Source organism: Microcebus murinus, chromosome 19 (assembly GCF_040939455.1).
Source record: "Microcebus murinus isolate Inina chromosome 19, M.murinus_Inina_mat1.0, whole genome shotgun sequence".
NCBI lineage: Eukaryota > Metazoa > Chordata > Mammalia > Primates > Cheirogaleidae > Microcebus > Microcebus murinus.
In genome coordinates this window covers 18,343,226-18,415,314 of record NC_134122.1, presented here as the reverse complement: position 1 = coordinate 18,415,314, position 72,089 = coordinate 18,343,226, and the positions used below count along the sequence as shown (strand labels likewise).

The 72,089-nt window shown below is 41.0% G+C and overlaps 1 protein-coding gene across 1 annotated transcript; it reads right to left on the bottom strand.

Annotated features, from left to right (window-relative positions):
* Window positions 1-31,232: 31,232 nt before the first annotated feature.
* On the bottom strand, window positions 31,233-71,423 carry LCMT1 (leucine carboxyl methyltransferase 1). The gene is made up of 11 exons (XM_012780129.3): window positions 71,124-71,423; window positions 57,419-57,510; window positions 54,501-54,622; window positions 49,002-49,078; window positions 47,088-47,149; window positions 43,290-43,392; window positions 40,742-40,862; window positions 37,776-37,877; window positions 36,414-36,505; window positions 33,410-33,507; window positions 31,233-31,451 (listed from the first exon to the last, which is right to left on the bottom strand). Exons 1-11 carry the CDS (start codon window positions 71,237-71,239, stop codon window positions 31,429-31,431), a joined length of 1,008 nt encoding a protein of 335 aa, XP_012635583.1. The 5' UTR covers window positions 71,240-71,423; the 3' UTR covers window positions 31,233-31,428.
* Between the last annotated feature and the right edge of the window lie 666 nt (window positions 71,424-72,089).

Below are 72,089 nucleotides of genomic sequence, written 5' to 3'. Positions count from 1 at the left end.
TGACATGATGCAGTCCAAGGTGCAGTGGCCATGAGGAAGTGCCTGTATCACTCCTCCCTCCACTCCGGCAGCCCAGCACAGAGAGTGAGAGAAGAGAATGAGAGACTTTGCTTGGTAATCCAGGCCCTTTTCCCATATCTTACCCAAATTCACCAAGGTGATTGCATCAGGAGTATGCAAGTATCACAGCATTACTGGGCTTGGAGCACCCCGCCAGTACTGAAATGGATATAAATAAGCATTGAATATCTGGAATCCCTTCTCAAAAAGGGCAGGCTCAAACAAGCCCAGAATGTAAAGATTAAAATAAATACCTAACTCTTCAATGCCCAGACATTGACAAATTTCCACGAACATCCAGAACATCCATTTAAAACCTGACCTCACCAAAAAGGACTAAATAATGAGGTACCAGCAATGAGTCCTAAAGTGAGGGAAATATGTGATCTCTCAGACAAAAAATTCAAAATAACTGTCCTGAAGAAGTTCAATGAACTTAAAGACAACACAAAGTAGGAATACACAAGGCTATCAGAGAAATTTAACAAAGGGATTGAAATAATGAAAAATAAAAAACAAGCAGAAATTCTGGAGCTTAAAACATCAACTGACAAACTAAGTCTTTCAATGTAAATTAGTACAACCACTATGGAGAACAGTATGGAAGTTCTTTAAAAACTGTAAATAGACTACCATAAAACTGATTAATCCCACTGCTAGGTATCTATCAAAAAGAAAGGAATTAGTATATGGAAAACATATCTGTATTCCCATGTTTATTGCAGTACTATTCACAATAGCTAAGATTTGTATTCAACCTTAGTGTCCATTAACACACAAATAAATAAAGTGTGGTACATATACACAATGGAATATTATATAGCCCTAACAAGGAAGGAAATCCTGTCATTTGCAACAACATGGATGGAACTGAAGAAAATTATACTCAGTGAAATGAGCTAAAAACAGAAAGATAAATCTTGCATGTTCTCACTCATATGTGGGAGCTAAATATTAAATACAACTGATCTCATAGAGAAAGAGAGAAAGTACTTTCATAGTTCCTAGAGGCTGGGAAGTGTAGTGGGCAGGGATAAAGTGAAGATGATTAATGGGTGCAAAAATATAGTGAGATAGAATGAACAATATTTGATAGATATATAATGAACAATAGTTTAGGATATGCTTTAAAATAACTAAATAAGTGGAATTGGAACATTCCCAACACAAAGAAATGATAAATGCCTGAGGTGATGGATACCCCATTTACTCTGATTTGGTTAATTCACATTCTACACCTGAATGGAAACATCACGTGTACCCTATAAAGATATATATAATAGTACCCATAATAACTAAAAATTAAAAATAAAAGCAGTAAGTTAGGGTATACTTTAAAATAAATAAAAGAGTGGAATTAGAATGTTTCTAACACAAAGCAATGATAAATACCTGAGGTGATGGTACCCCAGTTACCCTGATTTGATTATAAAATGTTATAGGCCTGCATCAAAACATCCCATGTGCCCTATAAATACATACTACTGTTATATGCCCATGATAATTGAAAATAAATATAAAACATGAACATGATGACCCAGAATTATGGATATGGAAAGATGTTTGTAATATATTAAATGAAAAGAAGCAGGCTAGAAATAGTCCATATGGTGAGGGTTCCATTTTAATTTATTTCCATTGAAAAGAACAAAAAATACTGTAAATAATGTCAAAAGACAAACTAGAAAACTATTAATATATTTGGAATACAAATGACAATGGGTTGGTTTTCTTGCTATATCAAGAGCTATTAAGTATCAATAAGAAAAATTTCAAAAATTCATTTCCAACAGGGGAAAAGACTAGTTCACCATAAAAGAAAAGTAAGAAGTTTTCAAATTTATGTGTGAGAAAAAAAGTCAAATTAATATATAACATACCTTTTCGACTACCAGATTGACAAAGATCAAAAACTTTTATATACATTTTAGCAAGGATATGAAAATAAAGGTCCTCCCTGAATTACTAGTAGGATTATAAAATAGTACAACCTCTCTGGATGGCATCTGGATAATCTCTATCAGTGTTTAAAATGTACATCCTTGGACTCAACAATTCTGCCTTTAAGAATTTATCCTATATGTGTCCAAAGCTCTATGTCCAAGAGCATTCACTGTAGCGTCATAGCTCCAATGTGGTAAGAAGTAAAGAACTGTAAACTAGAACAGATGATTGAATACTTTAAAGCACATACATACAATAAAACCTGGGCTAGGTCTGTATGTATTAACATGGAAAACCCATCAAGCCATTAAAAGGAAGTTTCTTAGTAAGTAATTTGCAAAGTATACCACTACCTATGTAAAAGAAAGGGGAGAAACATGTATGTCTTTATATGCACTGACTACATTGGGAAAATACAGGATGAACTAGAAATGGCTGTCTCTTGAGAGGGAAGATGTGGACTGGTAGTGAGGGGGCAGTGATTGAGTTGTTTTTGTTTTTACCCTACATACTACATTGTTCGGGTTTTGGAAAAAAGTATATGCCTATAGGACTTTTCCAATTATATGCCGATAGGATTTTCCAAGTATCTGTAAATGTAAACTTTTAAATACATACACACAGAGGGAAATGTGCACAAACATATGGAAATACCTTTCCTGAAAGTTTGTGTTGAAATATGTGCATGCTGCTGAGGAAAATTCAGGCATTTCCAAAAAGCATATGGAAGAAAATAAAAAAATGATTCATACTCCCACCATTCACAATAGCCATAGCTAACAATCTCGTACTGCCAGTTGTCCAGGCTTTGTTCATATGTGTGTGCAGATGCACGCGGGTGCACACACATGTGCATATGTCTGTGCATGTTTCTGTATTTGTGCATTGACTCCAATCTAGGTATGCAGGCTTAAAGACCATGTCTGAAATGAGACTGACTATACATAAAGTGTCTTGGTTGCTTCCCAACTAATCTTTGCAGAAGACATCCAAGGCAGATTTATTTTTATTTATTTATTTATTTATTTATTTATTATTTATTTATTTCAGCATATTATGGGGGTACAAATGTTAAGGTTACGTATATTGCCCTTGTCCCCTCTCCCCCCTCGGGTCAGAGCTTCAAACATGTCCATCACTCAGATGGTGCGCATTGCACTCATTAGGTATGCGTATACCCATCCCCTCCTCCTCCCCCCTTCCATCTGCCCAACGCCCGATAAATGTTATTCCTTTATGTCCACTTAGGTGTTGATCAGTGAAACCAATTTGCTGGTGAGTACATGTGGTGCTTGTTTTTCCATTCTTGGGATACTTCACTTAGTAGAATGGGTTCCAGCTCTATCCAGGAAAATACAAGAGGTGCTATATCACCATTGTTTCTTATAGCTGAAGAGTACTCCATGATATCATCATAGCTTTTTGCAATCTCACACTCCCAGGCTCCAGTGCTCCTCCTGTCTCTGCCTCCTAAGTAGCTGGGACTGCAAGTGCCTGTCAACATGCCTGGCTAATTTTTTCTATTTTTTGTAGAGACTGAGTCACACTCTTGCTTAGTTAGATCTGTCTCAAACTCCTGAGGTTCAAGTGATCCTCCTGCCTCGGCCTCCCAAAGTGCTAGGATTACAGTGAGCCAGCCTGCCTGGCCTGTGATTTCTGATTTATGCTTTTTTCTTGCTTTTGGAGACCTAAGATAATAGTGTTTGATCTCTTACAAGATCATGAGAAGAAGTTTTGGATTTTTGGCTTTGCTGCTCCCTATAGCTTATTAACATTTACAAGTATTGCTGCATTTCCCAAATACATACACGAATAATTGGCAATGAAAGCCTTGAAGGTTTGAGAAAGTGGTGTGCTCACATGATTAGGTTGTTACTTCCTGGGTTCTTCTAGAAGCATACTTTCGCATAGGATGTTTTTTATTTGTATGTGTCGAGACAACTGTTTTGAATATCCCTGGTCTGACATCTGTAATGAGGGTGCTCTAGCACCTCTTCTAGATGCCCACCTCTTAGATGCTAGTCTGTCATTAGCACCTGGACAACAGAGTGAGACCCTCTCTCCAAAAAAACAAAAAACAAAAACAAAACCCAATCACAAAGGAATTATAAAAATAATGAAAGCGGGCTTTAATATTGTGTACAGAGATGCATATGTGGTGATGTTCTCTCCAGTCCTGTTTGTAAAATTCAAACAAAATAAAAACAGGATGCCACAAGTAAATTTCCAATTATACACAAATTATTATATCACTATGCTATATCTGTATATCAATATAAATACTATGTGCCCTTAAACAGGATATGGTAATTCTAAATATTTTGATATGTAAAGATGAGTATAATCTATTGTTAAGTTTTACAAAAGGAAGATGGTTTCCAGACCAATATATGGAATATGAATCCACTGACTCAAAAAAAATTTCTGTGATTTAACAAATATTTTTCTTTATATATGTATAGGAAAAGACTATGCCCCATAATGTTAACTGCTACCTCCAGCGTGAGACTACACAGTGGACAAAAACTTTATACTTCATGCACTTTACTTTCCTTGAAAACTCTTGTTAGATCAATGAGCACATATTTCTTTTCTGATGAGAAAAGAAATTTACAAATCTGCCAGCAGATTTTTCTCCCCTTATACGTCCTTAGGCTACATCATTTTCTTCCCTCTACAAACCAGGAACTATGCAAAATTGCCACTGCCAAGGAGGCTCTGGGAATTTTCCAGGTGCAATTGCTTATCTTGACTAAAGCAATCTGTTTGGGCATATGTCCTATCTCAGCTACTGGCTGAGATGGTTCCTAATCATTTCTGTTTGAGAGACCCAAATATCCTTACATAGGAATACTTGACTGAGAAAATACATAAGTGCTATATCTGTGTAGGTATGTCTTGTGTCACTTCCAAGTGACAGCTTGGCAGCCCAGCCCAGAAGAGGCCAGACCAACCCCTGGCCCAAGCCCAACCCCTGTATTTCGACTCACGGAAATCTGCCTCTGCTTGGCACCAGCTCTGTGCCTTGCAAGCATCTAGGACCTTTACACTCTGCCTATGGCAGATCGATCAATCAATAGATCGATTGGGAGTTACCACTCACTCCCCTGAGGAGATCCCGAACACTGGTGGGAAGAAGCCAGACACCAAGGGTGTAAACGTGCGGTGCCCTGGGTGCGACCTCCAGGACCACACAAAACTCATCCATGGTGACACATACCAGAACCAGGCTTGCAGGAGCGGGAGGGCGGAGGTGGAATGGCAAAGGGCACCAGGACTTTTCTGGGTAATGGAATTAGTATCTCCCTGAGGGTAGAGCTTATGCACAGGTGTAGACAGACATTAGTCGTAATGCCCTGATGTGTGCTCTTTAGACACACAAATGGACGCGTTTCACTATGGAAATTTTGTCTTACTTTAAAAAGTAACCGTGGCGTGAACATCACCAGCTGCAGAACGCATGTGTACTGTATGGTATCACTGTAAAAACATGAAATGAATGTGTGTTTTGCTTAACACGCGCTCACACGCTCATGGAAAGGCACTTGGGTGCTGCCCATCGGGAGAGGGGTCCGGCCATCCAGCATCCGGGTGGCAAGAGGGGCGCGTGGCACTGGGGAAACTCAGTGACGCGGAGGGAGAAGGGCCACCACCAGGGTGGGCGGAGCGCGGGCCGTCGTGGGGTGACCAGGGCGCGGTCACTGGACAGCGCCCAAGCCAGGCCCAGGCCCGGCCGCAGCGTTTCCAGGCAGCGCCTGCCCCCTGGGGACGCTCTGAGCCCCGTTGCCTAGAAACGCCCCATTGTGAGCCTGGTTGTCCTTTGTTGTAGCAACCGCGTCTCCCTAGGTCCTCAGACTGGACTCGGATCCGACTGCGAGGCACACTTCTCGGAGCCGAACAGGTCAGTTCTATGACCCAAAGCGATGTCGTCCTGGTTGGGTGGGCCTGGCTCTGGCTTAGACCACTTCCTGGGGTAAGTGGGCAGCCGTGTGACTATCTTGAGGGACACAGAACTTAAGGAACCTTTTAGACAAAATGAGAAGGAGGCACTTTCTAGAGTAGGAAATAACACCACCTCTTAAGACTCTAACAGTAATTTTAAGGATGACTTACTTAAAGACAGGGAAACCAAAGTGAGAAACTTAAAGCTCAGTCTTTCAGAAATGAAACAGCTCAATGAAAATTTAAAGAGTTATTTTTTATCTCAAAATGGAAAATAAAACGTTGGTTTCAGCTTGTGAAGACGGAAGACACGTACACTCCCAGCTCTTTTCAGCCAATAATTAAGAAATGAAGAATTTGGAAAACAAAAACAGAACAAAGATCAGTGAAAGGGATGAAAGAACAAGAACTGGACATGAAAGTTCTGGATGAAAAGAACATGTCTTTAACTAAAACGATGGAGGAGCTGTGCAGTGCTGAGATTTTCCAGCGGAAGGCTTGGAGACACAGGGTCCTCGCCCTAGAGCTCCTGCAGCTTCCTACACCCACCATCGCTTTGCTTCAGCAGCACCTCCAAGCACGTGCTTTGGAGAAAGAGTGAATGTCAGCTGTTTGGAATGCGAAGGCTAATGAAAACAGCTATCTCAAAAGAGAGAATCGCCAAAGGACGGACATCACTGTTGCCAAAGAAGCAGCCGTCAGCAAGCCGCAAGATGAAAATAAAAAATTGTCCACTAGCCTTAGAAGTAGCGGTCATGATGAGACGTTCAGAGGCACCATTCAGCATTCATCACATCTCATTAGAGAAAAAGGACTTGAAATAGATGCATTAAGTCAGAAGTGTCAGACTTTGGTCACCATTTTGCAAACATCCAGCACTGGTAATGACATAAGAGATATTGATAGTAACAGGTTTGAGGAACTTCTAGAGGAACATGAGAAATCAAAACACCAACTTGGGAACATGGCAGAGTGGCAACAGCAGGTAGTGAGCACAGTACGAAATGTGCAGCATGAGGCAGCCCAACTTCAAGAGGCACAAATTCAGCACAGCACAGGGCAGCTGCAACAGGAAGGTCAGTCTTTTAGGGCAACTCGATATTCTGTCACAGCCGTGTGTGGAATCATCAGTCTGGCCACAGCCAGCCCAATCTCCTGAGGCAGGTAAGTCTGCTGTATTGAGGGAACCTTCGAAACTGCTTCAAGAAGAGATTGACAAAGTGAGAAAATCAGTGCTAGAAAAAGAGGCAAGCGTTAGAACCTTCCAGGAAGATAATCAGAGACTCTCTGATTCAATTGCTGCCACCTCAGCATGAGCAAGAAAAGCACTTGAACAAATGCATTTGGAAATTACTCAGCTGAAGGAGAAACAAAATATGCTACACATGTTACTTAAGGGGAAGAACCTTTTCAACAAAGCCAAAAATAGTCATGTTCTGCCGGGAAAAATCTCACTAATGAATGAAAATGAGATTTTGAGGCAAGCAGTCAGCAACCTGAAGGAGAGAATGTCAGTTTTACAAATGGACATGTCCTGAAAAATTGTATGCCAAAAGTTTCCTCAAAGGAGAATGTCATTGATGTAATCTCATAGTTGTATTCCAGGAAACAGGTGGATGCAGTTAAGATCCTGCCTGTAAAGATTGCGTGGGATCTCAGAATCCATAGGAACATGTAAAAAGAAAAAAAGGAAAAAAAAAAAAAGATTGCGTGGGATGGCAGAGCTGTCTGGGTAGCCTGTGGGCAGCAAGGTAAAGATGCATTGTGTCTCTTTGGAGGTGAAGGCAAACTGTGGCTGAGAGGCTTTTGAAATAGTCAAGAGCACATTAGCCAAAACTATAACAACAAAATATCTCTTTTAAATGTAGTGGGGGCCGGGCGCGGTGGCTCACGCCTGTAATCCCAGCTCTCTGGGAGGCCGAGGCGGGCGGATTGCTCGAGGTCAGGAGTTCGAAACCAGCCTGAGCAAGAGCGAGACCCCGTCTCTACTATAAATAGAAAGAAATTAATTGGCCAACTATATATATATATATAGAAAAAATGAGCCGGGCATGGTGGCGCATGCCTGTAGTCCCAGCTACTCAGGAGGCTGAGGCAGGAGGATTGCTTGAGCCCAGGAGTTTGAGGTTGCTGTGAGCTAGGCTGATGCCAGGACACTCACTCTAGCTGGGGCAACAAAGTGAGACTCTGTGTCAAAAAATAAATAAATAAATAATAAATAAATAAATATTAATTAATTAAATGTAGTGGGATTCTCAAGCATTTAAGGGTCCCCCACCAACAACAACCCAAAGAAATTTCTTCAAGTCACAGATTTTTTTGTCTCCGTCAGCTCACATGTGCTGTGGATCTTCTGGGTGGTCATGTGGAAAGGAAGCCAGCGGCCAGGCCTGTAGGGCACTGTCCTCCTCCTCTAGGGAATGCCAGTCCTTCTCCCCAGGGTTGGGATTCACACCCAGCGAGTTCATTTTGTCTGTGGTCCAGGTTAAAGTCATCAAGCCCCTTGATCATGAGTTTAGTTCTTTGGCATCCTGTGCTAAGCACAGCCCCAGTGTGTTGGCTTGGGGTTTTTGCATTAGGAAAGCAGTTGAATAGCAAATGCCCCCCATGACAGTTTTGTTTTTTATCATTAGTACCTGGGCCACTGACTGCCATTGGCACACACCTCTTAGGGGTCAGGAGAGCACAGGACAGCAGCAAGGGAAGCGGCAGCACAGCAAACATCACTACCCTTGCCTGAACAACTGTTAGGAGGCAACCAGGGAGCCATTCTAAAATCTTCCCCAGGGCGATGGCCTCCTTCCACTCCACAAAATCAAAGGTTGTCCCCAGGACTGCACTGGGGTGTGTTTTCCCAAACCATGTCTGTATGGCTGCCCCAAGCAGCCAGTGATGGTCATCAGGTTAGACACAGTGAGCAAAGAGCTCTCACCTGACTCCCAGTGAGCGGAACTCAAGCACCCACCAGAAAGGATGTTGTGTTGTTGCTGCCCCCAGGTGGAAGCCTCAGAGAATACCTGTCTGACACAGGCCACACTTGATGGCACCTCACACCAGGATATGGTCAATTAACAGTAGGGTGGGAAGAGATGACCACATCTAACTGAGATAGCAGAACTCATTAGCTGAGGCGCAAGCTGGCCACCAAGAGGCAGTCACGGTCACTGCTGCCTTATAAAACCAGTTAATTAGCAAAGGAACAGTTATTTAACGTTGACCCAGGTATCCCCAGTCAAGGACCAGCCATGCTGATTGTGATGCCAATTGTTTTCTTAGGGATTCCCACTGTAGAGATATGGGGATGGACGAGCACACAAGACCTGACACCGGAGAGATGCGATCAACAGTAGTTTACATATACTCACAGGCCATGGGTGGAGGACACTGCACACTATGCAGGGACACATGGGGTTGCACTCCAGAACAGAGTGAACATGCAGGGACTGGGCAGGGTGACCTCTGGTTCCCACAAGATGGTGCGATTGGCGTGTCTAAATAATTCCTCCTTTAACTGGCAGGAAACTGAAACCCACTGGCTGGGGATAAACAGACGCTATGTCTGGTTCCTGTAATAAGGGCAGGCCATTTAGCTAGGGGATTTTACCTGTGGGAGCAGAGAAGGAGGGGAACTTGTCATTTGGGCATTGGAGGCCCTTCAGATTTTATCAGTCAGGACAGCATTTAATATGGATCCTGCTTTCAGGCCTTATACCACAACAAACTATTAAAAAGTAATTCTTTCCAGAACTACTAATTGAATTCAGCAATGTCACAAGATACAAAATAAATATTCAGAACTCAATTGTACCTCTCTGTACTAGCAATGAACACGTGGACACCAAACTAAAAATACATTGATGATCACTAGTAAAACTGAAATACTTAGGTCTAAATCTAACAAAACATGTGCAAGACTTGGATGATGAAAATTACATGATGCTGACAGAGGAAATACAATAAATAAATGGAGACACATATCATGATCGTGGATTGGAAGACTAAACATACTGAACATGTCAGTTCTCCCCAAACGAATATAGAAATTTAATGCAATTCCTATCAAAATCCCTGCAAGATTTTTTGTAAGAATAGACAAAACTATTATGGAATTTATTATAAAATACATATAGAATAGCTAAAACAACTTTGAAAAAGAATAAAATGAGACAGTCTACCCAATATAAAAAAATTATTATATAGCTATAGTAAGACTGTGCAATATTTACAGAGAGACAGACACACAAAGGAACAGAACAGAGAACCCAGAAATAGTCCCACACAAATAAACCCACCAGTCTTTGACAATGGTGCAAAACCAAATCAGGGGAGGAAAGACAGCCTTTTCACCAGGCTATAGCTACGTCCAGCGTGTGAGAAAATCACGGGCCCCAAACTGGGGAAACAGGACAGCACAGAAGGTAGATAGCGGTTTGACTGCGATTCTATTAGGTGGTGCCGGGAGAGGAGGAAGAGTTTGCAACCAGTTCCCAAGGAGAGCTGCAAGGGCTTTCCATCTTTCTGAATGCAAGAACCTGTACCCGAAGGTGCTATGTGACTGCTTCTGATTTATCACCTTCACAGATGCTAGAGACGTTCCCGTTCCGCTCCCACACTGCAATCCCGAGTCACCCCAGACCCCGTTAACCTTTCCCAATAGCATCATTCTCCGGCTAGCAAGACTTACGTAGCAAGAAGGCCCTCAGTAGCTTCCAAGGCCTTGGGTCCAGGCCTGCCCAAGAACTTCTGCGCTGTGTGGGCGGGGCCAAAAGAAACATCCAATGAGCGCCTCCGCGGGCTGAGAGGGCGGGGAAACTGCCCAATGAGCGTCACGGCAGAGGAGCCAATAAGCGTGAAGGCTTCTGGAGCAGCTGGAGTGGAGCCCAGCGCCTCTCTCCTGCCTTCTCCCTGGGGCTCCTGTCCCTGGTGGCACGGTACCAGGACCCCCCAGACCCATGGCCGCTGGCCTGAGGGAGCCCTCTGTCACCCCGTTCTTCCACCTCGAGCTGCGACACACATGACAAGGGCATGCGTGGCACCTGCGAAGATGCTTCTCCGCGCAACAGGTGCGTGCAGGGCGCGGGTTAGGGGTTGGTGTCCGGGGACGGACAGGGGCCCAGGTGGGAGGCGGGCCTGTGTCTGAAGATACACTCGGACGCCCAAAGGGGTGCGGTACCAGACTGGAGCGATCCTCGCTTCACACCTGTGAAGTGCACAGAGCAGGGGGCCGTTAATAATAATGGTAATTTCTGAGCTCCTGCGGAGTGCCAGGCGTGGTGCCAGCCTGGGGTACCGTGAATGGGAGTACGGCGCTGACCCAGGCAGACGTGGTCTGGGCCTTGGAGCTAAAGTCTTGCTGAAAGGACAAACATGAAGCAGATAAAAACTACAGTCTTGACGAGTTATTATATGAAGAGAAGTGCAGGTTCTCCTTCCTTTGTAAGTTACATTCGATCCGGGCTTGTCTTGATTCCCGTCGTGCACCTGAAACTCAGGCCAGTGAGGAGCAATTGACCCGTCCAGGGCCAATAACATTTGTTTGCAGAACCGATAGCCTACTGCCTCCACTATCAAAGGTGTGGTAGCAGGGGTGTGGGTGGGGGTGTTAACCAGCACAAGTATGTGTCAGAGAAAGAGAAAATATGAGGCTTGCGTGGCCTTCATTTATTCATTCAACAAAAATTGTTGAGAGCGTACTTCGTGTCAGGCCCGCCCTTTGGGCTGGTTGGAGGAGATTCAATATGGGAATACATGATGAGCAAGAGAGACACGGTGTCAGAGGTCCTGGAACTCACAGCCCAATTGGGAGAGACAGGAACAAATAATTACCCACGAAACACATAGTTACAATTTTGTGTTGAGCACTGAGAAATACACTAGAAATACACTCTAAATACATTCGAGTTTGTAATTTAGAAAGTGATGTTTAGGTTAAGGACAGAAGGATTTAAAATTTAGGGGTTTAGGAGGGTGTACTGGCAGAGCAAGGAAAGGAGTATGGAGTGTGTACAGGAACTGGAAGAATGCCTTCCAGGCCGGAGAAGGAGGCTAGGGCCATGTAGGAATTATAGAGTTGGGAAAACCACAGTTTTGAATTAAGCCTTGCACTTTGTATTGGTTCTTGAAGACCAGGTGTAGTGATTCAGATCGTGCACTCTGAAGCCAGATTCTGTCAAGCTGAGTTTTGCCCCATACTTGGTGTGTAAAATTGGGCAAGGTACTAAATTATTCTGTGCCTCAATTTTTTTTCATCTGTAAAATGGGGGTGATAACATTACCCACTTCACAGGTGGTAGTGAAGATTACACGATATTGAAGGTCAGAGCACATAGAGAGGTGTCTGGCATGTAGCAGGTGTTAATAATGTTTGGTTAAATAATCAGTATTAAAGGTTTAGAGAGAGTCCCTTGTGAAATTTGTGCACTTAAGTGGATTACACTAGGCTTTTAGTCCTGCAGATTTCAGTTGCTATTGATCACATCTGTAGCACTGTTGAATTAGAAATAATTTTCCTCATACTGACTGCTATTTGCTAAGAGAATCTAAAGTGCTATCACGATTATCAGAGATAAATAAAATTCTTTTCAGTAGCACAATACAGTTAGGTTGACTTAATATTTTTTGGTAATATTTTTTGTAAACTTTAAAAAAGAAATTGATTATAAAATAGTTTAGACATTAAAAAAACAATACAGAGAAATAGTATAACTAGAGCATGCCTTTCCTTGACTCTCTGTTGGATAGTTTTTATAATTTCAGGTCTTCTCTGCCTCAGTTTCCCATGCCCTGTGGGTCTACAAACAACACAGCAGGGAGAGGGAGGTTGGGTTTGGAATTGTAAAGAACGTAAAGCAGTAGTTTCCAGCATGAGCTGCACGTCAGCATAGCCTGTGTGGGGCTTTTAAAATTTATTTTTACACACACACACACACACACACACCACCCACACACACACACCACCCACCCACACACACACACACACACACACACACACACACACACACACACACGACCTCCTCTACACTCATGAATCAAGTCTTCTGGGATTAAGTCCTGGATAATAAAGACCACAGGTGTTTGCCATCTGGGATGCATTTCACAAAAGCTTTTTTTTGTACTGGGTTTTCTTTCACCTGAAAAACATGCAAGGAGATTGTGGGAAGAGATGATGAGAGAAGTTAAATGCCTTTCGATTCTGTGGTATTGTGACCTACATCTTCACTGTAATGTATTAAACAATCTTGTCCAAAAGTTATGATATTAGATAAGGATTCCTTGCATGAATCATGAGCAAATTACTATCCTCTTTCTGCCTCAGTCTCTTTGTCTTAAAAATTGGGATAATCATAACCTACCTTTTGAGTGTGAGGATTAAGTAAGATAATTGCTTCACAATAGTTACTGTGAGGCGCAAAATGAAGCCCTGAATAAATTATTGCTAGTTTTGATTTCCCTTCAGTCTGAGTATTGTTTGGTTGAAGTTGCTGAATATGCAGTAGCTATGGGTGAGGTTGGTTCCTGCCTGGGTGCGTTATAGCCATACACTCCCTAAAATAACATTTAAAAAGCCAGTTAACCTCCCAGGCACCTACAATTCTGGTAACTTTGAGCTTGCTTTCTCTTTTAGTTGAGAGTCCTTCTGGGCATAATGAGGATGTTATCTGTCTCAGAGGGTTGTTGTAAAGATTAAATGTGGAGTGCTTCCAATAGTGCTTGGCATACAGTAGGTGCTCAAATCGGTAGTTACTGTCATCAATTGATGGATATTTAGGTTGGTTCCATATCTTTACAATTGTGAATTGTGCTGTGATAACCATTTGAGTACAAGTGTCTTTTTGATCAAATTATTTCTTTTTTTATGGGTAGATATGCAATAGTGGAATTGCTGAATGAAATAGTGGGTTTACTTTTAGCTCTTGAGGAATCTCTATATTGTTTTCCATAAAGGTTGTATTCATTTGCAGTCTCACCAACAGTGTATAAGCATTGCTTTCTCTCTGCATCCACACTAGCTAGCATCTCTCGTTTTTTTTACTTCTCGCCCAGCCCCTTTTTCATTTCGGATTGAGGTTATTGGAGTTCTTTCTCTTTTATTTATGGTTAATCTCATTAGTAGTCTCTCGATTTGTTTATCTTTTCAACGAATCAATTTTTTGTTGATCCTTTGTATTGTATTTTTTATTTCCATTTCATTTAGTTCTGCTCTGGGCTTTGTTACTTCTTTTCTTCTGCTGACTTTGAATTTGGTTTGTTCTTTTTCTGGTTCCTTGAGATGTTACATCAGGTTGGTAATGTGTGAATTTTCTATCTTTTTGATATAACATTTAAGTCTATGAACTTTTCCCTCAGCATTGCTTTTGCTGTATCCATAGATTTTTTTAAAGCTTTTGTCCCTTTTTTTATTTAGTTTGAAGAATCTATTGATTTCCAGATTAATTTCATCATTGACTCAAGGATCATTCAGCATAGGTTGTTTAATTTCCATGACTTTGTGTGAATTTGAGAGTTTCTCTTAGAATTGATTTCTAATTTTATTCCACAGTGGTCTGAGAAGATACATGGTATGATTTTGATTTCTCTGAATTTGCTGAGACTCATTTTGTGGCCTAACATATAATCAATCTTGGAAAATGTTCCCTGTGTTGATAAGAAGAGTGTTCTGTGAATGTCTGTTAGGTCCATTTTTCCTAGAGTGCATTTAAATAGAGTATTTCTTTGTTGATTTTCTGCTTTGGTGATCTGTCCAGGTTAGTCAGTGGGGTGTTGAAGTCTCTAGCAAATAAGAAGCTACTGTTTGTTTCTTTGCTTAGATATAGTAGAATTGTTTTATGAATCTGGGAGCTTCTGTGTTAGGTACATATATTAATAAATTTAGGATTGTTATGTCTTCTTGATGAATTGTCTCTTTTATCATTATATAATGATCATCTTTGTCTTCACTGTTAATTGAAAGTCAACTTTATCTGATATGAGAATGGCTATACCTGCTCAAGTTTGGTTACCATTTGTGTGAAATATTTTTTTCCATCTCTTTACCTTCAGTCTGTGTGAGTCCTTGCATGGATTTCTTGGAGGCAGTATATAGTTGGGTTATGATTGTTCAGCCATTCAGCCAGTCTGATTTTTAAGTTGAGCATGAAGACTGTTCATGTTCAATGTTAGTATTAATATGTGGAATACTGATCTGTTCATCATGTTGAATGATATCTTGTTTTGTTTTCCCTCTTGTGCTGCTATTTTATAAAAGCTGTGAACTTTAACTTTCAGATATCTTTACACTGGTGGGTATCTTTTGTGCTTTTCTAGGTGTAGAGCTCCTTTGAACATTTCCTGTAGGGCAGGTCCAGTAGTGATAAATTCCCTTAGTGTTTGCTTGTCTGCAAAAATCTTTATTTCTCCATTGTTTATGAAACTTAATTTTTCAGGACACAAATGTTTTGGCTGGCAGTTGTTCTGTTTAAGAAGACAAAAAATGGGGTCCTAATCCCTTCTGGCTTAGAGAAGTCTGCTGTTAGCCTGATGTGTTTTCCTTTGTAGGTTAGTTGTTGCTTTTATCTTATAGCTCATAGAATTTTTTTCTTCATTTAGATTTTGGCCAGGTTAATGACTATGTTTCTTGGAGAAGTTCTATTTGCTATGAATTTTCCTAGTGTTTGATGATCATTTTGTATCTGGATATCTGAATCTTTGGTGATACCAGGGAAGTAGTCCATGCTTTTTGCTTTTTCTTCTTCTCCCTTAGGAATACCTATAATTCTTATATTAGCTCACTTTACATAGTCCCGTTATTTCTCTGGGTGATTGTTCATCTTTATTCTCTTTTCTGCATCTTTGACTGGCTTAGTTCAAAAGCCTTATCTTCAAGCTCTGAAATTCCTTTTCTTGATCTAGACTTTTAGTGAAGCTTTTTGCTGTGTTTTGAAATTCCCTATATGACTCCATTTTTTTCCAGTTCTGTTATATCCTTTCTTATGTTATATAGTCTGTCACTTTAGTGACTTTTTCATTCATGTCCTGAAATATTTTGTTAGGCTTCTTTGTGTGGTTTTCAACTTTCTTTTCAATCGCATTCATCTTTTTTGCCATCCATATTCTGAATTCCATTTCTGACATATCAACAATTTCCTTTTGGTTGGGGTCCACTGCTATACATCTGTTGTGATCCTTTGTGGGTCAAATTGGCTTGTTTTTTCATGTCACTAGAGTTTTTTTTGCTGGTTTCTTCTCATCTGAAACATCATCTCTCAGTTCAATGCAGATAGGTTTGCTGTGCACCTGTTCTCCTTTGCTGGGGACTCTCCTACTTAGTGAGAAGAAGGTACTTTTGTGTCTTATTCCAGAATATTGATCCTTTAGGAGAGTGGCAGATACACTGAGATCCTGTAATGTAGCTGTTCTGTATTGTCCCCTGTGGTTGTCATAGTCCAAGCCAGTGCTGGAGGATCTTCATGTGGAAGATCTACAGTGGCCATGGGTTGGTACCCAGGCCATTGTTGGAAGCTTAAGCAGGGGGATAGGTGAGTTCCTCTCCACAGAGGTGAGCATTGTGGGAGATTGCTCATCAGTGAAGCAGTCCAGAAATAGACCTACCTATGTACTATCAGCTGATTTTTCCACAGAGAGGGTAAGTCAGTTCACTCAGGCAGTCCCTGGATGCTTCAGTTCAGATACCATTTAAGAGCCATTTGAAAAAGGAGCACAAATCCTGCTTGCTTTTCGAAAATCATCTACTGATACCTTCTGATACAATCAAGAAAGAACTAGCATTACAATTTAGAGTGAGGGTCAGCAGCTTGGAGGAAAATCTTAGAATGGTGAAGCTCTCCTAAGAAATGCTTCCTCACGAAGGCCCTTGATGGCACAACAGTTGCTAGTGTGTGCCATCAAGTCATCCTGAAAACAAAGACCTAACCAACTTACTCTGCTCTTCTTTTCCTTTTTATGTGTGTGTCAGAGAGAGAGATGATAACTATCTCTTTAAATCAGTCCAAAGAACTTTTTCCATAAACACAAAATTCTAGGTGATAAGAAAAAGTTATAATTGGCAGTAGTTTTTATTCCTTGGTGGTACATCTTATTACTATTGATGCCATCTTTGAGTTGATGAAATATATCATATGGTTAATTTACATTATAGATTAATAAAAAAAAACCCACCAGAAATCTGAGAGATTATTATTGATACTATTTTGGTGTCAATACCCTGGTAATTCTCTATATAATATAGACACACATGGGTATTTATGGGCAGGTATGCTACATATGATTTTGCCAGGTCTAATTTTTCTAGTTTATATTTTAAATGACTGCTTAGTATTTCATCATGTGGGTACACTGGACTTTGTTGGGTTAATCTCTAACTGATGGCAAATCCTGAAACTAGATGCTCATCTCCCTTCAGAACTCCCCTCAATAGTGCCGGTGCCCTCTTCTTACTCTCCCAACAGTGTGTCCTCAGTCTTTTTATCTGGGCTACTGTGGCAGACCAAACAGTGAGATCCTTTCTGCTCAGGGGCATGAAAACCTCTTACAGTGAGTGACCTGCCTTTGAGGTGGAAAAAGACAAATGTTAGAAGCATTAGGAAGTGCGAATTGGTGAGAATTAGTGATTAGATATATTTATGGCATGTCCCAGGCATCTCACCACTTCTTTGTTCTCCTGTACATGACTGACCATGGACAAATGTGCTCTTGAAGTCAGTGCTGGACACCTGCCAGTCCCAGAGTACTTGAGCCTGCTTCTCCCTCCACCCTCCTCTCCAGGTTCTCACTGATCTCCAGCCCTCAGGGCTCCTTTGTGCTACTGGAGGGCTCAATTCTGTGTCCACCCAGGGCATTTCTCTCTGCTGCTCCACCTGTCTGGAATGCCTTTTGGGCAGCTGACTTTCTCCCATTCTCCAGGGCCCAGCGTGACCATCCCCTCTGCAGAGACGTCTTCCCCTTTTCACCTTCATCCTGTGTATTAGTCATACTCTTCATTCCTCACAGTCTTTTATCTTTGTCTTTCTCCTTTCTCTTCTTCACCACTGTATCCCCAGTGCCTAGCACTTAGCAGCCATGCAAATGTTGCTTGACTAAATCAGTAATATTGAATAGTGTTGGATAATCCAGACTTGAGAGGCACAGAAATTCTTTATCTAAGAAGTCAGAAGTTAAGCCCAACAAGTTATGGCTCCCAGAAGGGGGCAGATTGATTGGCTTTCAACAGAGTTGCTTAGCAGTAGAGCAAGTGCTTTCTTTGGGGGAGTAGTCAAGAAGTGACTTGTTATCATTGAAACAATTCTTGCACTGGAATTGGGGTTGGCTAGATCATTACTAAGGCCCCTTTCAACCCTTAGAATTGTGAGATGAGGGTTATCTGTGCAGTTACTAGTCTACCATACTTGTTTCAACTGCAGATCTGGATTTTACCACTAGATGGCACAAGAAGATTCCTTTGAAATCAGGAAACACATTAGAACTGATGCCCAGGGTGAGAAGACACATTTTTCATTGCATCAAGGGTATATACCTTGATGCACACTTGAAACAAAAGTGTGATGAAAATTTTAACTCTGTGTAATACACTTTATTTTCTATTTTATTCTATTCTACTTCATTTTGTAAAAAAATGCTCTTTTGCAAACTAATTGATTTCATCATATTAATGAATCACAACTCAGTATTTGAAAAACAGTATTTTAAATAACTGAACAAGCTTAATGTTATGAAATGCTGTGTGTATGTTGTTTCCCTTGGACAGACTGGGCATGTATAGCAAATCCTGTTTATTAGTGAATACTCTGCACATGTCTGTGTTGAGTTGCTGCATAGGGTAGCTGAATGATGTGATTCCTTACATCTGTGGAAGAAAGAGACTGTGGGAGACATGCTTGTGCATAATTCACCTAATGTAGTCAAGGCAGATGTAAGCCCTGTTGTTTGATATAAGGAAAAGCTGTATTACCTGCTTCTCGGAGCTCAGATTCTACCTTTGAAATACAATATACAGACCCCTTAAATTTCAGCTCATTAGGCTGCAAGTAACAGAAGCCTGGCTCAACTTGGCTTAAAAGGTGAAAAGACTTCTTATCTCTCAGAATATATGTTGAGCTGTAGAGAGGTTTGCAGGCCCACAGCAGCTGAGCATGCCTTAGAGATCCACGTTCTTTTTGTGAATTCTTGGTTTGTCCTATGGCTGGTTCCACTGATGGCTGCAAGGCTTCTAGTGATGATCAGAGTTTCAGCTCCCAGGCTTGAAATACTAAGCTTTAACTCCTTGGTGCACACTGGGGTAGAGAGAAGTGAGGCTACCATAGCACTTTCCAAGTTGGACTTCTTTTGTTCATTTTTTCCTGCTTTCCCCACTATGACCTCCCTAAGGGTGAAATGACTGGCACTTAATACAGAGTTGGGAGAAATACTTAGGTTTGGTGATGTTTGCCAAATATTTCTGAGTCTCCATTCCTCTGGCCTCAGAACTTTTTGTTTAGTTGTTACTGACTGGTTCTGGCCAATGAGTTTGCTGAATGAATATATGGGTGCAAGTCTTCTATATGAGATAAGATTATTTGCTATTTAGGATTCTCTGAAATAAGTTAGTATAAGGAAAGAGAGATGAGAAGTGACCACCTTGGAAAATGTGACTATAAAGATGAATGGATGGATAGCTTTTACATTTGTAATGATGTACTACATGTGCATTTGTTGGCCTTTTGAGGTGGATCGTTTTCCTCTGGATTCTTTACCTCGTTCCTGGGAATTTGGCCATGGAACCTTGGCCTGAACCTGCTACCTCTCCTCACCTGCCTCCTTTTTCATCCCTTGCAGATTTGCAGTAAGCACTGGCTACTGGCATGACCCTTCCATGTAGCCCTGTGACAATGACTAAAGAGAGGAGGCCCCTGAAATTAACAGAGGCCAGTGACCATCTCCCTCCCCAACATCTCCTCAGCCAGAAGGCCTGAGGTTGTAGAGACTCATTCTTATGGGGAGTTCTAGCATGCACCCTTTCCAACAGTATACGAAAGTGGTTATTTCCTGATATCCTCACCGACATGGTGTATTATGAACTTTTTTACTCTTTGTTAATCTGAAAAATGAAAAATGGCACATTACTGTAATTCTATTTTCTATTCCTCTTATAGGTGAGATTGGTCATAATTTTCATATGTTTAAAACCCATGTATGTATCTTTTATTGTAAACTTCATGTCGGGAATTACTGTTTTATTAATTTAAAAAATATAAATCTTTATTTTTCACACTTCCACTGATTAAACTAAATGTGAAACTGCTTTCTAAAGCTCGTGTGAGGATGAGAGTCTCGAATACTGCATCCTTCTACTCTGTTTCAGCAGAGAAAGAAAGGGCTGCAGTTCGCCTACAGCTCGGTTAGATGTGTGGACTATTTCTGTGGATTTAATTGGGCTCTTTTGTGAAGAGACTTTCTAAAGGCATTTGTCTATTTCACGGTGAGCATATCTGAGTTTTGACCCCTCTTGTCTGTCTTTCTGAATCTTCCCTTAGGCTGGAGATTGTATGGTCTCTGCCCAGTGTACAGGTATTGGGAAACAGGCTAAGAGACGGGAACGGTTTCAGGAGTTTTGCAGGGCTTTGCCTTGAAGGAATCTGGGGGCACGTTAGTTCACAGAATAGAAGCTGCTCCCAACAATGGAGGCACTGTCAGGATATCTGCAAAGCAACATTTCTTCTTCGATGCTGCCGGCCATCACCTTGAGCTTTTTTGCAGAACAGAAGCTCGGTTTGGGCCCCTGGCAGAGAAGCTGATTAAAATGCCTGCCCAGCTGGAACTATCTTAAATTTCAAGGCTATTCCTGCTTCACGCCTGACCACATGTCTCTGTATTTAGAGAAATCGATTAGATTAGTACACAGGCTCAGTGTTCTTACTTTATACATTTTTATCTTTAATATTTTTTTTTTTGAGACAGAGTCTCATTCTGTTCCCTGGGTTAGAGTGTCGTAGCATCAGCCTAGCTCACAGCAACCTCCAACTCCTGGGCTCAGGGGATCCTTCTGCCTCAGCCTCCTGAGTAGCTGGGATTACAGGCATGCACCACCATGCCTGGCTAATTTTTTCTATTTTTGGTAGAAAATATAACGGGGGTCTCGCTCTTGCTCAGGCTGGTCTTGAACTCTTAAACTCAAAGAATCTACCCGCCTCAGCCTCCCAGAGTGCTAGGGTTACAGGCATGAGCCACCGTGCCCAGCCAAGGTTTCTTAATAGTTTTACCTATACTGCCCTTCCCCTTGCCCTTCTAAATTAGTCATTTAAATAAAATCCTAATTCTTATATGTAAAAAATTTTTCATAAACAACAGTTTTATCTGGGAGACCGAGGCAGGCGGATTGCTCAAGGTCAGGAGTTCAAAACCAGCCTGAGTCAGAGCGTGACCCCATCTCTACTAAAAATAGAAATTAATTGACCAACTAAAAATATATATACAAAAAATTAGCTGGGCATGGTGGCGTATGCCTGTAGTCCCAGCTACTCAGGAGGCTGAGGCAGTAGGATTGCTTGAGCCCAGGAGTTTGAGGTTGCTGTGAGCTAGGCTGACGCCACAGCACTCACTCTAGCCTGGGCAACAAAGCGAGACACTGTCTCAAAAAAAAATATATATATAGTTTTAGCTTCTACTCAGAGGCTGAGTCAGGAGGATCTCTCGATCCCAGGAGTTGGAGGCTGCAGTGAGCTATGAGCACAGAGTGAGACCCTGTCTCATGAATAAGTAAATAAACACCTTATTTTTATATTTAAAAAGATTTTAATAAACATGGGTTTCAGCTTGTGCTTTAGAGATGTCTAATCCTTACAGATTGGAAATATTTTTCAAGATTTTTTCTAGTTTGCCCTATAAGTTTTTTACCCTTTTCTTATATAAAATCATACTTATATTAATGTGCTTTTTAAGTGACAAATAGCAATGCTCATCCTCCAGGAATGGTGAAGTCCTGCTGAGCTGGTTACAGCTCTGAGCGAAAGAAGCTTCACTGGACTGAGTCAATTCTTTTTTTTATCCATGACAACAGTTACTTCAAAAAGTTTTATTTGATTGATAATAGAAAGAAATTAGATGGCCTAAAACTGTTGGAACATTTAGAAAATTCTCGTAAGTGTATCTTTAGTTATTTTGAAGTATAGCAAGGCTTAGCTCTCTAATAGGAGACCTGTATCCACTAAATTTTTATTGTGTGTGTAGCATCTACAATTAAACCCAAGGCCTTTTTAGCATGTTCCTTCTTTGAACAATAGCAGTATGTATTTCCCTTTTTTTTTTTTTCTTTTCTTTTTCTTTTTTTATTTTCTTGAGACAAGGTGTCTCTCTGTTACCCAGACTGGAGCACAGTGGCATCAGCCTAGCTCACAGCAACATCGAACTCCTGGGCTCAAGCGATCCTGCTCCCTCAGCCTCGTAAGTAGCTAGGCCTACAGGCACCCGCCACCATGCCCAGCTAATTTTTCTGTATTTTGTAGAGATAGGGACTCGCTATGTTGCTCAGGCTGGTCTTGAACTACTGGACCAAAGTGATCCTCCCATCTCAGCCGCCCAAAGAAGTACTGGGATTACATGTGTCAGCCACTGTGCCTGGCTTGAATTTTTGTGTGTAACTTTAATACAGCACATTGACATTTGGGGCCAGATAATTCTCTGTTACAGAAGGTCGTCCTGGGCATTGTTTGACATTTAGCAGCATCCCTGGCTTCTACCCACTACATGCCAGTAGCACACCCTAGTCGTGACAACCAAAAACATCTCCAGACATTTTCAGATGTTCCCTAGTGGCAAAGTTGCTCTGGTTGAGAACCACTGCTTTAAATCAGTAATGACCAAGCCTGAGTTGATTCTTTTTTTTTTTTTTTGAGAGAAAGTCTCACTCTGTTACCCATGCTAGAGTGCCGTGGTGTCAGCCTAGCTCACAGCAACCTCAAACTCCTGGGCTCAAGCGATCCTCATGCCTCTGCCTCCCAAGTAGCTGGGACTACAGGCATGCGCCACCATGCCCGGCTAATTTTTTCTATATATTTTTAGTTGTCCAGCTAATTCTATTTTTAGTAGAGACAGGGTCTCACTCTTGCTTAGGCTGGTTTCACACTTCTGACCTTGAGCGATCCTCCCACCTCGGCCTCCCCAGAGTGCTAGGATTACAGGTGTGAGCCACCGCGCCCAGCCTGATTCTTAAGTTTTTAAACCATATTATGGTGTTATATTTTTAGGGTTTCTCTGCTCTCTTAAATTCTTTTAGAAATCAAACCTCTAAAGAAGTATCGAGCACAAAGAACTACTAGTAGCAATACAGAGGTTTTACATCAATTGTGAATTGGTTTCCAGAACAGGGTAAGTATGATCTGGTCCTTTAGAAAGTTTCTTCTGTATGAATCACACAGAATGCTTTCAGTCCCTTCTCTTTTGGGAAGAGAGTGCCCTTTTCTCTTGTGAAGTAGAATATAGAAAAAGAGGGGACTGTGGACTCATTTTGGGGAGCAAGTTATTTTTCCCACCAACTGTCAGCATTCCAAACGTACCAGAGGAGCGGCGTTGGTGGTATAGTGATGAGCATAGCTGCCTTCCAAACGTACCAGAGTTTTTCTGTCATTCCCACGATCTCTTGCCAGTTGCTAGATTTTATTAATATAGCACATTTTCCCAGAATGCTAAAACTCCTTTGAAATTTCCTGCAAGCCTGTGTCCTCCACAAACATGTTCTGTTCCCTGCAGAGTGATGGTAAGGCATCCATTGAGGGCAGAACATGGACCCATTATTTCCACACAGCTTGAGTAGCCCCTGACCTAAGAGGAGCAATGGCATTGTGATGGTGGCGTGTGTTCCTAGAGTCATCAGATTGAACTGGTGGAAGGATCTCAAGGTCATCTCATCCAGTGCTCCCCATGTATTATGCCAACATGCTACAGCACAGAGCTGGGCGGCGGGGGAGCCTCAAGTCCCTGATCCCCTCACCTCTGCTGTACTTGGTGCTCAGTTAATAGGAGTCATCACAATGACGTGATTTTTGCTTCTCGTACTAACTTTTGATCCTCATCTGAGTAAGATGTCTCCCTGAACTACAAGGTACCAGGCAACTGCATGCTTCCAAATTCTGGCACGTTATTTGTTGTTCGGTTAGGGGTGGAAAAAACTCATTCCAAGTATTTGTTATTTGCAAGAAGTCACACAGGCATTTGGGAAATGTTTCTTTTCATAATAGGGCAGGCAAGTGCCTTCATATTCTTTATACTGCTTTCCTGACTAGTGCATTGTGGCTCCCCGAGGCTGACTCTGGCTTCCCTGCTTGCCCTTTATTGCTTTCGTGACATCTGGTAGGCTCCCAGAAGGGGTATTTAGCTTTTATGGTGTGTGGCCAAATGTATTTGAATCGCACAAGTGGGATTATGAAGACAGCACAGGAGAACCCCCTCACATGCTGTAGTTCAGCCTGTTCAGCACTTCTTGCTGAGACTTCTCAGAGCCAAGAGAACACCTGAGTTATTAGCAGTGATACAGGATGGCTCTTGGATGTCTCAGCTCCTTCCATGGTTTGTTCCGTGGAGGAAGCTGTATAGGTGATACTTGGAGTAAACAATGCAACAATTTTCTTTAAAAAATTTTTAACTTTCTATTCAAACAATTTCAAGCATACACAAATATATTGTGACTAGATTGATGAACCTCCATGTACCCATCTCCTAACTTTATTGCTAAATCTCATTTCACTTGAACCAGTGGTTCTGAAAGTGTAGTCTCAGAATAACGGCATCAACACCATCTGGGAACTTATCAGAAATGCAAATTTCTACTATTGAAAGATCTACTGAATCAGGAACTCAGAGGTGGAGCCTATTACAGATGGGATCTCACTTATGTTGCTCAGGATGGACTCAAACTCCCGAGCTTAAGCGATCCTTCCAGAGTGCTAGGATTATAGGCTTGAGCCACTGCGCCTGGGCCCAGGTTTTGTGGGTATTTTTGTATTTTTTTTTTTAACCTCAAACTGGCTTTTTTAATATTAGAGCCACTGAAAGTCCAGGAGATGCATTCAGCTTATCTGGTATGGTAACACGATATAGGAAGTCTTGTCAAATATGAAATGGTGTTTAACTTTCTTTGTGTTACATTTGTATAAACACATCATTAATGTTCCAAAATTATATGAGATTCCAAAAATTCTGATATGTCTTGGTATATGTCCATCAGTTGTAATTATGGTAGTTAGGTTAACCAAATTTCTTTGTTAATTGTCTCTTTGACCATGGTTATTCTAAGACCTTCATCTACAGACAATTATTTTACTTTGATTCTTCTCAAAAACTAGTTTTTAACTGGCTACAATCCAAAATTTACTTCAAGCAAATTTATAGAAAGGACTCTGACAGGTACTTTTAAATACGGTTGCAGCTGATAGCTTGTAAGATCACAGCATTTGGAATAGGAAAATTTCTAAGACTAATTAAAAAGCTGATGCGTTCATCAGGATTGGTGGCTAACATCAAGCAAAACAAAAATTATACAAAAGATAGTTATAAAGGGGGAGGGGGGCGGGTATATACATACATAATGAGTGAGATGTGCACCATCTGGGGGATGGTCATGATGGAGACTCAACTTTTGGGGGGAGGGGGGGAAATGGGCATTTATTGAAACCTTAAAATCTGTACCCCCATAATATGCCAAAATAAAAAAAATTTAAAAAAAAAGATAGTTATAGACTAAAAGAAATTCGCATATAAACAATAAGATGTCTTAATTTATTAGACTGCAAATTGAAAAGATTAGTAAAATCTAACATTGATGAGGATATAAATATACTTTGATATGTATTGTCAAAAAAAAAAACTATCAAATGCTTTGACCCATGGGGGTAAACAGGTAAGTGTAAAAAGATTTACATACAAGCATGTTCGTTGTCACACTAATTATAGTAGGAAATTAAAATGTAAGCTACATAAATGTACATTAATCCAGACTACCTAAATTAGCAGGTTTGCTTTTTTTTGAGACAGTCTCACTCTATCACCTGGGCTAGACTGCAGTGGCATCATCAAGCTTATTGCAACTTCAAACTCCTGGGTTCAAGTGATTGTCCTGCCTCCCAAGTAGCTGGACTACAGGCACACACCACCACGCCTGGCTATACTTTTTTTTTTTTTCCGAGTTGGGATCTCAGTCTTACTCAGGCTGAGTAAGTCTTAGTCAGTCTTACTCAGGTCTTGAACTCCTGGCCTCAAACAATTCTCCTGCCTCAGCCTCCTAGACTTGCTAGGATTATAGGCATGAGCCACTGCACCTGGCTGTAAGTAGTTTTTACAATGTTATAGATTCAGGGTTGGCAAACTGTAGCCTATGGGCCAATGCTGGGTAGTTGCTTATTATTTTATGGACTGCAGGCTAAGAAGGTTTTTACAGTTTAAATGGTTAGCAATTTTATTTGCATAATATCCTCCTGTTCCACAAAGTCTAAAATATTTACTATATGGCCCTTTAAGAAAAAATCTCTGCCAACCTGTTGTAGATCTGATTATAGAAATGTTGGAACAAAAAGGCAGTTTATAGAACAGGATGTATCATATTCCAATTTGATAAATATGTGATTACACAGAGATATCTGAAATGATTATACCATTCAAAGATAGTTACCATTGACGCATGGGTAAACTATATATTGTAAATTCTACCTATGACCATAAAAGTACGCTTAACTAAATAGAATGACATCATGTTCAATATTGTAATGAGGTCAGTTCTCTTAAGTTATAAATTTAATGCCACTGTCAACAGAAAAGAACCCAAACTCTGTAAAATAATTTAAAGAGATTTATTCTGAGCAGAACATGTGTGACCATGGCTAGAGAGCCACGCCCAGAAAGCCTTGAGCAAATAGTCTCCTTGGGGTTTGTTAGTTTCATTTTATACATTTCAGCCAGAGAAGAATTACACATAAAGTCATAAATCAATACATGGAAGGTATACATGGGTTTGGCCCCAAAAGGCATGACATCTTGAAGCAGGGGATTACAAGTTATAGGTGGGTTTAAAGATTCTTTGATTTGTAATTGGTTAAAGAAATGAAGCTTTGTCTAAAGGCTTGGAATGTTTTAAATTAAAATAAGGAAGTCTGTTAATCAGAGATAAGCCACCAGACTCAAGTGATGTGTTGAGTAAACTGGTGATCTGCAGGTCCAGTTTAACAAGGCCTTAGGTTTCTTCATTTTGTATCTTATTTTTTATAAAAATAACTCCAAGAGGGACAGGGCACCACTAGACCCGTCTAACCTCTCTTCTCATCGCAGGCAACTCAGCTTTAAGGTTTTTTGTTTAGTTTGCCAGGGGTCCATTCTTAAGATTTCATTTTATTTCACCCCTCAAGTCACAACAAGAGTTTGGGAGAACCTGGCAAAACGATATTAAATATATTGTTTATAATAACACTGGCTGCTGTAACACACTCTTAATCCCAATGACTTAAACACATGAAATGGATTTTCTTTAATCACTCCCGAGTGTTCAGCAGGAGACCATCTACACAGGGATTCGGGGACCAGCTCCTTCCATCTTGTCTCTCTACCATTTTCAATAATTGGCTTCCAAGGTTGTCAAAGGAGGACAACAAAAAAGGTAGAGGGCAGACCCATTTCTTAGCCACATCAGGACAATACAGCCACAGCTTAGATGAAAGGGGCCTAGGAAATGTAGTCTCTCACAGGGCAGCAGCTCCCCTACCCACACCCGAAACACTATGGAAGAAGAAATTGAATCTTTGGGAGATCACTAACTAAATCTGCCAACACTGAATTTCCAAAGTAAATGTGTGAGACTATCCAGGAACATTATGAGAAGGAAGAGAATTTGAGAAAACAAGCTCTACCAGATACCAAATCATAATAATTAGAGTAGTTTAGAATCGGGGAAGAAATATATAAATGAGCCACTGGAACTGAATAAAGAGCCTAGGAAGGTCTGGCCATAAAAGAATGTGGATTAATTTTTGCTATTTGAAATGGGGAAGATTTTTCTGAGCAGGACAAAAACATAAAACATATAATCTGGAAGAAGGTGTAAAAAGCAATTCAATGGAGGAAAGATAGCCTTTTTATGTTGATGTAACTGGCGCTATCCATAGGCAAATAAATGAAATTTCAACTCACATCTCATATAAAATGTAACTCAAAATGAATGTGACAGGCTTAATAGAATGCATTTGACACCAAAAGTATGATTCATAAAAATTGATAAAATTGAACATCAAAAGAAAAACTTTGGGAGATATTTGCACACCACATAGCTGGAAAAAGACCAATATCTAGACTGTACAAAGAGCTCTCAAAACTCAAATCCTATTAGAAAATGGGCAAGAGACAAACATGTAAGCTCCAAAGAGGATACATTCTCATGAAAATTAAAACCACAATGAGATATGCCTACACACCTATCAGAATGGCTAACATTTAAGAAGAAAAAAAAAATAAACACAATGTGGAGAAACCAGATCACTCATGTCATTGGTGGGAATGTTCAGCCACTCTGAAACCTGTTAATAATTTTTTTTAAAACCTACATATAACAAAATATGGTAGTATTGGATTATAACCCAAACTGTAACATTTCCGTGAATCCATACTGTTTGTTGGATAAATAAATGAGGGAGAGGAAACAAATCTTCCAGGCAGGAAGCACTGTCAAATATGAATTGGTGTTTAGCTTTGTTATATTTATATAAATGCATTATTAATGTGTTTGAAAACTGTAGGAGACTCCTAAAATTCCGATGTCTTGAGATGCATTAACACTGGCTATCCTTTTTGTCATCTAGAATTATTGTTTTTCTTTAATTCCTCTCAAAGTTTTTAACTGGCTACAATCCAAAATCTACTGCTTCACAGATAGTCATAAAAAGGACTCTGACAAGTACTCTTGACTACGGTTTCTGATTACTGTGGAGATCATACCATTAATTTACATTAGGAAAACTTCCAAGAATTTAATTAAAAAGCTGAAGCATTGACGAGGATTGCTAACCAAACCTCAAACATTAATTATATGAGACTAAGCTAATGGTGGACTAAAATAATTTTTGATGACTTCTTTGCTTGAAGCATTGCTTATTTTCCTGTGTTTTCCAGAAATCAATACAACCTTTTTTCCTTCTGAGCTAACAAATTGAGTAAAATATATTTTTGTGAGTTAAATTTGAAATATTTTTCTCTTCATTTCTCAAGAATTTGAAGACTATTTGCGAATATCTTTAAAGGCTTTGACGGCAATGGCATATTTTCGGGTATTATGGCTACGGAAAACAGACTAAGACACACACAAACTAAGACACACACAAAGTAAGACTGAATTATAAAAAAATGTAAAATCTGAATAGACCTGTAACTGGTAAGGATACTAAATAATTAAAGACCTCTCAACAAAGAAAAACCCTGAATCATTAGTCTTCACTGGTGATTTTTAACAAACATTTAAAGGAGATTTAATACCAATTCTTCTCAAACTCATTCAAAAAAAAATTGAAGAGGGCATACATTCTAACACAATCTGAGGCCAGCATTATCTCAATACCAAAAGTGGACAAAGATACTACAAGAAAATTATATACTAATATCCCTTTTCGATACAAAAGCCTCAACAAAATAGCAGCACACCAAATTCCAGAATGTATTAAAAGGATTATCTACCATGACCAAGTGGAATTACTCCTGGAATAGTTCAACATATAAAAATCCATCAGTGTAATACATCACATTAACAAAACAAAGGGGAAAACCAATCTCAACTGATACAGATAAAGCATTTGACAAAATTCAAATCCTTTCATGATAAAGACACTCAACAAAATAGGAATAGAAGGAAAATACTTCATTATAGTAAAGACCATATATAAAAATCCAGAGCCAGTATCACAATAGTGAAAGACTAAAAGCCTTTCAGTGATTCAGTTTTATTTTATGCTGTTATCGGGGCACCACCTCCCATCCACAGGCATGCCAAAGTGGATCACATCCTAAGGGGACACAAATCTAAGGATCCCATACAGTGGAAGACAGGTCAGTTACCTACCTCTCCAACAGAAGAGCACCAGGGGGCTTCCTGACGGCCACCCTGCACATGCAGGTTCAGGTTCACAGCCCCAGTCACATGACCAAAAAGCTCATCAGGTGTGGTCAGGCCTTGTGTTTGAGTTGTGGAATAATGTCTCCAGGGACAGGGAGTGGCTATTCATCTGTATATAACTGTAATAGTGTCCAATTGCTCTTGTAAAAAATTACCACAAATTAAGTGGATTAAAACAAATATATTCTCTTATAATTATGAAGGTGAGATATCTGTGCTCAGTTTCACTAGGCTAAAATCAAGGTGTCAGCAGGATGGTTTCCTTCTGGAGTCTGGTAGGCTCTGAGGAGAGAATGTTTTCCTGTTCTTTTCAGAAAGAAAAGATGGCCCTTCCATCTTGCGAGCACATCACTCCAGAGTCTCTGCCATCACACCACCCTCTCCTCTGTCTTGCTCATCAAGACCCTTGTGATGACATCAGGCCCATCTCAAGTTCCTTAATCTAAATTGCAAAGCTCCCTTCACCACACTTACATAGGTTCTGGAGATCAGGACGTGGACATTTTCAGGGTCCTCCCTCAGCCTACCACAGCGACCAGGATGAAGGAGGCAGTTAAGCAGGCCAGGGCAGAAACAGGAGCCAGAGAGTCCCAGTATCTGGTGGAGGCCAAGGGTCAGGGGGCAAGATACAAGGTGAGGTTCCACAACAATGAACAAGTGAAGGAAAAAATCCCAAAATGTGTATAGGTCATGAGCTGAGTCTGGGCCGGGCGCGGTGGCTCATGCCTGTAATCCTAGCACTCTAGGAGGCTGAGGAGGGTGGATTGCTCAAGGTCAGGAGTTCGAAACCAGCCTGAGCAAGAGTGAGACCCTGTCTCTACTATAAATAGAAAGAAATTAATTGGCCAACTAATATACAGAGAAAAAATTAGCCAGGCATGGTGGTGCATGCCTGTAGTCCCAGCTACTCGGAAGGCTGAGGCAGGAGGATTGCTTGAGTCTAGGAGTTTGAGGTTGCTGTGAGCTAGGCTGATGCCACGGCACTCACTCTAGCCTGGGCAACAAAGTGAGACTCTGTCTCAAAATAAAATAAAAATGAGCTGAGTCTGACTCACAAGGAGTAAGCCAAGGTCAAGTGGGACTCAGGATCCTTGGCTTCAGCTGACACAAAGGTGAACCCCAGCCCACCCTGTAGAGTGCAGAATGAGCAGCAGACAACAGCAGAGGCCCACCACGCAGGCAATGGCAAGTGTGATTTATTTAAACAAGTCAACAGAAACAAGAGTTGGTACGACAAATTTTGAGAACAAGGTTTCTCAGAGTGTGGGATGAGATCAATACCTCAAGGCCTGCCCATCACTCTGGGAGCTCAGCATAGCTCCCCCAGGAAGGCTGGTGGCTTCAGCTTCTGGGGCTCAGCATGTGCCTTCAACAGACTAATAAGTTATGTCCTTCAAACCTGTGGGGAGGAGACACACAGATGCTGGTCAAAGACTCAGGGCAAAGCAGAGAAAACAGAGCTGAGACAATGTGACCCTGCTGTGGACCCCCAGTGACTGGCTCTGGGGCACCAGCCACACATCTGACTGCTGCAGCTCTGCTGTTGTGTTATGGAGAATGAGATTTCCCGTGGAAACAAGAGGTTGGGTGAGAATGTTTATGGCTAGTTTTAAAGGGATTAAGAAAGTATTATAACAGCTTTCTGCAAGTAACACCAAACACTCACACTTTACATGCTGAACTTTGAGCAAATGCAGAGAGGGTTCTTCAAAACACACACACACAAGCTCTGATGTCCCAAAGAAGCCAGGTGCAGTGGGGACAAAAGCAGCCCCTTACATTAAAATGTGCAATATGAGGTACTTTATTTCTAATACTTTTAACTCCAGTATTTACAAACTATATTCCAGAAGTATGGGAAAATTAAATTTGGTTATAATCACATGACAGAATGTTATAAACACATTAAAATAATGCTCATTGAGAGTTTAGTAGCAAGGGGGAAATCCTTATGTAACAGTAAGTTGAAAATGTTAGAAATTGGATAAATTCAACTCTGCTAAAAATATGTAGAAAAGGAGAAGGAAGAAGTTTGTAGACATTGTCTCTAAATGATATGCATACAAGTGAATTTTCTTTGCTATATATTTTCACAAATTCTCTACTCAAAATTACGTTTTTATTAGGAGAAGGAAAAATACAAAAACACACCAATAAATGACTAACTCAACATTGAAAGGACTTTGTGGGCTGAACTGCACAGCTGAGGGAATCTGGAAAGGAGGAGAACAATAAGCCCAAGTTGCCTGATTGTCAGTCTCGTGTCAACCTAGAATTTTCACACAGGAGACAGTCTTTGCCTCTGTCAAGTTCTTTGTTTCATATCAGCTGCCTTCCAGAGGTCTTGTGTCTTTGGATCACTTCTGTGGGAGCTTGAAGGGCAGCTTTTACATTAAATGCCAGAACTGGGATCTAAAGTGGTGGCCAGTGGGATGGAGAGACACCCAAGACTAACCACTGGGAAGCCAACCCAGCACAGTGCACTTGTGAAGGAGGTGGCCGCCCAAGACCAAGCTAACCAGGAACCCAGATAAGATCCATGCTCGCCCTCTATGGCCCTACTTGGCCATGGCCTGGGAAGTGCAGCTTCATCATAAAAGAAAACAGAGAAACTCAACTCCAGCTACATGGGTTCATTAGACAGATGTAATGATCTGTGTGTTTAACATCTATCTAGTAACCTGGTTACAAGTTGATGAAAAATATAAACACTAGTCACTTTTATGACAATTACTTTAAAGCCTCAAGGTCTTTTACCTAACAACTGCAGAAATTCCACAGATCTCTCGAAGGTTGTTTGGGGACACATGGCTTATTTAAGCAGTTCCCGTGGTTTCTATGCTTTAAAAACACAGAATAGGCCGGGTGCTGTGGCTCACGCCTGTAATCCTAGCTCTTGGGAGGCCGAGGCGGGCGGATTGCTCAAGGTCAGGAGTTCAAAACCAGCCTGAGCAAGAGCGAGACCCCGTCTCTACTATAAATAGAAAGAAATTAATTGGCCAACTGATATATATAGAAAAAATTAGCCGGGCACGGTGGCACATGCCTGTAGTCCCAGCTACCTGGGAGGCTGAGGCAGAAGGATCACTCGAGCCCAGGAGTTTGAGGTTGCTGTGAGCTAGGCTGACGCCACGGCTCTCACTCTAGCCTGGGCAACAAAGCGAGACTCTGTCTCAAAAAAAAAAAAAACAAAAAAAAAAAACACAGAATACAACAGCAAATTCTCTGGATACACCCATGGATGCACTTATACCATCTCTAGTTCTTCTGGGTCCACAGTTCCAGGCATGTGTTTCATTGCTTGGAGAAGAAAAGTTCCCCATTTCTAGGTTAAAGCAACAAAGTAGAATCACATACCGAGTTCACTCCCTCCTTTGGTTGCCCAACAAAGGCAGTAATGCTGCATGAGCTGCTCGAGAAGTTCCACTTCATCCAGGAATTCAAGCGATTCTATTCTGTGGAGAGAATGACAACAATATAGATTTCTATGTTTAAAATGAAGATGGTGACTCACAGTGATGGACATGAGTCCACATGGAAAAATGGCATGATATATTAAGGGGAAAGAAGCAGGCTACACATAGTATGAATGGTGAGGTTCCATTTTAATTTACTTTTATTAGGAAAAAAATAGTATACGCAAAGTCAAAAGACAAATGACAAACTAGAAACAAATTGTCAATACAAATGACAAAGTTGATTTCCCTGCTATATCAAGAGCTGTTAAACTTCAATGAGAAAAACTTCTAAAATTCATTTAAAAGATGAGGAAAAGACCAGTTCACCAAAAAGGAAGCCATTTTCAATCTCACGTATGAGAAAAAAAATGAACTTAAGAAAAAAATTTTAAATTCATTTAAAATGGGGGGAAAAGATCAGTTTACCAAAAAAGAAGTTGTTGAATTCATGTGAGAAAAAAATGCAAATTAAAATATAACATTTCAGCTATCAGATTGACAAAGGTCAAAAAAGCTGATATACATTTTAGCAACAACATCAAAAAAAAATTCTTCCTAAATTACTGGTAGGATTACAAAATAGTATCTCTGGACGGCATCTTGATAATCTCAATGATTAAAATGTGCATCCTTGGACTCAACAATTCTGCCTCTTAAGAATATATCCTATATGTGTCCAAAGATCTATGTCCAAGAAGCAAAGAACTGGAAACTAGAAGAGACGGCTGAATACACTCAAGCACATGGATACAACAGGACACTATACAGCCATTTAAAAAATATATTAACATGGAACAACCTCCAAAACGTATCATGGGATTTAAAAAGAAAGTTGTGTAGTAAGGAATGTGCATAGTATACCACTACCCATGTAAAGGAAAAGGGAGACACACATATGTCTATGTATGCACAGACTACTTTGGAAAATACATGAAGAATAAGACCATTTCTGGTTTCTTATGAGAGGTGGCGGCAGGTGGGGGTGGGTGGGCTGTGTTTGCTTTTACTCTATATATTTGATTCTGGTTTGTTTGTTTTTTTGAATTATGCATGAATGACTTCAGAAAAGCATTTTAAATGTAAGCTTTTAAAAATATACATGGAAAGGCCAGGCGCAGTGGTTCACGCCTGTAATCCTAGCACTCTGGGAGGCCGAGGTGGGCGGATCGTTTGAGCTCAGGAGTTCGAGATCAGCCTGAGCAAGAGCAAGTTTCCATCTCTATTAAAAACATAAAAACTAGCTGGACAACTAAAAATATATACAAAAAAATTAGCCGGGCATGGTGGCACATGCCTGTAGTCCCAGCTACTCGGGAGGCTAAGGCAGAAAGATTGCTTGAGCCCCAGGAGTTTGAGGTTGCTGTGAGCTAGGCTGACGCCAGGGCAACAGAGCAAGACTCTGTCTCAAAAATATATATATACACACACACAGAGAGAGAGAGAAACATGCATAAACATATGGAAATAGCTTTCCTCCTCCTCCTTGAAATATGTACACACTTTGGAGGAAAATTAAGGCATTTCCAAAAAGTATACAGAAGAAAATAAAAAATGATCCATATTCTACCAACTATTTGCAGTAGCCATTGCTAACAATCTTGTGCTGCCATTTTGTCCAGGCTTTGTGTGTGCAGGTGCCCATGGGAGTGTACACACGTGCATATGTCTGTGCACATTTCTGTATTTGTGCATTCACTACCGTTTTGGTAAGCAGGTTCAAGGATCACATCTGAAGTGAGAATGACTATACATAAAGTGCTTTGGTTGCTTCCAAACTAATCTTTGCAGAAGACATCCAAGGCAGATTTTCTAATACCAAGTTCTAGGAAAAAACACCATACTGAAACTCTGGGATGGTTATTACTAAGTACAACTATCAGGAGACACCACTGATTGGAAGAGTGCTTGGCACACAGTAGACACTCAGCATTTGTTACATGAATAGGCTCACCTTAGACTTCTTATACTCCAGTTTCCAGCAAAAACAGACACAAAACTAAGAAGGCTATTCAGCCTGGGATGAACAAAGCCCATCCAAAATCCTTATCTGCCACCCATTAGGCATTGTACACCACCCATTGTACATGTTGCTGTGTACAAAAGGCCATGGAAACATCAGAACAATGATTGCCTAGAAGCAAGTTACCTTCCTTGTGGTTGGTGCTAGTGACAGACCCCCTCTCTGGGTATCTAGAAGAGGTACTACAGCACCCACATTACAGATGCCAGACCAGGGATACTCAAAATAGTCATCTTGACATGTAGCAAATGAAAACCAACCTGCAGGAAATGCATCAACCTGATCACATGGAGACAACACTTTCTTAAACCTTCAAGGCTCCAATTGCCAATTACTCATATGTACTTGGCCAAAGCCACAATACTGTTAAATGTTAATAAGTTATATGTAGCAGCAAAGCCAAAAATTCATCTCAAGATCTTGTAAGAGATCAAGCACTATTATCTTAAGTCTCGAAAGATAAGAGGAAAGCATAAACCTGGAAGCACAATAATTATAATGAAATGAATGAAAGCGGGAATATGCCCCATGATGTTAATTGCTACCTCCAGAATGTACATCCACAAATTGCCAGATGTTTTTCCCCTTACAAGACATTGAGCAACATCATTTTCCTCCCTCTCTAAAACAAGGATTCCAGAATATTGCCAATGTTGAGACTGTTCTGTGAGCTTTCTGTAATTACTTATGTTGACTGAAGCAATCTGTTTTCTGCATAAACCCTATCTCAGCTACTAGCTAATAAATTACTCTCAAGCTCCTATCAATGTTTAACTTGTTTCAAAATAGGTCTAGTTACAGTTTTGTTTCCCTTTTTAAAATTAAACAATCATCCCTTGAGATCACAATGAATGAGGACAGAGGTCCGCTGCCAAGCCCCTACCTGGTCACTTCAGCACGCGGTAACCTGCTGTACAACTCCATCATGTCCACCACGGATGCCGTCTCCCACCCTGTCGACAGCAGCCGTTCTTTCTAAAACATGCCGTAAAGAGAAAAAATGGAGAACCACCAGACACTGTCGGGCAAATCTGAGACACTCTTAAGCACAATAGACTTTCTCTAAGAAGACTCCTCTTTCAAAAGGCCATTCTGGCCCCTAGCATCTTTCTTCCTGTTACATTTCACTTTCTATATTGAACACACATTGTTATAACTTTTCTATGAGCAATGGTTTTTTTTTTTTTTTAAGTGTTCTAGGGTAATGTCATATAAGACATTTAAGAACCTATTTAAATGGGGGCAGGCGTGGGAGGTGTCTCTAGCAAATGAATGACATTTCTGAAAGAGGGAGGGAGACTATTATAGATTCCAGGAGATTTTAGGGAGATATTAATCATAGACAAAGTGTGGATCACGTTTGGATCCTGATTCAAACACCGGTATATTTTTTAAACAATTCGGAAAAATGGAACATGGCCTGGGTTGGGTATGAGATATGGTGAAGGAGTTACTGGCAATGTGTTCGGTGTAATATCGGTATTAGCACTATCCAGGGGAAGAAAGTCCTTATTGGTAGGAGATTCACACTGAAGCATTTACAGGTGAAATCATGTACTGTCCAAGACTGGTTGGAAAACATTCCAATGCCACCAACAAAAAATTATGTGGGGGAATACATGAAACAATATTGACAAAATAAGAATACTGAAGCTGGCTGAGGGGACATAGGGGGTTCATGTTGCCATTCCCTCTACTTCTATGTGTGTTTGGAAATTTGCATAAGAAAGAGTTCAAACAGTTTATAGGAAATGTAAATTAAAAAAAAAAATTTAAGAGATGGCATCTTGCTCTGTCACCCAGGCTGGAGTGCAGTAGTACAATTATAGCTCACTGAAGCCTGAACTCCTGGGCTCAAGCCATCCTCCTTCCTCAGCCTCCCAAACAGCTGAGATTACAAGCATGTGCGCTGCTATTTTTACTTTTTTAAGAGACAAAGTCTTGCTCTGTTGCCCAGGCTGGTCTTGAACCACTGGCCTCAAGCAATCCTCTTGCCTCAGCCCCTCAGTAAATAGGATTATAGGCTTGAACCACAGCACCAAGCTGAATGTGTATTTTCTACACCAAGATGCCTAATGAGGACTTGGATTGTCCTAGCATCATGAACCTGTGGCCCACATGGAGCCCCAGCTGCTTGTGTCAGAAGGGACTTAAAGCTGCTCACATTCTCTCATGTGTGAAGGGAGAATGCCCTTCCTTACTGGGCTAAAGGTAAAAGCAGATGTCCCAGTCTCTGCTCACTGACCTGTGACTCTAATGACTTGCAAGTTTCCACTCCTGCTAGATCACACTGTCGTCTCCGCAGGTTTTCAATCATGATCTGCCCAAACCGATCACCCATGTTCACCTGGGAAGGGAAAGAGGAGGCTGGGTATCACAAGAGGGTCTTTGTTTCTTAAATATACAAAATAACATAACATCCGAGTTCTTACCAGGCAAGGCCTGTATGTGATAACACACACCCAGTGCAGGTAAAGGAAAGAGGAGCAGCACTAACACACAGCGCTGCTGGGAGCAGACCTGTGCAGCCTCTGGAAGGGCAACTGTGCAGTATACATCCATTTTAAATGCTCACCCTGTTACCCAGCAATTCCTCTGATAGCAATTTATTCCATAGGTATATGCACACGTGTATGCAAAGATGTGAAAATGTTGACTAGAGAATTAGGAAGAATCTGGAAATATTCATTTGGGGTTAAATATATTCTAGCATATCCATAAAGAAATGCTATATAGCCATGAAATCAGAAAAGGAAGATAAATACACATATAGACATAAAATGACCTCTAAGGTAATCTCAAAAAGCAAAGTATAAATCAACATGGATAGTATGCTCCCATCTATCTTTAAGGGAAAACTATATATGTACTAGAATGTGGTAGCATTGCTTCCCAAGTTAGAGGGCTGGGGTCTGAGATAGGAGAGAGACTGACTCTTCCTTATCTACCACCCTGTTATATTTTTTATTTTTGTACTCTGCATATATTACTTTTTCAATTAAACTAATTTTAAAAAACCATAATTAATCCATATATATAAAAATGCCAGAAAACATATTAGTGTACACTATTTTAGCATACACTCTATTACACTGTCATATACAAGGTGTCAAAAATTCTTAACAATATGTAACATGATGCCCAGAGTTCATATGAGAACACTGCCAGTCAGAAACAAATGTTACTCTCTTTTGATGGCGAGGAAGGCTTATGGCACTAAAGATCAGACTGCACACTAGTCATTCAGGATCAGTGTTTGTGAGTACATACTCTGTCATTTTATTGCCCAGGTTTGACACTGAGTTGACACTTAACTGAGAGGCCGAGGACAAGCTGACGCTAACTATGTGCGTCAATCTCCTTGCCTATAAAATCAAGATAGTACTAGTACCTACCTTGTAGATTGTTGTGATAATTAAATACATTAGTATATGCAAAACTGCCAGAACAGGGAGGACAGGGAATCTAAGAATTTGCTATCATTACTTTTAAGATCATTACTGAAATTATATCTATATGGTCTTGTCATTTTAAACTACTGATTAGGAGATAATGTAAGGCATGTCAGCAATTAATACACATTGTGAGGTTGCTGATTCTGTGTTTGTTAGGAAATGATTGAATCAAGTTAAATGTTTATTATTTGCAAGGTGAGAGTAGTAGGTGGGAGCTTAGCCACTTTACTGTGGACAACATATTATACACCGAAACATTCCTAGGATTGCTCCAAAGTGACAGGGTCTATTGTCAAAATTCACATGATCCATCTCTCATATGATGCTGAATAAATGCTTGTTGAACAAAGAATACACAGGTCCAGCCAAACAAGTGAAGCTGCATGCACCCGAGATGTGTGGAAATATGGAAAGGTGAATTCGTTTTCCCCAGGTGTGGTATCTGAAAGCAAAGATAGGTTCCCAGAACTCATTCCCATCAAAATAAAAGACCGATGAGGACAGCTGCCATCACATCCATTCCTCAGGATGAAAGACAGAGTTTGAGGAAGGTTCCCAATTTAAAGAGAGGGAAGGAGGCAACATCACCAATCAAGAACCATCCACACAGGAACCTGGACCAGAATGGAGCTAGGAAGGTCATCGAGAGACCAAAGTCTAACTCTAGATCTGTACATAATTATGTGACACGGGGTAAGTCCATTACTGCTGTCTGTAATAAAAGAAAATTAGATTAAAAAACAAAATTAAAACAAAAGTATTCAGTGGTTATCATGTGTTTACCACTAAACATGAATTTCCATAAAAATGCAAAGAGCTAGGTATTATCCCTCTTAAGAAAAAAGAACTGGGGCTCAGAGAGATCCAAAAACAGCTAAAGCTTAATTAACAGCCAGACAGTGTAGTAACTGAGCATTGCACCTATTGCCTGAATTACACTATAGGGGACTATTATTATTTTCAGGTGAAGAAACAGACACACAGAGGTGATATAACCTGTCTAGGTCACACAGCTAGAAAGTCTACCTCCAGAGCATGGATGCCCAATCATTAAGTAATGTTGCCTAAGGTCACAGCCAAGAAGAGCTAGGGCCAAGGTTTAGATCCAAGCTGGATCATCCCAAAGCTCTAAAACATAATTCTTTAACACTAAATCAGAAAAGGTCAACAGGAAACCAGTGGATCAAAGTCAGTGATATTAGAAATTAGGACATTTGAAACTGAAATCCTACATTTCTAACTTCTCTTGAAAAACTGGGAGTTCTGGCAAATTTAGGCTCACAGGCTCACCTGGTAACAACTGGCTGGAACTGGGTAGTGGCCATAACCAGGACATGGGAGCTCCAATTCATCACAGTCCCCCAATTCCACACTATTTACACCTAGCCAGCTTCGTCTATCTGCATCACTGCCTGCCCCTTGAAGGCCCTGGAGTTTGCTACCCCAACACTGATGGCAGCCCCACATCTCCTTCATCACTTTCTATGACTCTATATGCAATGCTAAAATAAAAACTCAAAAATCTTTTGTAAAGGCTTAGAGGGAAGGTCCAAAAAAATCTGGCTACAAGTTTGCAGGAAGTCAAGAAATCAGGAGCACTAGGATTGCTGGAACCAATTAATACAGAAGATATGTGAGTGGCCAGAGACAGAAAGAAAAGGAACAGGATAAGGGAAATATATACTGAGGGGCTGAGAAAGGGGAAGACACTGCTGGAGTCCTGTGCAGAATCCTGATCTCTTGGGCTTCCTTTTACCTGTTCGTAGTTTATCAACATGGCCGTCTCAAAAGTGTTGGTTGCCCACTTGAGGAGGTTTGCAGACTGCTCTGGAGTCATATAAACCAGCACACATTCAGCTATCAGGAGTGTTGGCAATCTGAAGAGAAGAAAACAAAAGCACAGAATTATACATTCATCAATTCACGACTCTCTAATTGTACCTACGTTGCAGTACTGGCTGGGCAGCTCGCCCCCCAGTAAACTCAGGACTGAGCAAGCCCAGAATGGATCAGTGCAGTGGTACATGTGTGATGCCATCACAGCCCAAAGGTGTATACTGTGAAAAGGTGAGCTGTGATTTGTCTGGCTTATGAAAATGTGTTAATTGTGTGGTTGACAGTAGACATGGGTACAAATTCTTCCCTGCTATGCACTCACACTATGCCAATGCAACATTAGAGTCTCTCATACAAGAGGTGGAGTTTATTTTCCTATGCCTGGAATCTGAGCTAGTCATGTAACTTGATTCGGCCAACAGGACAGTAGCAAACATGATGCAAGCAGAAGCTTGAAAATCACTTGCACACTACCACTTGCTCTCTTGCTGCACCTGGAAACCTGAAGCCACTGTGTGAAAGAACCCAAGCTAGCCTGCTATAGGATGAGAAGCCTTGTGGAAGAGAATGAGACACCCTAGCTGACAGTCAATCCCTAGCCAGCCTGCCCACTGTCCACACGAGTGAACCCGCAGGGATGTCTGCTATACCTGGCCCCCAGCAGAACCATCATCTAGCAAAGCCCACCCCAAACTGTCAAATCACAGAATCCTGAGCACCTAAATTGTGAGCTGTTTTAAACCACTGAGTTTGGAGTGATTTGTTACACATCAAAATTTGAATGATACAACCCAGAAATGGTGGTATTCATTTAACTGATTCTAATTCTTATGTATGCTTTCACTATCAAGAATTGAAAACATGAATAGTTAAATTATAGTACTAGTATGTACTCTGAATTAAGATACCCAAAGTAATCAACAAATCAGGACATAGGAAAAGCAACAAACTCCTTAAAAGGTATCTAAAAGTCTTTACTTTTAAATGACAACACTGGTGGCTCACAAATCATGCAAGTCAACTGAACACAATTCATGCACACTCTTTTTTTTACAAGGTTCCTTAGGTCCAAAATGCAAGAGCGGCAGTTTTCTTGACTAGTCTGGGATAGGGTAAATGCTGAAAGGAATGGAGAAACTCTTTGACCCTGTCTCTAGAATGATCCTCCACAGGCTTTTCTTAGTTCTTACCGCTCCTTCTCAGACTCCTTCACTGGGGCCTCTTCCCCTCCCTGAATACTGATGTTCCTCATTGCTGTTTCTCACACGAAGAGAGTGGATTATTTTCATCTGTTTGTTTTTATTGGTGGGAGATCTTAGAAAAAATAAGTTGTAAAATAATCAAATGTCCAGCAAGAAACTGGTTGAAAGAGCATGGTGCATCCACCCAAGGTACTGCTACGCGGCTCGTAAATATGATGCTTCATAGTTGTATTTATTGACATGAAAGCCATGTGCGGTCCCCAGAGTCAAGTGTCCTAAGACATAGTTCCCAACACTTCTTCAGAGCAGGCATCACAAGAGTAATTAAACAGTCCAATGAAATTAGCTGTTTGTCTTTTTTCCTAACACAATGTATAAGCTGTTTTGTTCATGTCTCTGTAGTGAGTACTGTAACTTGTAGATTCTCATTTGCTGAATGAGTGAATAAATGAACAAATAAGTGACTATATGTGCACAAATACACACATATACATACACGCACACATATTTTAAAAGTTCCAAAAGTGTATGCATAGCATGACCACATCTTTAAGAAAAATATATATTCACAAGTTTAGACATAAAATCGAAGGTCATTATGTCTGAGTACTGGCATTAGGAATTATTTTTATATTCTAGGAACCATCAAAATCATCAGTGACCACTACAACTATAGAAATAAACAGCATTTCTGAGATTGTTTTTAATAGTTACCAATAGCTTCAACTGCTAACATTTATTGTTGGGTTCTATTATTATTCTCATTTGTCAAAGGAGGAACTTGAGACATAACTGAAGTTAAGATGTCCGAGGTCATGGTCCAGAATTACTGATTACTACTGACGATCCATACCCTTTTCATGTAATATTCCATTTCTTCTTTGAGCTGCCTGGTTATCTGTTCTTTACCCATTTTTCTACAGGAATTTTGGTTTTTTATGTTTATTCTTTATGTATTCTGGATGCTAATCCTTTGTGTGTGCACTTAAATGTGCACTTAAATGTTCCTATCCATATATTATCTTCTCTCAAACCTTGTTCATGAAATTAGGGACCAGTGCTTTTAATAAGTAAAACAGGTGGTTCTGATGTGGAAACAGACGTAAACACTGCTGCTTAAAAGTCTCAAATATTCTCTAAGTAGCAATGCAATGATAAAACTTACAGAAAAAATGGGACATGCATATTATGCTGTACTTCCAACTGGCCTTATCTCATAATTAGCATGAAATCACAAATGAGTAACATATTAAAAAAAAATCTCACTGTGTATTCATGTTACATTTCTTTAGTTTCTCTTCCAATACATGTGTATCTCGGAGATCTGCTCCAATAATGGCGTATCTTTTTGAATCCAGTATGTGTCCATCTGCAAATGCAAGAAAAGATTACAACTTAAACAGAAATTAATCAAAAAGATAATTCAATGGATATGGCTTTGTTTTTGTAGCAACGTCGTCTCACTACGTTGCTCAGGCTGGTCTCAAACTCTTGGCCTCAAGCAATCCTTCCACCTCAGCTTCCCAATGTGCTAGGATTATAGGCATGAGCCATAGAGCCTAGCCTGGGATATGGCTTTTCACACTTAAAGTGGTTTTATTGTTTTTCCCCATTATAAAAATACAGGCTCATTGTTTAAAAAAAAAAAAAATCAGATAAGAGGGTGAAATGTAACCAAAAATCACACCTTCCAAAGACAATTATTGGTATTTTGATGTATAATATTCCAGCCTTTTGTTATCTATGTGCTCAAGTTCACGTATACAATAAAAACACATTCTCTTCCTCTCTCTCATGAGTGCGCGTGCGCACACACATGCACGCACACACACACACACACACAATAGACCAAAGATCCTCCTGCTTCAGCCTCCTGAGTAACGGACTACAGGCACATGCCAATATGCCTGGCTAATTTTTGTTTGTTTGTTTTTTAGAGACAAGGTCTCACTATGTTGCTCAGGCTGATTTCAAACTCCTGGCCTTAAAGGATCCTCCCACCTCAGCCTCCCAAAGTGCTGTGATTATAGGTGTGAGCCACTATACCTGATCCATGTGTGTATCTATTCACATAACAATCTCTGTGTGCCACACACTGTCCTAGGGTCTAAAGACACAGTGGTGAACAAAACAGATGGGGTCCCTGCTCTCAGGAAGCTTACATGGTAGAAGAGGGAGAGTGACAGTAAATCATTAAATAACTGAATAATCAAGATACTATCAGAGAGTATTTAGTACAATGAGAAAAATAAGAGTGAACTGTTGCACCACTGCAGGAACAGGAGTTAGCCAAAATTTTAACTCTGCGAAAACAGTTACCTTTTATGAAGAACATAATTAGCAATGTGAATTACTGAAATATTTCTATAAGAATGTAGCATTTCTGTGTGATACCATGTCAAATCAAAATGACTTGAATATTTCTTTGCAAGGTAAAACTAAGTTTATATATGATATGTGGTAAAAAAAAAAAAAAAAAAAGCTATTTTTTCAAAACACTTCAAAAGGAAATTTCGAATGAACATTTTCCCCAGTTAACAAAGGTTGCTGATGAGTAGGATGATATATGTAAGTCATCTGAAGAATACACAGCTGTTAAGACCTATTAATCGGAGAAAACAGTGAAAGGTTCACTGAATTTGAGAACCATAACACTCTCAAATTAGTATTTCAGCCTCACCCAGCTGATATCACTGAGGCACCTAAAGAACTATGGATAGAATTGACTGTGCTCTCAGTAAATGACACTTTAAACTCATTGTCTGATGCTAAGAAATATCCAATTGAAATATGAGAAAATGCAGAATACCCACGCCTTCAACGTGCCAAAATGCTTTCTTGCTTTTCAACCACTTATTGTTGCGAATCTACATTCTCCTACCTAACCCAAATCAAGATGCCCTTAAGGTCACAAATGACTGATACCCATCTAAACAATCAACAGAAACTGAACCTCCATGCCCCAACCAAATACTCAAATACTGTCCAACAAAAAGCAGACACAACAAAGTCATTAAAAGGTTAACTTTAAAATTAACAAATAGTTTTCATTTTTTGACATTAAATACATAGATTTTTACAGAATATACCTTTTTAAGTATATCTTTTTTTTTTTTTTTTTGAGACAGAGTCTCACTTTGTTGCCCAGGCTAGAGTGAGTGCCGTGGCATCAGCCTAGCTCACAGCAACCTCAAACTCCTGGGTTCAAGCAATCCTTCTGCCTCAGCCTCCCAAGTGGCTGGGACTACAGGCATGCGCCACCATGCCCGGCTAATTTTTTCTATATATATTAGTTGGCCAATTAATTTCTTTCTATTTATAGTAGAGACGGGGTCTCGCTCTTGCTCAGGCTGGTTTCGAACTCCTGACCTCGAGCAATCCGCCCGCCTCGGCCTCCCAGAGAGCTAGGATTACAGGCGTGAGCCACCTTTTTAAGTATATCTAATTGAAGTTTCTTGAATGCAGCCTTATTTGATTATAGTTAATGTAGCTTTCCAACATGAAATGTTCCCCACCCCTGTCCAAGGCCTTCACATTAACTCACCACTGACTCACCCAGAGCAACTTCCAGTCTTTCAAGCTCCTTCATGAACTACCTTACACAGGTGTACCATTTTTTATCTTTCAGACCATATTTTTACTGTACCTATTAGGTTAGATATATTTAGATACACAGATGGTTACCACTGTGCTACCATTGCCTACAGTATTCAATAGAGTTTGTAGCCCAGAAGCAATAGGCTATACCATTTAGTCTAGGTGTGTGGTGGGCTCTCCCAACTAGGTTTGTATAAGTACATTCTGTGATATTCACCAACCATGAAATCACCTCATAAAGTTTCCCTGTCATTAATAGATGCATGATTGTAGTTCAGCAAATGACAAACCTTTAATAGGTACTCTTTACAATTTGTATGAGTGAAACAAAGGGTTGGAAAGATATTTTCTGTGGAAATTTTATTGGGAGTGCAGCCACTAAGAGGATGAATAATGGAAGGAGAGTTATCTGGTTGCCGGATGTTTCCTGTGTCATCTTGTTAACCATTTGTGAAGGCCATCCTCACTGAGCACATTCTCTGAACCGAATTACTAATAACCCCCTGAACTTCTGTCAGACACAAAAGGAAAATAATGGAAGACCGTGGTAGAGATTTACCCATAACTTCAAAGGCTTAGAAACTTTTAATTCATAATTAAAAGTTGAGAAAAACTGAGGGAAAAAATTGACTGCAAGGGCCAAGTAGGTAACAGAATTGAGTCAAACAGGTCACACATAAGAGAACAGAGCAGTGGAGACAGAACCAGAGAATGCATGACTCCTCTGAATGAGTGGCCACCACTCAGTCATCGCTGGGCAGAAATCAGGGTCTAAGGTTGCCACATATTCTGATTTTTCCAAGGAAAGCTGGAAATTGAGATTTTCATGAAAATCTATTTTTGAAATGTTGGCAACTAATTCAAATTCTTTTTAAAAAGATTTAAGATTGGAAAACCCAGGACATCATATAGAAAGTTGCTTTAAATTCCCTGATGAATACAGGTGCACCACAATATTAACATAAGTGCAAATATATCAGCAGAAGTATATATTGGATGATTGATCTCATGAAGATATAGAGTAGAATTATGGTTACTAGAGGCTAGGAATGGTGGCAGGGAAGGGGTTAGAATGTGGGGATAACTAATGGGTACAAAAATATACTTAGATAGGATGAAAAATATTCGATGGCACAATACAATGACTAGAGTCAATAAGTTATTGTATACTTTAACTAAAAGAGTGGAACTGGAATGTTCCCAACACAAAGAAATGATTAAATGCTTGAGATAATGAATACCCCAATTACCCTGACTTGATTACACATTGTATACCTGTATCAAAACATCACACACCCCCTATAAATATATACAGCAATTACCTACCCATAATTTTAAAAAAACTTTTTAAAGATGTGGTTGTATACTAGCACACATACCCCAACAAACACCCTATCTTTACAAAGAAAAATGAAGCAAAAATACTTATACAGTCCACATTATATGACTTAGATTAAGGATACTTGCCCATATGAAGTGTGTCCTCTGAATGTAATTCTATAATGGGGTTTGATAGGGGAGGCTTGTTTCTGTGGGAAGATGGGAAAGAGGAGAAAGACGAGTCAATTTACTCAACAATTTACACATGAGTCCATTTACTACAAAACTGCAGACACTCACTACAGAAATGGCCAACACATATGGCTATTGTGCAAAGCAAGTGCCACTCTAAAAAGGACTCAGTTTAATTATATTTGACCCTAGGCATATGCAGTAAAAATTCAGTGGATGCAGGTCTCAGGTTAGGTCAAATAAGCCTTCTAACTCAGCATATGTCAAAATCACAAACTGACCATGAGCACTTAGACTAAAAAATAGCTTAAGATAAGCTCACAAGAACATTTCAATGATTTTTAGGCCATCTCTAGTTTCTTGCCTATGCTTAAACATTTTTAAATAGCTATTATTTGTCACAGGCAATCAAAAGAGTTGACTCTTACACAAACCTAAAGTTCAGTAACACAAGTTAATTTTCCCAACCCAGAATATGCAAAAAAATAAATAAATAAATAAGCCATCACAGAGCCAAATTCAATATCACAAAAAACTATACACAAACACAAATCCATTATCCATCCCAAGAAAGCATCTCTTCCTTTAACTTAGAACCTGTTTAAACCAGGATAATAGTACTTTGCCATTCCCAGAGCATCAGAATTGCCATTTCTCATGTGAAAAGCATACTTAATTATAAAATATGATTTTATATTAGGAAAGGGTGAAAAAATTATTTTCATGGGACAAATTAGAAAAAATAAAGCTTAAAAAATACTTCCAGGCCGGGCGCTGTGGCTCACGCCTGTAATCCTAGCTCTTGGGAGGCCAAGGCGGGCGGATTGCTCAAGGTCAGGAGTTCAAAACCAGCCTGAGCAAGAGCGAGACCCCGTCTCTACTATAAACAGAAAGAAATTAATTGGCCAACTGATATATATATATAAAAAAAATTAGCCGGGCATAGTGGCGCATGCCTGTAGTCCCAGCTACTCGGGAGGCTGAGGCAGAAGGATCACTCGAGCCCAGGAGTTTGAGGTTGCTGTGAGCTAGGCTGACGCCACGGCACTCACTCTAGCCTGGACAACAAAGTGAGACTCTGTCTCAAAAAAAAAAAAAAAAAAAAAAAAAAAAAATACTTCCAATTTGTAAAGATTAGACATCTCTAAAGGGCAGGTTGAAACTTATGTTTATTAAAATGTTTTTGAATATACAAATTAGGATTTTATTTAAATGACTAAATAGTGGGAGGAAGAGTACAATTAAAACAATTAAGAAGCCTTCATCATCTCGGGCCTGACATCAAGGTTTAAATCTCAGCCCCATGCTTTCCTGGTTAGGTGACCTTGGGCAAATTAACTTCTTTGAGCCTCAGTTTCTTCAACTGCTAAAAAGGGATCACAACTCTTAATTCACAAATCTGCTATGAGGATTGAATGAGAATCCTAGCAAAGCACTTAACGCGGTACTAGGCAAAGAAAAGCTCTCAGCCTCAGCAAAGATAGCAAACACGTCATCTACATTTCACAAACTCCTTGAATGGCCCCCTTATCATCTCATGTATAATAACTAACTTCAGTCTTCCATTCATTCATTCACAAACAAAAAACTCACCCACTACACATCTATTCTGGGATAGGTACCTGTCTATGTCATGAAGATAAAGTAGTCAACAAAATATACTAAAAAATTCAGAATGTTAAACTATGATAGGACTTTTTAACTGCATGACACAATGGAATGAGGGCCCAGGGCATGAAAGAAAGTGGGACAGGGGTCAGAGGAAAGCAACACCCTCAAATGAGGCCTCTGGCATTCAAACCTGCCATTTATGCAGAGCTGGGTCCGATTCTACCCAGCTTTTTTTCTTCCAGCCAAAGCTATACTTACTTGATGTTGTGTAGCTTTCTTGAGACTATCATTGGAAAGTCCACTTCAAAATATTTAGTTGGGAGAAGATCTTCGTCCTAGGGAAAAAGCACACAATAGTCTTCATAATTATTTCTTCACTCATACATTTACTGGATCATCTTCCATGTGCCAAGCACTAAGTACCTAAGAGCAATGGGGCATTTGAAGATTTTAAATCAGGGGAATGATATAATCAGAAAGGTACTTCTCAAATTAATTTGGTATCAGCATGAAGAGTGGATTTAAGGAGAACAAGAATGCATGAAGGAGAAAGTTAGGAGGCCACGGTGGTCACCCAGGTAAGGAGGATGGTATAGGTAATAGCCTGAACTAGTGATAGCCAGAAGGCAGGAAGGGGAGGGGAGAAGGAGCTGCCAGGTACTTTGAAGGCAGGAGACACACAGTATTTTTCAAAAAGCAGCTTGTGATCCATAACAGAGGGTCAGAAAGTGAAGGTAATGGGCTTTTTCTGGGTTTTTTTGACACAAGGTCTCATTCTACCACAATCACAGCTCACTGCAACCTCAAATTCCTGGGCTCAGCTGGGTGTGGTGGCTTACATGTGTAATCTTAGCACTCTGGGAGGCCAAGGCAGGAGGATTGATTGAGCTTAGGAGTTTGAGTGAGCAAGAGTGAGACCCTGAGCAAGAGTGAGACTCTATCTCTACTAAAAATAGTAAAATTTAGCCAGGTGTGGTGGTACATGCCTGTAGTCCCAGCTACTCAGAAAGTTGAGGCAAGAGGATCATTTGTGCCCAGGAGCTTGAGGTTACTGTGAGCTAGGCTGATGCCACAGCACTGTAGCCCAGGAGACAGAGTGAGACTATCTCAAAAAATAATAATATTCCTGGGCTCAAGTGATCCTCTTGGCACAGCATCCTGAGTAACTATGACTATAGGCACTCATGTGGTCGGTTTTGACCAGCATAGTTTGGGATGAAATAGAATAAAATAGCTAATGTCAGAGGTATCACATGTATGAAGGGTATATATTACTTTGTGATACATTTTCTTTTCTGTTCTAGTAAAATATAGTAAAAGTGGTAAGGAGCAGGCACTCTAGAGCCAGGTGAGCAAGGTTCCAATCCCAGCTCTACCATTTATTTGCTGTGAGGTCTTGGGAAAGTAACTCAACTTGCTAGGCCATGGTTTCCTCATCTGAAAGGTGGAAAAAATGCTGGCACCTCATGTGAGGTTAATTCATGAGAATTAACGAGGTAATACACAAGAAGCACTCAGAAGACAGTCAACCTTAGTGAACACTACCAGCAAAACACGTTCCAGGCAGGATCATCACAAGAGATAGAAATAATAGAAACAGAGAAATTCTATTATTTGGAAATAATAGAAACAGAGAAATAATAGAGACAGAGAAATAACCCAATCAGAGACAAAGTGCAGTTTAAAGTGATAGGGGAGTCAGGGGTCCTCCAGCATTCCCATGAGCTGTGAGGCACCAAGTGAAATCCCACATCAGTATTTATTGTTTCAGCAAATAGTTGTCCTTGGTTAAAGAATTATGTTTACAGCTCATTCTTTGAGGTTTCCAGGGGACCCTTACCTAATTCTGTCTACAAGAACAGACGGTTACAAAATTCTTCTAAGATAAACATGTTAAGCCCTAAGTTAGAAACAGACCTAGTGAGCATACAAATTAAAGATAAAAATGTATAAAGTGAGGACACTGAGTCTGTGTACTAATATAATCTACTTCTCTAAATACAGAGAGGTGATCAGGAGTGAAGCAGTAATAGCCTTGAAGTTTAAGATAGTTCCAGCTGCACATTATCTGCCGGGCAGGCATTTTAATCAGCTTCTCCGCCAAGGATCCAAACCGAGCTTCTGCTCTGCAAAAAAGCTCAAGGCGATGGCCGGCAGCAAAGAAGAAATGCTGCTGTGCAGACATCCTCTGACAATGCCTCCATTTTGGGGAGCAGCTTCTATTCTGTCAACTAACATGTTCACAGATTCCTTCAAGGCAAAGCACTGTAAAACTCCTGAAACTTTTCACGTCTCTTAGCCTATTTTCCCAACATCACACCATGTGTGTCTTTATTATTTACAGACTCAAGTGCATAGATATGGGTTCCTCACTGAGCACAAAACACTGATTTCTTCCCATGGGCTGCAATCAAAGAAACATGCAAGACACACACACACACACACACACACACACACACACACACACACACACGCAGCCCTGCTTCTTGGTTGGTGGCTATATCCAACCCCCATATAGTCAGTGATTAGTCATCCTAGTTCTCTCTCCATCCCCTCCTGACCATCCAATCAACTAGCTACTCAGTCCTGCTGACTGTTCTTGAATCCATCCACTCCTCCTGAGCTCCACCACCCCCTATGCAGACTGTCACAACACCCTGTTCTGGTCTCCCAGCTCCACACTACTGTGCACCATCCTACACACTGCATGTGGCCTTCAGCAGCCCTTCACACCTCAGCAAGAAACAAGGCGCTCCACAACCTGGCCCTCCTGCCCAGCCTCTCCCCTTAGTGCTCTGTTAACACTTAAATCCCAGAAATACACAACCATTTACTTAAAAACAGAAGCCTGCTGGTATCCAGAACTTAGCAAGGGCTTCATGGGTTTCGTACTGGATGAAGGGAAAGGAGAGTTAAGGAGGACATGTTGTATCTGACTTTAGCAGTTAGGCAGGTACAAGAACCATTCATGGAGACAGAAACAAGAGACAGAACAGGTTTAGAGGGCAGGTGAAGCCGACCCCTGCAGACAGCATGATGGGGGCAGAAGTCACAAGCAGCCACATCCCAGTAGGAAAGTGACCCTTCAAAGAAAACTGTGTGAGATACAGCTTACCCCCCACCCACATCGAGACTGGTCCTCTGTTGAAATCCCAGGGGATCTAGCCTGGGGGTTATCTTTTTCAAACCAGAAATGACAGTCTCACATCACATCCAAGGAGACCTGGGCTCACAAATCTCAGCTGTGCACACTTAGAGCCGCAGCACGTACCTGCTTGCCGAGTAGAGCTATGTATTAATAAAAGCTATTTCAAGATATTTGAAGGGTATGTATAGAGCAGATATGGAAATAATTTTCTAAGAAATTCCACAACACCATTTAAGAACTTCTACTCACAGAGTATGAGAAGTTAAGGATCCTCTAAAATTCCAGAAGACAATGAACAATTAAAAGCAAATGCATAAAGGACAGCATAGGGTCCTACAGCTCTGAGACTTCTCACTATTTAAAAAGCTTCCCCATGCATGAGGTTACTTGATTTTTATAAGAATTCTGAATGTCACTGTGGAAGGAAAGCTTTCAAAAGGCACACCTGGAGCTTTTAAGAAACAGATGTCCTCCTCCTCAGCTTTGAGAAAGGGGCAAAATGGCCATGGGAAGTAATGCTTCAACTTTTTATTCTGTGATTCTCTAAGGCCCTTTTGACATTCCACATTCAAGTAGCTCCCATTTCATGAGTTTGTGTGGAAGATGCCCCATTCTGGGAATAATGGTCCAAGGGCAGCCAGCAGCAGGATGTCACTAAGACTCAAAGGCAACCCAACAGGGATGACTCCTTCAGACAGCCAAAAATGAGCCTCCTTCCCCTACAGAGCCAACCTCTTGTGCTCCCGAGGTTACACAGGGAGTGTTCACAGCAGGAAGCCCGTGACTCACAGCTAAACCGCTTGAAGTGTAACCAGGGAACCATCCCAGCTGGAAGGTACATGAGATAATAAGACCAATAGACAAGATTTTCCCCACACTTTTACAGAAACACATGTATCGCTAAAACAGATTAGCAAACTGCAAAAAGCCAGAATGTAAATATTTTAGCCACTGCAGGCCACATGGTCTCTATACTTAACTCTGTTGCCATAGTTGTCATAGGATTGCTAAAACACAATATGCAAATGTTCCAATAAAGCTTTATTTACAAAAATATAAGGTAAGCCAGATTTAGCTCATGGCTATAGACTGCAACTCCTGCTCTCAAACTGCAAACGATCATAATATTTATATTTTAAATGGAACTTTAGACCAATTAAAAAACCCCTTCTGATCAATATGATTATCAAAAATAAATTTTCACAAAAGGCTTTCAGATACTATGCAATTTCCCTTTTTCATTATTGACAACCTTTTTCTTGGACGGGGTACATAAGCCTCGGTGTACTGTGCTCAAAAATAAATATGAGGCTTTTATTATTATCCCACCTATGAGGGGAAAAACAAATCATGGGACCAAGTCAAAGGGATCTCGGGCTAATGGAAGGATTTCTCCAGCAGCCTCTGTTAACAGTGTGACATGGCACATTGTCTTACACTGTATTCTGCTCCAGTTCCTTACACCACACCAAGGGACATGACAATACAAAGACTCTACAAATCTACAGGAAAGATAAGGTCGCCAAAAAGACAGGGGCTGTGTGCAGGGGAAAGAGGAAGGAATCTGGAGTTTGGTGCCCTGATTCCACTGCTTGTTCCCCATTCCAATGCCACTGGCTATGGGATAAGACACAACCCTTGGCAGTCCCATTTCCTCCAACTGTGTAAAACCCCCTAGACAGCTCTCATGTTAATTCATGAGGTCATGTATATAAAAGCACTTCATAAGTGTTACTGATTGTATCTTGAAAGAAGAATGCAGAGGGAAACTTATGTCAAGACCACATTAAAGCCACTGACTTCTCAGTAAGAGAGAAGTTGGCAGCTCTGTCACCAATACCTTCTTATCAGGTGAGCTGATTAGGAACAAATAAATAAGCAGGTCTTGGTTTACCTCAGCAAGCAATCTGGGGAAAGGCATGTACCCATCACCATCACATGACTGACCTGACAGAAGAACCAAGCAAAATCGGTACAAACCTACAAATAAAAAAATGTAATCAGCAAGGACTTTGTAGGGAAAAGGTTTGCAGTAAAAAACCAAGCCCAGGAGTCAAAGACCAGCATCATCAGTTCTGATTCTGCCACTACCCAGACCCACGTTTCCTTGCCTGTGAGTGCTGTAATTACAACTGCACTCATACCCTAAGAGGGCAGTTAACGGATCAAATCAGAGAACTACAAAAGAACTTTGCACAGTATCATCACCCAGCCTTGCCAACCTCCGAATGTTACCCAAAACGCTATTTGCCAACAAAATCTTATTTATCATCAAAATCACAAATGTGTGGGCTCCCTGTCCCAGCAATTCTACTAGTGGGATTTTCCATCCTGACATATTTCTACACATACAGAGGGAAATATAGACAAAAAATTTTATGTTAACTCTGTAACAATTAGAAACAACCTAAAATATCCATCCCTAGGCCCCTGGTGAGATAAAATATAGGACTGATGGTGGTCATGGGGGCATCTAGGCAGGTGGGGGCAGGACTGGGAGACAGGCTGTCATTGCATACCTTTCAATATGTATCTTTAAAATTTTGAACCAAATGAGTATCTTCAAAAAATTAAATAATTGGGGAGGGAGGAGGGAAATTTTAACTTACCTTTAAATTCCAAAAAGTGGTATCCATCCCAGCCCCAAGATTGAAAATTTGACAATGACATTCTGTTTTCCGTAGAAATGCCTTCATAAGCTGGTTGACACCATGGACTCGAGCAAAATATCCTGAGGCAGGGCCAAAGAAACAAGGTATCACCCAGTGAGGACAGAAATTATCCCCGTAAAGCCCATAACCACCAGAAAAGCAAAACAGAAAACACCTTCCTTTCTTCAGTATCCAAGGTTTATCTATAGACTTTATGGGAGAAATAGCAACTTTTAAATTCTTTAAAAAAACAAAACACAGGAACCAAAGTAAATATAATCTACTTAATGCAGGAATTAACTACCTTAAAAAAATGTTCTATAGTTTTATGTACGAAAGACAAATGTTTTACATCAAAATCTCTGATCCAAATGTCTCTCTTGGAAATGTGCCTTTCATGGCTATAATGAAAGCTACTCAGGACTCTGGTAAAACTCAAAATTGTGAGGTGATATAGAAAATAGCATTTTAGGCCAGGAAAATGGTAGATGAATGTTAAAAAGCAAAGGAAGTCATATTTCTTATCCTATTCCTATCCTCTCCAAACTGAATGGGTCAGCATCTCTATGTAAAATGGCAGAGGTGTGGGGGTTGGGGAGCAGTGGTAGGCAAATGGTGTCTAACAAAATGACTTGTTAAGCTTTGGGAGAGAGGGCTGGGGAGAAGGAGATAAGAGATAAGAAATGAAGAAAGGAAGAGAAAGTCTGCCTGCATTCTAAAGCTCTCCTGCTCAAAGTTTGTTCATGACTATCAATAGGACCTGACTAATTTAAGAGAAAATCTGAGAGTAGCATTTAGAAACTTTTGCTGTAGTTTGACAGAAGTATGTCTGTTCAATCTACTAATAAATAATCTGGAATTGTATTTTGTATCTCTTTTTCATTGTTTTCTAGTAAAATCACTTCTATTATATTTTGCAGAGATAGCTGTGATAAATTGGATATTAGGGGGAAAACATCCTCACCACACACAATAGGAGGTGTCTGGGAGGCACTCTCCTATTGCTGCAATCTAGAAGTTCAAATCCAGAGAGAAGCAGGCTGACATGTTGTCAGCAGGGGTGGGGGATGGGTATCCATCCTGGCCTCTGCAGCACTTGTTAGGAAATATGCCTCCTGAGCACGAGGGAGTGCAAAGCAAAGCACCACATCCTTGTTCTCAGGAGAACCACCACTTTAAAATTTGTTTCTTAAAGAACCCATGTACAAGATCTATAGGCCAATTCCCTGTACACATAGGAATTCTTGTCATTTGGTCAATTTCTCCATCTGGCTAAGAAGTCATACTCCTGTCTTAAATCTTTTGACTTCCTTGATGGAAACTGCAGACTAGTAAGTGTTATCAACACTATCATACTGCAACAAAAAGTAATTAATTTCCCAACTCCTCTCTCTCAGGTTCTACACTGCTAAGGCAGAGAGGAGCTGAATTTCTCTCTTATCTATATACGATAAACTTGCCTGCAAAAGAGGAATCAGGAATTTAACTACTTTAGGCTGCTTCCATTCAAGTGGTCCAGACAGCACATACACACCCAGAGACTTCTTAGTTCTTGGGAGCTTATAAGGAGTAGACATTGGAAACTGCGCTCTAAAGCCATATTCCAGAGATATTCCTGAACAAGCTTCAAAAGCCATACTTAACTGACTAACCCTATTCACACTGTGAGCCAGGGAAGGAAAATAAATTCTTCAGAATCTTGGGAGCCAAATCATCTGAACCTAGGCCTACTACTGTCACCATCTCTGAGACCTCTTTCATCTAAGAATTACTAGGTCTGACAATTTCTCTCTACCCTACAGTGAAGGATGTCAACAAAGCTGTGGAAAACTCACATCTTCTAGGCTTATAATCCTCAGGCCATATAGCTGGCTGGGAACCTTACAATCTCTACCCTTAGGGAAATTACAGAAAGACAGACTAGAGGGGTGAAAACTCAGGTATGCTCAGCCTGAAATATACAAATACCTTTAGAAAGTCTCCATACAGAAGAACCCAATTAAATCCACAGATTTAGTCACATATCCATATGAGTTGTAGGCAAAATGGAGGCCTTTCTTCCTCTACCAAAACAGAGTGAATCTGATACAGTACTCTGAGAGGACTCTTGTCCTCATACCAGTTTTATAAAACAGTTTCACCATATTTATTTAATCAGTATAAGAGCAGGAATGGGAGGGGAAAAGATTCATGTTTTTTTTAAATTAAAAGAAAAGTAACTCCTGCTGGGCATGGTGGCTCATGCCTAAAATTCTAGCACTCTGAGAGGCCAAGGCGGGAGGATCACTTGAGGTCAGGAGTTTGAGACCAGCAAGAGCAAGACCCCCGTCTCTACTAAAAATAGAAAAAAATTAGCTGGGCAACTAAAAATAGAAAAAACAAAAACAAAAAGAATTAGCCGGGCACGGTGGACACTCCTCTAGTCCCAGCTACCTGGGAGGCTGAGGAAGAAGGATTGCTTGAGCCCAGGAGTTTGAGGTTGCTGTAAGCTAGGCTGATGTCATGGCATCCTAGCCTGGGCAACAGAATGAGACTCTATCTCAAAAAAAAAAAAAAAAAAAAAAAAAAAAAAGAAAAGTCATACCTGACATGGACAGTTCACAAAAACAACCATAAATAAATGTTAAACATGTGACGATGATCAACCTTACCTATAAGTGGAATATAAAATAAGATTATAATAAGATGCCATTTTTCATTTATCAGATCAACAAAGAGCAAAAAGTTTCATGGTACATCTTGTTGGTGAGGATATCAGGATGTAAACACTTTCATATACTGTTGGAAACGGTGCATGCTAGAACTCCCTGTAAGAATAAATCTACAGCCCCTGGCTTTTGGCTGAGGAGATGCTGGGGAGGGAGATGGTCACTTGCCTCTGTTAATTTCTGGGGCCTTCCTCTCTTTCGTCAGCCTCACAAAGTGTTGGATGTAAGGGTCATGCCAGTATCCGATGCTTACTGCAAACCTGCAAGGAATGGAAAAAGAGGAAGGTGAAGAGAGAGTAGCTGGTTCAGACTAAGGTTCCAAGGCCAATTTCCAAGAAACCAGGTCAAGGATCCAGAGGAAAATCATCCACCTCAAAAGGCCAACAAATGCACACATAGTGCCTCATTACAAATGTGCAGACTCATCCATCCATTCATCATATCACGTTTCCCACAGAGGTCATTTCTAATCTTTCTTTCCTGATCTTGCTAATGAAGCAGCTCAGGAAATTTCACACCAAAATATGGCTCCGTGGTATAAAGAATATTTTGAATTAAAGGCCATTCATGATCAAAAAGCATTGGAAGGGGCTTTCCCTCTATCTGCATAAACTGGACTAACAGATCAAAAGATCAAAGGAGCAACTAACTTCCCTTCTTCTCCATGTTATCACAATATTGTAGGAAAGAGGATCAAGAATGCAACCAGACCTGGCCCAAATCATTTAAATATAATATCTTTCTCTCAGGTTAATTTAATTTGCTCAGGTTAATTTATTACAATTTCCAAAGTGAATCATTGACAAATTAATCTGTGTTCCTCAGCTATTTATCCTCCCTAGCACCATTTGTTCCCCCTAAACACAATTACCTGTACTCCTCATCTCCTCCTCCCCTCCAAAAGAACAGGTATAAAAATATCTGAACTTCACTGGGATATTAAGCAATCACTCTGTGACTCTTCCCATGTGCCTGGTAAATAAACCTTTTTCTTATTATTCTGCCTTGTGAGAGTTGATCTTTCAGCCAGCCTTAGAGGAAAGGAGAAGTTTCAGCTCAACCCTACACTGGCTCCTTTTTCCCAGGACCCTAAATAGCAAACATCATCACCTCATACTTCATATAGAACACTTGCAACCATGTACTCACTCAGCAAACTCATTGGCCAGAGCTAGTCAGATAACTAAACAAAAGGTTCAGCCCAGAAGGGAAACTCAGAAGAAATATCTGGCAAATATCACTAAGTCTAAGTATTTCTCTGGACTCTATATTAGGTGTCAGTCATTTCACCCTTAAGGAGGTCATGGTGGGGAAATCAGGAAAAATGTACAAAGCTAGTACAACCTGGAAAGTGCTATGGTAGCCTAAATTCTCTCTACTACAGTCTTCACTAAGGAGTTAAAGTTTAGTGTTTTCAAGCCTGGGAGCTGAAGCCCTGATTATCACCAGAAGCTGCCTTGCAGCCATCAGTAGAACCAGCTTTAGGACAACTCAGAAGTCATGAATAGAACCTGGATCCCTAAGGCCACGCTCAGCTGCTATGGGCCTACAGACTGCTCTACAGCTCAATGTATATTTTGTAAGTATCTTATCCCTTTAAGCCAACTTCAGCCAGGCTTCTGTTATTTGAATGTATCCTAACCAATACCCGGAGTAATAACCCTATTGCTTGATAAGTGAGCTGAAATTTAAGAAGTCTGTGTGTTGTGTTTCAAAAGTAGATTCTGAGCTCCTGGAAGCAGATAATACAGCTTTTCCTTATATATCAACCAACAAGGCTTACATCTTCCTTGACTCAATAGGTGAATTATGTACAAACATGTCTCCCACAGTCTCTCATCCACAGACACCTGTAAGGAAGCACATATATTCAGCTACCCGATGCAGCAACTCAAAACAGACACGTGCAAAGTATTCACTAACGAACAGGATTTGCCATACATGATCAGTCTGTCCAAGGAAAACAACATAGACACAGCACTACCTAACAGTAAACTAGTGCAGTTATTTGAAATACTGTTTTTCAAATACTGAGCTGTGATTCAATATGATGAAATCAGTTTGCAAAGGTGCTTCTAAAAATTGAAGTAGAATAGAGTAACATAGAAAGTATCATGCATTACACAGAGTAAGCATTAAAATTTTCATGACACTTTAGTTTCAAGTGTGCATCAAGGGTGTAAGTGCAATGAAAAACGTATTTTCTCACTGTGGACTTCAAGTTCCATAAACACTGATTTCAAAGGAATCATCTGGTGCCATCTAGTGGTAAAAGCCAGGGCTGCAGTTGAAACAAGAATGGTAGACTAGTAACCACACAAATGAGAACACTCATCCCACAGTTTTAAGGGCTGGAAAGGGCCTTAGAAATCATCAAACCAACCCCAACATTTACTGCAAGAATCGTTTCAATGATATCAAGTCACTGCTTGACTACTCTTCCAAGGAAGGCACTCACTCCACTGCCAAACAACTTTGTTGAAAGCTGATCAATTTGCCTCCTTCTGAAAGCCATAACTTGGACTTATTGCTGCTCTCTTGGACAACAAAGAACAGTTTCTATTCCTCTCAACTGTTTATAGATTATACAACTGTTGTAGATTATACAACACTATTCAATATGACTGATTTAGTCAAGCAACATTTGAGTGGCTGCTAAGTGCTAGGCACTGGGGATAGAGTGGTGAAGAAGAGAGAGGAGAGAGACAAAGATAAAAGACTGTGAGGAATGAAGAGTATGATTAATACACATGATGAAGGTGAAAAGGGGAAGACGTCTCTGCAGAGGGGATGGTCACACTGGGCCCTGGAGAATGGGAGAAAGTCAGCTGCCCAAAAGGCATTCCAGACAGGTGGAGCAGCAGAGAGAAATGCCCTGGGTGGGCACAGACTTGAGCCCTCCACTAGCACAAAGGAGGCCTGAGGGCTGGAGATCAGTAAGAACCAGGAGAATCTGAAGAGGAAGGTGGAGGGAAAAGCAGGCTCAGGTATCTGGGACTGGCCTCAAGAGCACACCATCCATGGTCAGTCATGTACAGGAGGACAAAGAGGTGGTGAGATGCCATGGGACATGACATAAATATATCTAATCACCAATTCCTACTTCCTAATGCATCTAACATTTGTCTTTTTCCATTCCTCAAAGCCAGATTACTGCAAGAGGTCTCCACGCCCTGAGGAGAAAGGATCTCACTGTCTGGTCTGTTGGAGTGGCCAAGATAAAAAGACTGAAGACACACTGTTGGGAGAGTAAGAAGAGGGCACCGGCACTATTGAGGGGCATTCTAAAGGGAGATGACCATCTAGTTTCAGGATTTACCATCAGTTAGAGATTAACCCAACAAAGTACAATGTATCCACACGATGAAATACTAACCAGTCATTTAAAATATAAACTTATGTAGCATATATATCCATAAACACCTGTGTCTGTATTATACAATGATTTATCAAGGATACCAAAATATTAACAATTATCTCAGATTTCGGGTGTTTATTTTTTATTCATCTATATTTTCTAAATTTTCTACACTAACCATATGACATTATTTCATCAACTTTAAGATGGCATCAATTACAAAATGAACCACCAAATAAGAAAAAACTCTGCAAATTAAACTGACTTACTCTTATCCCCTATAATTTTGTCTCTATTTAAAAAGTTCTTCTGGCTGGGCATGGTGGCTCACGCCTGTAATCCTAGCACTCTGGGAAGCTGAGGGAGGAGGATTGCTCGAGGTCAGGAGTTCGAGACCAGCCTGAGCAAGAGACTCCGTTCTCTACTAAAAATAGAAAGAAATTAGCAGAACAACTAAAAATATATAGAAAAAATTAGCCAGGCATGGTGGCACATGCCTGTAGTCCTAGCTACTCAGGAGGCTGAGACAGGAGGACCGCTGTGAGGTTGCTGTGAGCCAGGCTGACACCATGGCACTCTAGTCCAGGCAACAGAGTGAGACTCCATCTCAAGAAAATAAAAAAGGTTCTTCTGGACTTATTTAAACAAATCATATCTGTCTCTTGCACACACATAGAGAAGAAAAGACATAGCAAGACCCCGTTCTCTACACAAAAATAAAGAAAATTAGCCAGGTGCAGTGGTACACACCTGTAGTCCTAGCTATTTGGGAGGAGCAGCTGGGGGATGGCTTGAGCCTGGTAGTTTGAGCTAGGAATGCACCATTGCACTCCAGCCTAGGCAATAGAGTGAAACCTTGTCTCTTAAAAATATATATATATTTATTTATATATATTATATAATTTATATTTATATTTTTTTAAGACAGAGTCTTGCTTTGTTGCCCCGGCTAGAGTGAGTGCCATGGCGTCAGCCTAGCTCACAGCAACCTCAAACTCCTGGGCTAAAGCAATCCTGCTGCCTCAGCCACCCAAGTAGCTGGGACTACAGGCATGTGCCACCATGCCCAGCTAATTTTTTCTATATATATTAGTTGGCCAATTAATTTCTTTCTATTTATAGTAGAGATGGGGTCTCGCTCTTGCTCAGGCTGGTTTCGAACTCCTGACCTCGAGCAATCCACTCGCCTTGGCCTCCCAGAGTGCTAGGATTACAGGTGTGAGCCACCGCGCCAGGCCCAATATTTTTAAAAAAAAGGAAAAGGTTACTGGAGTAAGCTGGTTAAGTCTTCACTTTCAGGATGTGAGTTTCTACACAATATCGACTGTTGTACAATCAAGGGTGTTGGTGATATGGCGTTTCTCAAGAGAACTTCACCATCCTGAGATTTTCTTCTAAGTCACTGACCCTCATGCTGTAAGTTTTGATAGTGTTTTTTTCTTGGTATCATCAGAAGTCCTCAATGGATAGTTTTCAAACAACAAGCAGGATTTGTAATCCTTCTTCAAATGGTCCTTAAATGGTATCTGAACTGAAGCCTCCAATTCAGTGGTCACAGCTTCCCAGACTTGCCACCCAGAATACAACCAAGTCTGTGGGCCCAGGTAATGACAACTCTAACACAACTGACAACTGCAGGACACATAAAGAACAAATCACATCTGATTTCAAAGAAGTTAAATGGAAAAGAATGTGTCACAGAATTAAATATAGTACTGCCTTCACAACAAAAAACCCCAGTAAGTTTGAATATCATAAACATAAAAGGCAAGTATTACTCCAGGATAAATACCTGTAAAGTATCACAAAGTACTAATATCCTTACAATATAAAGAAACTCATAAATAACAATCCTAAACTCCGAAAACAAAAAAAATGGACAAAATACAAACATTAGGGCATTTCACAAAAGAAAAAAAATTGATCAATGAACACACAAGAAGTTCAGCCTTAACAATAATCTAAAAAAATGTAAACTGAAAGCAAAAATAGTATATTTCTCCAAGTTGGAAACAAAACTATTGTTGAACTGAAGTTGGCTTTGGAGGGGGGATGAGAAAGAGGGCACTGAAGAGGCAGGGACCACAAATTGGCACAATCCTGCTGCAAGGCACCACGGCAACAGGTATAAAAAGCCCGAAACACATGGACACATAATGACTGAATAATCCCACCACTAGGACTATCCTAAGGAAATCATCAAGAATGGGCACAAACATTTCTCTACAAGAACACTTAACATGGATTTACAGTATCAGGTGAACAAACCAGGCTACAAAACTGTATGTATAGGATGTTCCCAATTTTGTTAGAAGATATATATACACATACATGACTGCCCAGAGTAGACACCAAAATGTTAATAGCAGTGATCTCTACACCATCCACTGACACTGAGCATCAAATTCTACCTGTCAATTTCCACTACAGTCCTCTGCTTATAAAACCCAGAGAACATCCCTTCTATTTGTGTAGTAACCTGATTCCATATGAAAAGGCCAGATGCAAAGAATCAAACATCTCAGATTTGGAAAGACCTTGAAGATTTTCCCAGTCTTTTTGAACCCACGCTGCTTTCGATGTCCATGGCATTCACATACCACCTGTTCCACTTAGTTATGTTTTTAGTCATTCCCTTTTTTAATACTCAGGTCTGATGTGCTACCTAATATTTTTTTTCTAACACAACACAGTATACCTAACTATTAAAATATAAAATGTCTGTGTACCACCTACCACCTAACGTCATCTCACATTTCTCCCATAGGAAACACTGATTGGATGGATCCCACCACTTATTCATTCCAGAAACACTACTGATTGTGTCCTATCCACATGAGTGTCAACTGCAACAAGGAGTCCTTCACCAGAAAGGTGTGAAATCCACCTCCAACAGACATTTCCTCACCTGAGGCTTCAGGGAATAGGAAGGGGCCCTCCCTGCTCTCCCAGCCTGTGAGAATCAAGACTGGCACCTCAATCTACTTCTTTAATCCACACTCACGGACAGAGTATGGGGGAACATGGAGGGGGCAGCTGACCATGTGCCAGGCATTATTCCAAATGCCTGAGGAATACAAGCACATATAACCAACAACACTACAAGGAAGGCAGCGCTCTACAGAGGTCAAGGTAGTTACCTCAGCTGTGGAACTTAATTCTAATCATGTAGGAAACTTAAGGTTATTGCTTTTCAAACCTATGTACTCATGTGGATTTTTTTTTTTTTTTTTTTTTTTTTTTTTTTTTTTTTTTTGAGACAGAGAGCTTCTCTCTCTTGCCCAGGCTAGAGTGCCATGGCGTTAGCCTGGCTCACAGCAACCTCGAACTCCTGGGCTCAAGCGATCCTCCTGCCTCAGCCTGAATAGCTGAGACTACATGTGCATGCCACCACACCCGCTAATTTCTCTATTTTTTTGTAGAGACAGGGTCTCACTCTTGCTCAGGCTGGTCTCAAACTCCTCAGCTCAAGCAATTCTCCTGCCTCAGCCTCCCAGACTGCTAGGATTACAGGCACTGCTAGGATTATTACCACACCTGGCCCTCACCTGGATTTATATCTCTCTCTCACACTTGTTTTTTTTCCCCTCCTAATACTTCCATTGCTTAAATGATATGCATAAGTGTATATATGTGTGTATGCATGTGTATCTGTGTACACATGTATATACTGTCATGCATCACTTAATGACAGGGATAAATTCTGAAAAATGCATCATTAGGTAACTTCATCATTGTGTGATCAATGACTGTATTTACAGAAACCTAAATGGTAGAGCCTACTACACACCTAGGCTTTATGCGGTAGCCTATTGTTCTTAGGCTACAAACCTCTACAGCATGTTACTGTACTGAACACTATAGGCAACTGCAACACAGTGACTCCCAAAACCTTGGTGCCCTAGTCTCACATCTTCTGCCAGAACATTCTAGCAGTTCTACCTTCACAATGCATGCAGAATCTGTTGGCTTCTCAGCACCTCTATCAGCACCTTATCCAAGCACCAGCCTCTCTAACGTGGAACATTCCCACAGGTGACTAACCGACCTCCCTGCCTCTGCCCTTGGCCCCTACAGTCTATTCTCAGCAGAGAAGCTGAAGTGACCCTGGTCAAACCCAAGGCAGGTCACTTCACTCTTCAATTCAAAATCCTCCAATGGTGCCCATCTCACTTAGAATAAAAGCAGGTCTTCACAAGAACCAACCAGGCATGGCCTGCAACATCTGCCCCCACCAACTCCCAGATTCCGCCTCTTGCTCTTCCCCCTCACTCACCCTGGCCTTGTTGCTCCTGGAACAGGTCAGGCCAGCTCCTGCCTCGGGGCCTTTCTCCTCTGTTCTCTCTGCCTGGAAGACTGTTTTCCCCCATAGGACTCAGGGCTCTCATTCCCTCGCCCCTGCAAGTCTTTCCTCTACACCAGCTTCCTCAATGAGTCCTTTCCTGACCACTCCAACTCAAATGACAACTCATCCAGCACATCTACTGCATCTATCACCATCAGACATGCCAGATATTTTGCTTGCTTCCTGGCTGTTTCCCTCCCTGAAATCCAGCTCCATAAGAGCTCCAATTGTTTTGTTCACTTCTTTTTATTTTTTTATTTTATTTTTTTTATTTTTTTTTTCTATTAACAATGCTATGACTGTGCTATGTTTTGTTCACTTCTGTGTCCATAGTTTCTAGAATGGTGCCACCATAAATTGAGCAGGTACTCAATAAGGAATGATAAACAAATGCATTGATCTAAGTGATGGTGTGGAACTAATTAGGCAAGGGAGGGTGGAAGGAAGTATTCCAGGCAGTGGGAACAGTATGCCCAAAGGCCACTAGGAAGGAAAGACAAGGGACATGAAGAACTGAAAGGGTGGCCCACAGGAGGGAAGAGTGGTATGAAGTGAGCTAGGAAAATAGGACAGGACAGGCAGGGTCCTGGAGACCACAGAAGGAAACTTGGTCTTTTCTAACACCAGCAAGAAGCCATTAAGCTATGGAATGACATGATCAAAGGGGCCTTTTACACACCTCTGGCTTCAGTGTAAAATAAGGATGCATGGGAGGTGTGAGTAACAGAACCCAGTAGGCAGACTAGAGCCTGAGCTCAGATCACAGATGCACTTGGCTTGAACTGAGATGCCAGAAGCAGAGGTGGAGGAAAGGAAGTAGATTCCAGAAATACTTAGATAAAATCAACAGGTCTGGCTGATTGATCACAAAGGAGCAAAGTAAAAGGGCAGTTCCAAGGTGATGTCTACCTTGCTGTACCTGTGAGCCCCAATGAACAATGGAACCATTCACTGAGGAGCCTGTGGGGAGGACCATGGGAAGGTGATCTTGAGTCCAGTTGCAGAAATAGTGAATTTGAGATAGTTCTGAGACATCCAAGTGGAGATTTCCAGTTGGCAGTCAAATATCAGGCTAGAACAATCAGATCATGAAAAGATATAGCATTTCATGTAATCAAGTGCAGCTTTTTTACCTGCTACCTGCTGGGGAACTGAAAGGTGTTAAGTGACAGGTTAAGATTTGCAATTATGAAAAATCACCCCAGCCAGCAGTTAGAAAAATCAGGAAGTGTTGTATTCGATCTGGTGAGCGCCTAGTGCCCGAGGAAAATCTGTGGCCCTGGGAAAGAAGAGACTTGCCCTTTGTCATGATCCATCTCCTGCACAGCTGCTTTGGATTTTTCTAAAATAAAAACCCAGATCATGATAGCTCCCCCACTTAAAATCTCTCAGGATGAAACCCAAACTCCTCAGGACCTTCCAGGATTTGTTCTCTCACATCTCTGAATTCGCTCTTGCCACCCAATCCCCACCTGTTGTCAAGTTCCCCTAACACACCATTCTGCTTCAGTGTACAGGCCTCTGCTCATACAAAGAAAAGCAGCCCTGACCTCTAAGGCCTGGCTCCTGGTACAGGACCAGCTCATGATGTTGTTGGAAGTTGGCTGGTGCACCCAGAAAGGCCACCCTGTTCTCCTTTTGGACATAAACAATCTCACAGAACACCAAGACAAGGGCCCTCTGCAACAGCAATGATGTGAGATGAAACAAGTCCACTTCATAATTTTGTCTAAGCACAGACAAAAGGCCACCGTGCCACTCATGAAATACCAAACATCTGAGTGACTGTGCCTTCTTTACACATTACAATTTTAGCTCTACTCTAGCCAAACCTCCTTCTAGAAAAGATTCAATGTGCTATGTGAAGATAGAAATGTCCCCACCTCCTGTTAGTACTCAGTTCAGAGCAAGTCCCTGCTCCAGTGAACTCTCCTCCATATTCCCCAGCCAAAGCCCTAATCCTAAAAGGTCCCACCCCCTTTTACTGATATATACCCCATATATCAGTAACCCCATAGTTCCTCCTGGTGTGAGTTTTCCCTCGTTGCCACAAGTAAAACACTCAACTTCTTTAACTACAGGTGTGCTTCTGGTGGTCTTTACTGGAGGACACTGACAACTATAATGGGAGGAAAGGATAGTTAAGCTTCTTGGAGGGAAGTTAATGGAGTTTCTACCTGAAGGTATCCACTTTCTATATTAAGCAATGGCTGGCATTATCTTTACAAGGAAGGTGGCATGGGGTAAATCAGAAGTTTAGGGAAAGTGGAAAATGGATGAACTGAGTGTTCTGGAGAAAGAGACAGCAAGTTGACCAGAGAAATGTACCAGAATTGTAAGGCCCTATTAAGGGCACAGGTGAGGCTGAGTGACATGAATTCACAGCAGTACCAAGCTGCCCTGTTGTGTGATTTCTATCACCAGTATTCAAGGTGAAAATGGATAATTTGATTCAATCAGGGTTTTGGGTCTACTAGGATCAAAGGGCAAGGGAGATAAAAAATACTGTCAAGAGAATTACTGAGTGATGGACTATGAACTCTAAGATCAACTGAGAGGGAACAGCAGAGAGGGAGGATACAGAAAGCCATCAAGGTTCTAAGGAAAAATAAGCACAGCAAAAATAACTGACCAAGCAACCTAGACAAAACCAGGTTGGAGAGTGTTGCACTGGTCATCTGTGAGGCAGTGAAGCATCAGGATGAAAATCCAGGGTATCATGTTGGGAACAGGTGACAGAATCTGATAAGAGGTAATCACTGCAAACAAGGCATTCAAAAAAGTGAGCGTCTGTGTGTAAGTTATAGCATCCACATGAACACTGAGGTCATCTAGGATATCAAGAACTATGGTAGATACAAAAACTTTGGGCCAGGCACCCAAGTATTCAATGAATTTGGTGAATAACCAGAAGGTAGACAACAACAATGCAAAGTGGTTCAGCTGGGTACAATGGATCTCAAAGAAACAGGATGGAGAACAAACAGCTGAGAGGACACAAATTTCAAACCACCTGATCCTGAGATATGCAGGCTATAAAAGAACAGAGGCACCACTTGAGAGGACTTCAAGAAAAGGATAACCCTAGGGAAGCATCAGGGTTAAGGCAAAGGGAGGGAGGGAATGGCTAAGGTAGGCATCCTCAAACTGCAGGCCACATTGGGGTGTTTTTTGCCTGTTTGTTTTTTTACTTCAAAATAAGATATGTGTAGTGTGCATAGGAATTTGTTCATAGTTTTTTTTAAACTATAATCCGGCCCTCCAATGGTCTGAGGGACAGTGAACTGGCCCCCTGTTTAAAAAGTTTGAGGACCCCTGGGCTAAGAAGAGCTGAGAAAATAGAAGCACTTGTGGATTAAGGAATGGTGATTTCAGAGGACAAAGGGTTTGCTGGGAGGGCTGGGTCACAGGTAAACAGAAGCAGGGAAAATTGACTTAGGGGCATAACATGAATGGCGCAGTAAGAAGAGAGGTTGGGAGAGCCTTGGTAAGTAATGAGTAAGCATAAACCTAATATATCCCATCATAAAAGTTCTGATAGTACATGTCCATGTTGGTGATGATCATGACAATGGTTTGATGGCAACAGGGATAGTGAAGATGACAGAAACCACCAATATTGAGCATCTACTGTAGGCCAAGCATGCTGGAACCACTCCACATATAACCTTCACAAGAACCCTCTGAGATAACATTCCCATTATTCCTAGAAGGGCTCTGAACTAAAGGAGAAAGCAAACTCAAATAGAAGTAACAGAATTGTAGGTGCCCTGGGAGGCTGATTTTTTAAATGTCATTTTAGGGATTTCATGGCTGTAACTCACTCAGGGCAAGCAGGGAACAGCCTGACCCACAGCTACTACCATCCAGCAACTTCAACCAAATACTACTCAAAAAGGAGGGAAATCAAAACTAGCAATAATACTTTACTGAGGGCTTCACTTTCTGCCAGACACTAACTGCTTTGAGTCAATTATCTCATTTGATCCTCATTCAAAAAGTAGCCTACCCTTATTATCCCCATTTTTAAGAGGAAGAGACTGAGACAGAAAGAGGATGTAGTCTGTCCATAATTCACACAAGGAATCCTTATTTAATATTGTGACTTTTGGACAAGAATGTTTAATACATCACAGTGAATATGCAGTTCACAATACCACAGAATCTGAAAGACATTTAACTTCTCACCACGTCTTCTCACAATCTCTTTGCATGTTTTTTCAGAGAAGGGAATGCCAAGTACAAAAATGCTTTTATGAAATGCATCCAGGATGGCAGACACCTGTGGTCTTTATTATTCAAGACTTATCCCAGGAGATTCTGATTCATGAATCTAGAGTAGGTCTTGAACAACTATATGTTTTTTAAAAGCCCCACAGGCTATGCTGATGATCAGCTCAGGTTGAGGCCTACTGCTTTATATTCTTTGCAGTTCCAAACCCAACCTTTCCATGCTGTGTTGAGATGTTTGTAGATCCACAGGGCCTCAGAAAATGAAGCAGAGAAGATCTGAAATTACAAAAACTATTCAACAGAGTCAAGGAAAGGCATGCTTTAATTATACTATTTTGCTATACTTTTGTGTCTGAACTATTTTATAACCAATTTCCTTTTAAGTTTGCAAAAATATTACCAATAAATATTAAAATCAACCTAACGCTACTATGTTACTGAAAATTTTATTTCTCTCCAATAATTTTGATGGTACTTCAGATTCTCTTAGCAAATAGCAGTCAATATGGGAAACATTTCTAATTCAACAGTGCTACAGATGTGGCCAACAGCAAGTGAAAGCTGGAAAAGAAAAAGCTGAGTGTAATCCACTCACAAACTTCACCTGGGACTGTGTTAAGCTTTTTAAACTGATGTATTTACTTAATCAAACACCACTAACATCTACCACATGCCAGGCATTGCTCTAAATCCTCTACAAATATTAATCATTTCATCTCATAACCACCTACAAAATGGGCATTGTCACCCCCTTTACAGATCAGGAAACTGAGGCACAGAATGGATTCGTAACTAGCCCAATTTTACACAGCTAGTAAGGAACAATGTGACAGTGTGTGGCTTCAGAGCCCATGCTCTGAATCACTATGCTTAGTCTCCAAGAATCTAGAAAAAGTGCAAGGCTTAATTCAAAACTTTGGTTTTCCTCACTACAGTTCCTACATACCAGCTTACTTCTACAACCTGGAAGGCATTCTTCCAGTTTGTCTAACATATTTCATATTCCTCCCTTGCTCTCCCTGAACACTCTCCTACACCCCTATTTTTTTTTAAGACTTTTGTTCCCAGCCTAAATTTCACTGTCTAAATTATAAACTCTAATGGCATAGAGTAATTCTCAGCACTCAACACAGAATTGTAATTATGTATTTCATGGGTCATTTGTTTCCTCTTTTCCAACACCTGTGACTTCCAGTGCATCTGACACCATGTCCATCTTTTTATCACGTATTCCCCTCATGGAATCCATTACCAAACAGTCCAAAGTAAGGGAGTGACACAAAATAAGCTCTCAATAGTTTTTGCTTAATGAATATATAGATGGCATTCAAGTTTCTTGTTTTCTCTTTCCCTAACACCTCCCTGTGCTGGCAGCACCCTCACCACCACACTCCTAATAGTGGAAGCAGTAGGCTACCGGCTCAGCAAACAACTATAACCCTGGGACAGGTCATTTCCCCCTCAGTGGCCTGAGGATTAGGTGCACAACTGGGATCAAGACAACTCCCAATAGAATGTAAACTACAAAGGAGGCAGAACCTGTATTTCTCCTCTTCCTCGTACCTCAAGACTGCAGTCATTATTTGCTTCATATTTGTCTTTCCAGCAGGAGTTTGGCTCTGAGAAAGCCAAGACCACGTCTGCCTGGGTCAGGGCTGTACTTTCATTCACGGTACCCCAGGCTGGCAACACGCCTGCCAAACACCAGCAGCTCAGAAATTATCAGGTAAATAATGGCACACAACAGGAGCTCATAAAATTATCAGGTAAACAAACGACCCCCTGCTCTGTGCACTGCACAGGTGAGAAGCGAGGATCCCTGAGTCGCGTACCACATCCCTTAGAGCGTCCAAGCATATTCTTGACACACAGGCCCGCCTCCCACCTAGGTCCCGGGCCCCCAGACGCCGGCCTCTCCCACCGCGCCCGGCACGCACCTCTTACACAGAGAAGCATCTTCACAGGTGCCGCGCACGCCCTCGTCGTCTGTGTCGCGGGACGAGGAGGAAGAACCGGGGGTGAAGGAGGGGGGCTCCCTCAGGCTACCGGCCATGGACGTGGAGGTTGTGGGGTGCCGTGCCCACAGGGGACATGAAGCGGGGTCTACAGGCGGCGGGAGCAGAAGCAAGCCTCAGGTAGAAAGCAGAAGAGAAGCGCTGGGCTACACCGAGCTCGGCTGGCGCGGCGTATTGACGCCACCCACTACAGCTGCCCAGCAGTCTTCGCACTTATTGGCGCCTCTGCCGTGACGCTCGTTGGAAAATTTCCCCGCCCTCTCAGTCTGCGGAGGCGCTCATTGGGCGATTCTTTTGGCCCTGCCCACAAAGCCCGGAATTTCTCCAGAGGTGGCTGGGGGGAAAGGAAACGGAAATGACGCAAAAGAAAACCGCAATCCTTTCTGGGAAGTGTAGTCTTGGGTGTTTGGGGAGGTCGCACGGTCACCCGGGTGAAATTTGACAACTAGAATTAACTGAGGGCTGAAGAGCTAGGTGGATTCTCAACATTGGCGCAAAAGGTAGAGAATCCAGCCAGAAAAGCAAGTTTAAGTTCTTACATTCAGTCAAGGCTCAGTTGTCATTCAACAATTTAACAAAAACTTTTTTGAGGCTGACACTATGTCAAGGACTGTGCTACAGGCTTTGCATACGTAATTGCCTTTGAAATCTTGGAGGGCCTCGAATGCCCAAACGACAAGTGGCCCTCCTTCTCTGCTCCCACAGGTAAAATCCCCTAGCTAAATGGCCTGCCCTTATTACAAGAACCAGACACAGTGTCTATCCCCAGCCAGTGGGTTTCAGTTTCCTGCCAGCTAAAGGAGGAATTATTTAGACACGCCAATCACACCGTCTTGTGGGAACCAGAGGTCACCCTGCCCAGTCTCTGCATGTTCACTCTGTTCTGGA

Bases quoted from the DNA above. Each gene is read 5' to 3' on its own strand.
- LCMT1 (XM_012780129.3), bottom strand. From the start codon at position 71,239: ATGGCCGGTAGCCTGAGGGAGCCCCCCTCCTTCACCCCCGGTTCTTCC. The intron at 40,863-43,289 runs GTGAGATTTTTT...TCTTCTCTTCAG, and splicing joins AAATGTAACATGAATACACA to ATTGCCAACACTCCTGATAG. The intron at 33,508-36,413 runs GTAGGGGCTTGG...TTCTCTCCACAG, and splicing joins CCGCGTGCTGAAGTGACCAG to AATAGAATCGCTTGAATTCC.